This window comes from Ixodes scapularis, unplaced genomic scaffold (genome assembly GCF_016920785.2).
Source record: "Ixodes scapularis isolate PalLabHiFi unplaced genomic scaffold, ASM1692078v2 PGA_scaffold0__279_contigs__length_252992795, whole genome shotgun sequence".
In the NCBI taxonomy this organism is placed as follows: domain Eukaryota; kingdom Metazoa; phylum Arthropoda; class Arachnida; order Ixodida; family Ixodidae; genus Ixodes; species Ixodes scapularis.
In genome coordinates, this window is record NW_024609835.1 from 79,019,944 (window position 1) to 79,092,032 (window position 72,089).

Below are 72,089 nucleotides of genomic sequence, written 5' to 3' on the forward strand. Positions count from 1 at the left end.
GGCTGTTCCCATGCCCAGTGAAAGCATAGGCGATCGGCCGGTCCCTCTTATCGTGTGGCGCCGCTGATGTCGTTGATGATGAGGCTGGCCTCTCGAACGTTTTTGGCAGGATGGTGGGCGTGTCCGGTGGGAGACGAAGTGGCGTGTTCTTGTTGATGACTGGCAGTTTACCCGCCGCTGTGACAGGTTTTGCGAGTAGAACTGTAGAACTTGAATCCACTGTTGGTAGGAAGCATGTGCTGAACATCAACTGCGTACAGAAGAAGCGAAAAACGTTAGCCGTCCGCATCGTATGGCTGTTCCCATGCCCAGTCTGATGCTCTAAGACGGGGGTGGCCAGGCTGACCTGGCCTAAGAGCCGCAAACAAAACGACGGAACTTCTAAGAGCCAAGGGGGGGTGCGAGGGGACTTAATTTTTTTCAGAGTCTGACTTTACGTATGGGAGCACAAGGCTGTCAAACTGCAAGCTGCAGTGCGCTTTATTCTGAAATCCTTTCTTTTTTTTTTCTCCTGGGGAGACGCGGAAAGGGGCGAAGGAGGGGGGGGGGGGGAGGGGGAGGGGGTCCCCTCACGAGGGATCCGCGAGCCGCACTTGAACCCGCAAAGAGCCGCATGCGGCTCGCGAGCCGCGGTTTGGCCACCCCTGTTCTAAGACATGCGCTAAACATTTCTTGCCGTCTACAAGTTTCTTTTTAACGTCTGCAATTTTCCTGCTCACGCCCGAACAATTTTGTTTTTATCTGCTCTCAAGACCGGTGTGATTGGCCAGCGGAGCATGCGCCATGTGGACCATCTCCCTTGAAGCTGACGGCTCTCCGATGTGCTTTATACTCGTCCGAATAGGCTGCGACTGCCGCCTCACTGAAGCTGGGCATATTTTTTCCGCTTCTGTTCTGCAGGGCGTCGACGGCGGTTAGGATAGGGGGTAGGTCGACAGGGCTTTAGTTCGGTGCGGGGGTATTCTTTTTGTGTGTGTGTGTGCCACGATGGTACAGAAGGAATACACTCGGACCAGACGTACTTATAGGACTGTCAAAGTGAAGAAAGCGCCCCATGGTTGCTGGAACAACAACCCGCTCTCGTGGCCCACGGTTGCAACAAGACACCGCAATTTTCTATCTTTCTGACACACCATATGTCGTAGTCACATCAGAAATTTTAATTTATTGGGTCGGAAATAAAAAAAAACAAGAGGCTTAAAGTGCCAGGATAACAAAGCGTTTAGTATCTCAAGATTACTTAAACAAGAAGTTGGTAAGAACGTCTATTTTATCCTTCATATGTCCTTTCTGTGACATTTAATGTTGGTGGGATACATCAACTACCCTTCCCCTTGCATCATACGCTGTATAGTCTCTATTTTGCATAAAACGTTACGTGAAAACGATTTCGTACTAGTAATTTAGCGAATTAATTACGAACTTCTTGATTAAGTGACCTCAAAATACAACCTTTTTTCTGAATTTTACAATCTACACTTCTAATATTCTACGCCGGTTATATTGCCGGGACAGACACTGTGACATTTCTTGTTACGCCACAGGGAGTAGGGTGGATCCCATAGTGGGTGAAGGAGCGAGCACAGTGGCATGATTTTTGCATCTTGCTGTGTCCCATACTTTTCTAAACGATGCTTGTTTTATGCAACAATTCATGTCCTCTCCAGACCTCCAGCACTATAGTTATAGAATAAAAGGTACACCGGCCGCGTGGTGGCAATATAAATACCACACTAAACGTCCAATTAATCATTTTCGGAGAGGATGATGCTGCGGTGAATTTTGGTAAGACTGGTAGAGATTCCCAATTTAAAGAAAGAAAAAAAAATCAAACGCGCCACAAAAAACAAACAAAACAAAAAAAAAAACAAAAAAAAAATGGCCACGGTTCTAAAAATAACGAACGAAAATAAAAGGACCCAGAGGCATGTGGCCATTTGGGCAGTGGCCGGTCGGCCTTACGCTGGAGCCCCAACGCGGTGATATCACTCGGCGTAACTCCGAGGTACTGGGAACTCCAATCTCGCGCATTCAATCCACTTTTCTTTGTTTCTCAATTAGGCCGCCAGTTCGCGCAATTTTTTTTTGCGGCAAATTCCGTTAGGCGGCCGCATTCCGTTCCTCTCCTTCACTTCTTTTCCGCTGGGAGGCGTCGTCTCGCTTTAGTTACGAGCAGCGAGGGCACTTCGTAATAGAGCATCTCTCGGTATCTCGTAAGGAACCCGAAAGGCGGTTGCCCCGGGTTGTATTGTACGCGAAACAAAACGAAGAACGAAAACCTCAACTCTCGCGACCGTCACCGACATCACAGCGCCGGCATCGCTAATAACCCCGTGGAGCGGAGAAGAAACGGATTCCCACGTTACCAAGCAAATAATTACCCTCTAACTTTATTTTTGAACTCACTGATTTATTAAACTAAAACGTTGAGCTTTATTGAGCTTTTTAGATATTGCTTACATTATTTTTTTAACCTGATTACTAAAGCGATGGAATAAAATATTAATTGCCTCGTGTTTATTGCAAATTCATAAACAATTTTCCTTCGAATGTTCTTACAGATGGGTCTTGCACCAGCAAAGGTTTATGATTATTGCGTGATAGGGCGGCGAGTTTTTTTACTGTTTCGAGTGTTCAAAAAACGTCACGAAGGATGGTGCTGGCATGAACGCGATGTCGGCGCCGCATGGTAATGCTGGACACCCCTTAGCAGCACTTTGAGGTTGATCCTCGTGAAAGGCGTTATTGCATTTACTGAAACATTTTGCTTCACTACGCGTGAAAGTACAAAAATCTCGCAATTGAGTCGGGTGTGTTGTAACATTAAAAACAATTTACACACAGGGTGAACTACTTTCGCCGACCTGTGGTGTTCATCCAAAAAAATAGAAAAGCTTCCACGCTTAAACAATGAGACGAAGAACAATGTAAAAGTAGAGCGTGTGTTCAAGTGATAAATGAACGGTATGCTCATGGCGCCACGAAGACGTTCCCTGAAGCGGAGCACTTAACCTCTCGATAAAACCCCCAAATTTGCAATCAGCGCGCCCAACGCGTCATTATTGACCACATAAACGATCTTCAAGATTTCTCAATGTTCGTCACTACATTCGCAACGTCATGCATGTTGGCTGCTTGAGTAAGTTAGGAATTTGGCACTTTCACAAAAAAAAAAACACGAGCTAGTTTATTGACTTCTATTTGCAGCACTCAACTTCAATTGTAAGACATCATTTGCGTTATGTGAAGCTGTATTGCAGCCATATTTTAAGTAACACATTCAGAAGCACAAACGTAGAAACAGAAGATTGCTGAAAAACTATAAAATCAAAGACACAATTGTACAAAAGGTCGGCATTTTTAGATCCTACAACTAGGGATGCCGCGAACCACCCTAGGTTCGAATTCGAAATGTTTCAATATTTTCGAAACGAACTGAGGTTCAAGTTTGAAAGAGTTTAATATTTTCGACCGTACGGAGGTTCGAATTAAAAAAAATCGCAACTTTCAAAATTCGTGGAGTTTCGAATTCGAAAGTTCGAAGCTTTCATGGTTTCTAGAAGTTCGGGCTTGATTATTTCGAATATTTTTGTACTTGGGGTTCAAGAAATTGAAGATTTCGAACTTTCCTAACTTAAATTTGAGAAATTAGAATGTTTCGATTTCTTAGGATTTGAAATTCGAAAATTCGTTTGAAATTCTTATAGACATGAAGTTCGATAAAATTGAAGATTTCGAATTTCTTTCTACGTCGTGTTGGAAAAGGTCGAAGGTTTCGATTTTCTTTTAGGGCTAAATTCGAAAAAAAAAGGTCGAAGGTTTCGAATTTCTTTCCAGTCCAAGTGCGCAAAGTTCGAAGACCGGTTTTCATGTTCCGCCACAGTTTGTTTCAAAGATCGTTTTCACGCCTCACTGGTTTTCATGAAATCAGGTTTAGAAAAGTTCGGGTGTGATATTCAGACTGATCGAAGGTGGTCAGGCAATGAAATGAGGCAACGAGTGCCCCGGATGTGCTGGAATATTTGCCAGTGCAGACTCTGCAGAGTGACGTGTGACCATAGATCAGTAAATGCGACCGCCATTGGGGGAGGGGGGGGTCATTAGTGTGCATCACGAAGTAGTGATCAGACGAACGCACTGTTTAACGATACTCATCCAGTTCGAAATGGCCAGGGGCAAGCAAGTGGTTAAGGCCGAGAAAATCTTTGAAGCGGTCTGGAAAACTGGCTCCCTATCCCCTTGGACGCTGGTAGTATTCCGATCAAACACCGCCCGAGTGACTCTGGCATATAGTAAGTTTAGTTTGTACATGATGCGAAATCCTAAGACTCGAAATCAAATTTGAAAAAAAAAATTGTGTAAGAAGGCAGAAAAAAGGGGACAGGACAACGTCTCAAACTCAACTCAGTTGAAAAACTCAGCTCAGTACAACGTCTCAAATTCAACTCAGCTGAGTTTGAGACGTTGTCCTGTCCCCTTTTTTCTTTCTTACAATATTTCTTTCGAATTTCATTCCCAGTCTCAGGATTTTGCATCATGATCAAAAACCGTAGCTCGCCTGCACCTTGAAAATTTCTTTTTTTAGTTTGCAATTGCTTTGAAGGTTTATTTTCCGGGAAGGACGAAACGCCGAGCAAAAAGCACAGAAGCCGACACAACTTGAGGTCGAGGAGCGTTCTACCATACCAGTGGAGTCGGAAGAGGAAAAACGGGGGGAAGGGGGAGTGGAGGGACTCAAGTCTCCCCCCCCCCCCCCCCCAGATATTTCGGACTGTTAAAGAAAACAATACGGGGTCGAGCTTATTTAATCCGAAATTATTTATGCATATGCATAGCTACTGTCGCTCTTCACTGCATAAAAGATCGCGTAGATGGTCATTGTTAGAAACTCGTTGTCAGAAGGCACTACTCGTCACATCCTCGGTGGTTCGGATTTCAAAGCTATGTCTTTTCGACCTGAATAACTGTGTCATTGGTAAAAAATAATAAAAATAATAAACATAACAATAAATGCAAAAATGAAAAGCTGGAGAGAAAAAAGAAAAATTATCAAGAACCCGCCGGAAGTGTTGTATTCTTGCATATTCAGAGGCCCAGAAGTACGAAACAAGTTTCTCTTGCCAAAATATGTACAGGCTAAGAGAAACACGTCCCAGAAACGTGAAATATAAAACAAAACAATTTTTTTTTATGACGTGCTGAACTTAAACAATTTTACAAATCTTCCCCCAAGAGTTCATTTATTCCTCAATGTGAAAAAACAATAAATACATCATTTTGTATTCTGCAAATGGTAATGATATGTACTGTCTGTGGTGTTAATTTAAATGCGATACCTCAAACAATCTAGACAAAAAAAGTACCAACTTTAGGGCGTAATTGCCCGTAGTTACATGTCTCGATATTTCTTTGAAACTCGTCTTGAACAACAATAATCATATCTTCAGACGACACTTACCTAGGTTATACATAGATCATTTTTGAAAAGTTTAACATCTCTACGGTAAATAGCTTCGGCTATAGTGCACCTCATATATGGCACAACCGACAATTGTCAAAAAAGCGTCGTCCTTCCTCGTTCCTTCGGGAATCTATTTCTTTGAAACCAAGCATGCCAGATGATTGAAATAAACGGCATTGTCTTTCGTAAGGAACGCAGCACCATATGTAAAAATGCAAAAAAAAAATTACGAATTTACCTCACTGCTTGAATCCAAATAAAACCGCCCGCCGGTCTTTCGAAGTTCGGCGAACTGCGAACTTTTATCCTAAAAGGTTGAAGTTCGCCGAACTTTGGACTTTGCAGAGATCGAAAGTTCGACAATTTTCGATTTCTTTAGATTAGTAAGTTCGAAAGTTCGAAAATTATCAAACTTCTTAGCGTAGGAAGGTTGAAAGTTCGAAAAGCATCGAACTTTTTAGCGCAAGAAATTCCAAAGGTCGAAAATCATCGAATGTTTTGGTCTATCAAGTTCGAAAGTTCGACAAGCATCGAATTCGCAGCGTAATAAATTCGAAATTTCGAAAAGCGTCGAACTTCTTAGTTTAACAAGTTAGAAACTTTGGCTTTCGTTGAATGTCTTAATATGGAAAGTTCGAGAGTTTGAAATCTTTTGAACCTTTCGAAGAGCTTAATTCGATCATCAAAAATTCGGTTCGAAAAACGTTCGCGGCATCCCTACCTACAACAAATGGTGAAATATGCTAACAAAGTTGGCACAGCATATGTAATTCACATATATATTCAAGAACGCAGATAAGAAACAATAAAAATTATTCAAACGATTAACTGTTCTACAGATATTTAGTTTGCACATAATTACAGCAATTAAACATCCAAATGTACGAAGCTGTCAAGCGGGCTTTTATTTTTCTACTGTGTAAATTCGGTTGCGATGGTATCGTCAGAAGTCAGAACTATGGTGTCAGAGGGTCCGGTCGACTAATTTATTTTGTAGAGAAAAACGGAAGGGCTGGAAACCAAATCTCCGACTTCTAAGAATGGTGCAAGATGTCACCTCGCATCTTTTTCTGCTTTTGTTCTTTTTGACATAAGGACGGACGACTTTAACTTACGTTGGAAATCTATACTAACTTTCCACGCACTCTCAGCCAAGTATGTTAATAAAAGCTACGTCTATTTTTTTAATTGCAGTGATTCGGTGGAGGAGATCTAGGCAGTACATCTTTACTAGCCCTATCAGATCATAGTTTTATTAATGTTCTTAAGAATGAAAATGGCAGCGGAGGTGGTACGTGTAAGTCGAGACGCCAGAAAAATTACAAATAATGTCATAATTACTTTATTAACTTCTGAGCTAATTAACCGACAAAATTACGACTCGTCAGAGTGGCTGCTACAGGTCCTAGTTCAAAGTCATAGGCGATGAACTAAGATATTGCCGCATGGCTAAATAAGAAGTTTTTAAACTTTGTGATGTTCTCTTAAATTTGTTTTGTTTTCTCGGCTTCAAATCTAAATTTGACGCTCCAAACCTGATCGCCTGAATGCGTTTTGCGTTTTCGTTTTGCTATTTAGGGTTGCTTCAAACGGCGATTAAACATTTAGTAAGAACTCTGACGACAAAAAAAAAATGTTTACTCCGAGTACACTTTTTTAAATATATTACATTGCATACATCAAATTACGTCTTTCCCGCCAAGTTTGCAAGAATATAAAATTTTGATATAGAGATGAATAAACCGTATTCAGTTACAAATAAAAATAACCTTATGGAGAAAAGAAAATTCCAGCGGTGGCACGGAAACCGGAGATAATCAAGAGGTCATGGGTTCCACTGCCACCGATAGCAAAAAACTGCTTTTTTTTTTAAAGTTATCTGCGAGATTCCTTATTTCATGCGCTCCCTTCCCTCATCACTACAACTTAGTTATAATTTTCTTACATATATCTTTTTTTATATTTGTTGAAGGCTTAAACGTATCACAGAGGGTAGTATATTTGCGGAGAGCAAAAAAGATCAAGCAAACCCCAGGACCTCAAAATTGAAACAAAATCTTGCCGAGTTGCTGAAACGAGAACATTTTAATGGCAAACTCCCGCTGATTCTTCGGGCACGCACCGAGATTACATTTTTTCTTGAGTATGCATTTATCACTGGGCGATTGGAAGCAACACGAACCTCTTTCACTCATTGATTTGGAGCTGAATTGGCTTTAGATTCGCGCACGATCGTGGCTGGTCTCGCTCTGCCAAAATCTTCAAAATTGGCCGGAAGTCGTCTTCTGGCGGCACGTGACTTCCTTCCCGCGTTGCGTGCCGGTCGCAGTTTTGTGACCCTCACACAAAGACAGCTTCGTAGAACCACGTCGGCGCGATCGGTAAAACCTCGTCTTGCATGCGGAATGTTACGTTTGGCTGTAGCGTCGTAATTCGACCATTCACGAATGCCGACCATGGCAATGTGTTTGGTGGCACACGTCACTAATAATGATCATACAATGCAAGAAGTACAACTTTAGGCCACGTCATGGATGTAATGCTAGCTGTCTGTACACGTGCAGCCGTTATGCACACATTCATTTCGATAAGTGTGCTTTCTACAGATATTAAAAGTATATTCCTATGTCTACATCTGCTAGAAAGTATAGGATTTCTACGTTTTTTGTTCAAGCAGTAATTCCTCGATCGAACGAAAGTAACCTTGAGCCCGCACGTTAAACTCACCTACGCCCACCCTACGTATGCCTGGCAAAAGCGTGATCTCGCGCTTACATTACGTCCAGAGATAAATACCCTGTGCCGCGCGACGTCAGGTCCGAAGTTTCTCAAAGTAATCATAAAAAAATTAATAAAATGTAGGAAAAAGAGACTAGAGTAAGAAACCGGGTAAGTCAACGAAAGGATCATCAATCAAGCCCTCAGCGGTTCCTTTTTCTTTCTTTCTTTTTTATCTAAGCCCACCACCCTCCTGCAGAAAAAATCGAGTGTTTTGTTTCTTTCTTAAGAGGAAAAGGCTAAGCTTGATAAAACCGACACGTTCAAAACAATCTTCTCCATCCTTAAGTTACGCTTTCTGCCTGATACTTCACAAGCCACGTTGTTTTATAACTTTTATTATTTTTTATCTTTTTCAGCAAAGTGCGCGTGTTCAAACTTGCTGGCGACCAGGGGAAAACGAAGTCCATAAAATCATTTCATATTCTCAATGAATCCTATGATAGATGGGCGCTTGTAGCACCAGAGGCGGCTTTGCAGAACATCTCATGGTTGGCACTACTTTCAGTATAATATCTCGTTTTCTGTTGTTTTCATTTTAAAATCGACAGAAGAAAACATGGCCAAAACGAAGTCTACGTAGGGTCACGTCTTGAATCTCATTGCATGCTGAGGGCTTGGCGGCCCCCTATGGAGCACAGATATCAACTATCAAACCAGCCTAAAAATGCAGATGGAAGCTGGCCGGATTCGCCAGAAATGTTCAGCATACTGTCCGTTTTTTTCTTCTTCAGTTAAAAATAAAACAAACAAAAACAATATATATCCCGTAAGACACGAAACGTAAAATAGAGCCACGAGTGGCCGACAACCGAAAGCGATTGCGTGACTTTAAAACATATCTTGGAACGGGGAGTACCGCAAGTTAATGTTACACCAAGCGCTATACTTACACAATATATATCTTACGACTCCGTTCAAGGCTCGATTTTGTTTTCGGTTTTTTTTTTTTTTTTGGCGAGAAGGCCAGTATCGTTTCCAACGGTATTTAGAGTTTTAGAACGGGATGATTCACGTTATTAGAGGCTATCTTTCACCTGTTCGACGCCTCTAAGCCATACACTGGAAACAAAGTAAAGAAAGCGAAACAAAAGGACAGGAGTGTAGTCGATCACTGCAAGACAAAGAACTTAGTTGGGCGGGTACGATGTTTCATGAGGCCAAAAAGAAAAAAAAGATATATGTGCAAAAGGAAATTGAGCGCGAAAGGAGGTTTGAGTGATGACGGGATATTACAAGGTAACGTGGCTGCATCTGCTTCGGAAAGAGCTTAGCTGTATTTTAGAATGAAACGTGGAGAGTCCCTTCAGCTACTCTCGGCTGTTCTGACTTGCTTCTAAACAAGCTCGCATTGCTATCTGTGTAGAGCCAAGAATTACATTAAATTGAAAGCCCCCAGTACTTGATGCCGTACTCTCGTGCTTTAATACAAATAGAGAAAAATTCCTTCTACAATTAAAAATAAGTCTGAGAGAAATCGGGTTGTAATATAATTAAAAAGCCCTCTAATTTGTTTTTAAGAATTTATTGTGTTCGTTTTGACATCTATCGATGATGAATACAGGATGTGTTGCATATTACTATGCTGAGAGCGGTTATCTTACCTTGAAATTGTCTCTCACCTCAGCTCTAGATTGGAAATTCGACCAGGGTACTACAAAAGCTTAATTGGGGCCTTTAACGTTCATGACATATGTTTAATTTCACGCCAATACGATAAAAATTAAGAATAAAATGGGTACGGGCGAGGAACAAACCCAGTAATGATTCTTGATGATCGGAGCGGATATCATACACCTTCCTTCGCAATGCTAAATAACGCATCTTCTTTTACTAAAGCGCCTCACACCTCTTCTCCTGGATCTAATACTATTGTTTTGCCACCACTTCGTTACGTGCTCTAAAAAATTCCACTAGTCATAAAAATGGACCGCACCCGCTGTGACGGTACCAAGGAATCAATCAATCCCTCTGTCCGAGTTTATTTAGGCAACCGTTGAGCAATACAGCTGTCTCGGGGCCGTCACAAAGGCATCTACATGCCTGACAAGGCGACCCCTGCCTCCCCCTTCACGGCCAGACCATTCAGCATGCCCGGACAAAATGAATGCCTGACAGATGACTAAATACTACTAGATCAGGACAAATCAAATAAAAGCCTTATAAACAGTAAAAAAATACTACATAAAAATACAAAACCAACAAAATACATCCAAATTGTCCCCCCCGCCGTGACAAAAAACAACGACGCACATTAAGCTTTTTAAGCACGCAGAAACACGTAAATAATGCGGCCATACGCAACAACATACCAGAGAAAATGGACATCAGCATGATGTAAGCCAACCGCCATCTCTACAGTCCAAAAAAAAAATGTTTTTTCTTTAAACCTGCAGATAAACATTGCACAAAAAAACACCTGAGGACGAAACAAAAAATAAAAAAATAATAAACATGTTTTTAATGTTGAAGTGACAATAGGGACACATTTATGCTTTTTTATTTAAGTCTTACACATAAATAACTCTCTGATTAATGACCATGAGATCAGAGTGGACATTTAAAGTTCTGGGTATTTGATAATCTAATTTCTATATGCTAGAGGCTCTGCGTATATTTTGCTTTCTGGAGCTCGTGTGCCGAAAATTGTATAAATGATTTTTCCAACGATACTTATTGAAAAAAAAAAAACAGTTGGTTCTAATTAAATTTGATTATAAATTATTACTCCTAACTTCTTTGTACCATCTCGAATAGTTAATATTTGGTGCTTGCTAAAGAGCGAAGCAGAGCGCCTCCGGTATAGGGCATTTTCGACTAAGCGCAAGGCCTTTTTTCTGGAGTATGCGAGAAGACAGTAGTGGAGGCGTAGCGTAGATGAATTAAGGTGTCATATATATGTTTGTTTATTTGTTACCCAGGAAGGTAGTAAATTTTTAGGTCTATAGATAATCCCAAACCATCGTGAGGTTTCCGTTCTTACTCTCTGCACATAAAGAGACCAATTTAGAATGTCATGAGACAAAGCACCTAGGAACATATATGGTTCGATGATTTCGCTTTAACATTGAATTTAAACTTCCTGCTGAATACATTTATTCTGTCGTCTAAATATAATATACTATTTGTGTGTTTAATCGATGTTGGTTTAGGCTGAGCTACGATGATAAATTTTCAAGCCATGGGTTGGTTTTCCGCTTAAGTACTTCTAGGCTTGTAACAAAAACAAAAGTTTTTGTCATCAGCACATAAAATTGTACCTGGTGTTCGAGGTGCTCTTAAGTGGAATTTATATAAACTGAAAATACAAGCGGGTCGAAAATGGACCCTTGCGGGACACCGTAGTTTATTCGACCCATGTTTGACTTTGCTTGACTAGTGTATTATATCGTGAACGATCGGATAAATAGCTTTTTATTAAATTAGGTGAAATTCTCCTAATTCTATATGAAGACAGTTTACCTAGTATATTATTTTGATTCAATAAATCTAGAGTTTTTGTTTTTCATTTTAAGTAAAAAAACACTCTTATGTATTTAACTTCTGCTCCAATTTTTCGATTATTTTATTTTGATGTTTAGCAGCACGAATTTAAACAATTTTTTGCTTTTGAAATTCGTACTGTTCCTCCGCTAAAAGATTTTTTTAAAGAAATCTATTAGTCGCTCATTACCAGCTTGCTCTACGAGTTTGAAAAAAAAAATGGGGAGAACTGAGATTGGTGTGTAGTTCTTTAGGTCATTTGTAGCGCCTCCATTGTGAATCACGGGCACTCTTGCTATCTTTGATATATTGGGAAATATGCCGGTACCGAGGACTAGGTTTTTTGTGTGTGAGATTGGCACACTAATTAGGTGAGCAACTGATTTTATTGGCTGGGGTTTTATACCACCTTCACCACAAGCACTGTTATTTCTAGGTTTTTTTATTGCGCGGTTTATTTTGGTTTTAGTAGTAGAAAACAAAATTATTAAAGTCTCATTACCCGGTGAGATGTAAGATTTGTAATCATTACTACTAATTGCATTGTCAGCGGAAGGAAGCACTGGACATCAAAAGGTGAAATTGCAGTGAGGGCACAGGCGAGCTGGTGTAAGGTTACCATTTTGTTAAAAGAGCTGAGGCTGAACATTCTCTGACTAACTTCTTTCCCTGTCTACTTTATGTTTCGTTGCTTAAACTTTTTTTCACACCCAGTCTCAGGTGTTTTAACAAAATCAAAAAGTGGGCATTAAATTTATAAGCTAGCTTGGATTCTGTACAGGACATGCCTTCAATTAAAAACTCAGAAATATCTACATAATATAATAAAACAGCGCAAAAAATAAGGGAAGAGACAAACCGGGCAGGACAGAGCGCTGCTCTATCCTGTCCGGTTTGTCCCTTCACTTACCTTTTGCGCTGTTTTATTCCAGTATGTACAACGATTACTAACTAGCCCATCTATCAACCTTAGTATCTCAGAAATGCTATTTCTTTCATTATTAGACACTAGGTCATTTACAGATGTTCACAGTTTCCTCTGGTTATTATAGATATCCGAACTTATTTTTATGGCACATACTCCGTTCACATTTATTATTGGTGCCTAGTTTATGTCTCGTCTTTTTTACATTCAGCTAAATAATCCGGGTGTTTTGTTTATATAAAAAGGACAAGGAGCTGTTTTATTATCTTTAGAAGTGCGGCATCAATCCAGGGCTTTCTTGATTTTCCTTTCTTTATAAATGGTCTAATCGTGAACGCTTTATCATAAAGTTCCTTAATCCTCGTTGAAAAGAGGTTGGCTGCAGATGGATCGCGCAACTGAAAAACAAAGCTCCAGTTTTCCTTCTCGACTACACTTTGAAACAATATTGTTTCATTCTTATTAAAGACCTTATACGTAATAGGTGCATGTCTTGTTGGTTTTTTACGCTGGTTTGAATAAGGTGTGAAAAATATAAAAATAGATAAGCGGTCACTAAGACCCTACATTAGAACACCTGCCTCTGGCCCATTCATCAGAGTTCGTAGATCACAAGTCGAGCAAGGTCTTAGAGATACCAGCAACCCTAGTCGGGACACGAATTACATTTTTTTTTTTACCGAGAGAATAGAACAACAATCAGGAAGCGTTTTTGTGGCTAGATCTGCGGACTTTAATACGTCTGCATTAAAGTCACCACAATCAATAACTCATTTACCGATTGGCGCGCACCATTTCAGCGTATTTTCAAGGAATTCTAAAAACGTGGCTACCTTACCCAGAGGAGGTGTATACACAATGACGAGTATAGTACCTGCCCACTTTACGATGAGAGACATGTACATCTAGGTCTTCCTTCACATACAGCGCCACACCTCTTCCTTTCATATTGTCTGGGGATAATGAAGTGCATTCAGATCCCGCGAAGTGAGCGACATCGTAGTTGATTGAACGCCAAGTTTTGGTAAAAGCAGAAATATTAAAATCATAGTTTAAATGATCTAGCAGCATATCAACACTGTCGCATTAATTTTTTAGACTTTGCGCATTCAAATGAAACAAAAAGAATTATATTTTTATCACACAGTTCTTTAATTTAAAAGAACCTGAATCATAATGACTACGTTTTGACTGCGAACTAACAATATTGTCAACTTTACCAAGAAAGAAATAGGCGATGGTAGCCACTGACCCAAAATAGAAATACAATTGCGTGATTTACGAGTCCCATAGGTAGAACGGCCGTCTATTCACTAAAATATTACCACCTCTCTACCGCTCCCTTTGTACCTTTAAAGCTCCTATTCCCGCTTGTATTTAATAAAATACACCACTATATTTATGACAGGCTTTGTGTTCTGGCGATTATGTTCCACGCAACCTACTTAGATAGAGATATATTAAATAAAAAAAGCACTACTAACTGCGCCATTACTCGACAAACAATACAAATTTCAAAGTTTGGGTACAATACTTCTATTGAATAAGAACGTAAAGCAGAACCATATAAGACTCATTGATACTTCAGTGCTTGTGCCACAAAAAGTATAATTTGCGTCGTCGAAGAACTCAACCGCATCTTCGGCTGGGCAGTAAGTTATCAAGGCTTAATACCAAAAAGGAAAGAGGTTTAAGCACTATACAGCAATATAAAAAGTAGAAAACTGAAACGTTCACCAGACTCGTGCACAATAAATCATTCAAAAAATGAGTGATGCAGAAATTTATATTTCGTATTTTGCGTACTTTTCACATCAGGTGAACCAATTTCAATAGAGTTGCAAGGAAAAATCACACTTTTCTTTTAATCTAAGAAGAGATATTCCTTGAACGGCCGGAATTTCAGTGTCTTTTTTGGGGTGACGTCACAACAACACTCTATTTTAGGCCTGTTTCATTTTTAACAAACGTAAAACTAAATTTATCAAACCGAACATAATGACTGTGATTTTCCAAACGTCCTCCATGTCAATTAAAAAGATGAAAAAATCGTTCTCTGTAACAAACTAACAGTAACAATTACAGGCCACAGCGGCATAACCAGACAAAAGAACTTTTGGCGCCCCATGGCGGCAAGCACTTTCAGAAGCGTTCCTCGATCCTGATTAATCAAGGCACTCATCATTTTTTACCCCGAAGTTCACAAATCTAATGTTTATCCACATTATGTGTTCCGTTTTTTAAGCACCATGTTCTTCGCGATTAAAATACAATCGACTACACCACTATCAAACATTCTGAACGACTAGTTGTTGAACTTGAGGAAGAAAATGAAAAGGGACGGACAAACACAAACTTCCATGGTGGAAGTTCGTGTTTGTCCGTCCCTTCTCATTTTCTTCCTCAAGTTTAATTATCCCTACCAACCCGCTCGTTCTGTCCTTACTAATTGTTGCTATGGCTGCTTTAGTATTTTTTTTAATTTATCTATTATGTTTACTGGTCTCTGAAAACGGCTCTCAACATACTTTTCTAGAGGTCGTATATTCTACTCGATCATTATTATTCCAACGCACGTAAATTAATGCTCTTTACAAAGCGCGTAGCACTACTTACTATACTTTGCACTTGATCAATGCTTCTTTGTATTTTTTTTTTTAATGTTAAAATACAGCACTGGAAAGAGAGCGTTATGATGGCGAATTTTAATTGACTTGATGATTCTGCGTCTGCCCTTTCGGAATTTATTTTAGGAAAGACTAATTAGGACACACGCAATTAGTTTTGCAACGGCGCCTTTACGTACTTCCCAAAATTCATATCATATTTCATATGTTAATAATAATAATATATTTATTAAGGAATGCGGATGTGGCAGAATCAATGTCAAACTGGTGAAAGCCAGCCAATGCTTCTAAAACCAGGTCCAACATTATAGCAGAAAAAATATTGCATAATGCAAAACGAAAAAAAAAAAATAGAATGGTTATAGCCTAAACATGTTAGGCCTCATAATAAAACACTGTACAGTTATTAGAAAGTTAAAGGTGAGTTATATCACGAGAAATTAAGTAGAAAAAACATAAACACGCACGCACATAGCCAGATGCACGGCATCTGGATGAAGAGAAGTGTTCTTGTCGGTGATGTGGACAAGATTAATTCGCATCCGTATTTGGGAACAAACAAACACACACACACTCACACACCTGAACAGGCACACATACACGCAGATACACACATACACATATACACACATATATGTGTTCACATGATAGTGCAACGCAGTCTTCTGAAAACATCTTACACGCATGCTCACATACTACTCCGATACAGGCTTGAAATTTCGGAGAAGTCTTCCGCAAGTAGTTACATTTCGATGAAAACAAATAACAGTTACAACTGGAGGAGGGAAAAAGCACAGATTCGAGGTGTTCACCAGAAACAAATCGGGCAGTACGGGGACAAAAAAAAAAAGAAGTTGATTTGACATTTCGCATCTGTTGACGTCATTCAAAATGCTCGTCTGTAAAAATGTCAATAAACAGGGTGAAAATAACTGTTCAGGCAGCCTTCCCATTGTGATCAATATCGCTGTTGCTGCACATCAGAAAACATAAATCTAAGACATTGCTGTAGTGTTTTGTTTGAAGTCAAGGAAATCAATGAATCTGGAATAGTATTGAAAATGTTCGACACATAGGATGCGCGCTCACTTTCACAATATCGAGTTCTTGCTCTTGGGTTTTGGAAGCGGGGAACTACTCGAAGCTCACGAAGTAGGGCGGATGAGATTTTAAACTCGCTCCCCCAAAAGTGCTTCCAGATGACCGTTTGTAGAAATAGAGAGACGAATGACGGTAATTCGAGCGAGGCGAACAAGTTATCGCTCGATGAGTGTTCTGTGCGGTAAGCAACACCTTTTAGGCTACCTCTCAATATGCGGTCAATCCTTGTGGGCCATAAAAGAGAACAATTGAAGAAGAAAGTAATGCCATACCTTAGTATGCTTTATACAAGAGCTTGTGTAACGTTTTTTTCTATAGATAAGGAAACCAAACATTTTATATTTTACATCAGGCAAGAAATAATTTTCAACCGTTTACATAAGGGCGAGATATGCGTGCTCCACGATAAATCGCAATCAAAGTTAATGCTAGGCACTTCATGGAGCTAACATAATGGACGGGTTCACAATTGGTGCATAGGCCATCGGAGTCATAGAGACAAAGTGAAGAAGACAAGCTCATTCCTTTTTGAGGATTCCAGAAACATACAAGTTTAGTTTTAGAAGCGTTCACTCGCAGTTTATTTGCCAAAAACCAGTCCATCAGTTTTATCACGTTTGCCTGGAGTATTTCAACCGCACGGTGGTATGCCAGATGTCTCGCAAATAAAACAGTGTCGTCAGCGTATTGCAGTACCACGGATCTTGTGATTGCAGTTGGTAGGGCAATGACGTAGATGTTAAACAAGAACGGTGAGAGAATATTCGCGATTCCAGTGAAATCGACGCCGCGTAGCGGCAGCGCCGAGAAGCTCAGGAGAGGAGGTCGTTTCGACTCTGTCGTCTGCTATCGCTGCTTGGTTCTCGTAGGCAGCATAGAAACAAACATCGTTTCCAGAAATTATTTTTATGATTCCGCCGTGTCATTCCTACGCACTGACTAGAAGAAGGTTTCTACCGTAGAAAAAATGATTTGCTCCTAAATGTAACATTCATTTTACGCTGCAGTGCAGGAATTTGTGGTGGTCCGCGTGCTGAACGACGAAGGCGCGCTCTCCATTCGTCCGCCATTTTGCCTGAGCAAGCGCGCCCTCTACAGTTCGCTGGAGTCGCGAATAGCCCTGTTGTACCCCAGATGTGAAGCACGTTTCGGAGCTGCGAGTCTTGCCCAGAGAGACAACCTGAGTACAATTCAAGAGAAAATTTTTGAGCAATGATTGAAATGTCCCCGAAAGCCCGCCCAGTACAATTTTTATTAAAGGATGTCGTGGTTCACAGTATCAAATGCCTTAGCTACGTCAATGAAGAGTGCATACATGTACATATTATTCTGAAAAGAGCAATGCATAGCAGTGTTGCGGAGTTGCCACTCCCGAGTTGGAATGATTCCCCGAATCATTCCGCATTTTCGCGACCCCGGAATGGAATGGGAACGGAATAGCGGCAACCTTGAGGGAAATGGAATGGGAATGAAATTTGATGCCTTTGGCACGGAATGGAATGGGAATAGAATGGGCCCGGTTCTTTATGTATTTTTATTTATTTATTTATTTTTTCAGGGGGGGGGGGGGGCTAAACAGAGCAAGTCAGCAAGTCAGTTGTTCAGAAATAAAATGAACAGCGCGAAACTGCTAGCCCGTGTGAAGCCCTAACAGACTATACGCATAAAAATGCAATACAAAAAACAAGCGTCAAAGCAAAAAGCATAGAGGGGAGAGGGGGGATCGGTGGCGCCTTTCGCGAACGCACAGACGACGGCCTTTACTTGCGTTACTCGAGAGCGAAACAAGAAACCAAGCACCAGGCAAAAGAAACAAAGGGAGCGGCCTGAAACCGCCATGCACGGCTCCTCATCCTCCTTTTTGTCCTGCTTTTTTTTTTTTTTTTTTTTTTTTTTTTTTTTGCGACGGCATGGAGAGTTTATGCGCGCGCGCACAGATTCAGATCTGGGAACGGGGTGACTCACAATTCGCAGAGCTCTGATAACTCGTTGACTCGCGCGCCGCCGAAAGATGATCAGTTATTACTTTCTTATAGTACGACGAGCGCCGTTTAGCAGGCGGCCAACCCTGCTGCCTTCCACGTTCATACGCGCGCACTCCTTTGAAGTGCAAAATGTGGGTTTGCTCAACACCCAAGCGAGATTCACATCTCTCTTTTCCTCTTGCGCTTTGCTTCGACGCTTGTTTTTCTTTTTTTATACTGCATTTTTTCGTGTAAGTCCGCCTTTTACTTGGTCCTTGTTCCGATGCTTATTTCTTGTGTTAAGTGTTTTACATTGAACTTTCAAGTAGGTTAGGGTTACAAGAAAGCTAGATGGTGCCCACTCATGTCCTTTGACTTTAGTTTCTGTATACCTTGCTTCACCTTGCGATGGACTGCTTAGGACGTCACGAGTTACCCCCGGGCAATCCAGCACCGTGAGCTTAGTAAAATCAATGCTTTTTTGAGGCATTTAGCATTTCGTTTGCAATTGTCTATGCGTTTGATAATGTCAGCTTTATGCTGCTTATGCGGACAAGCACAATGTAGCTGTCAATTGCTGATTTTTATGTTTAGGAATTAGAGGAATGGAATGGAACGATTCAGCCATTCCAGGAGTCGGAATGGGCCTAGTTGGAAAGATTTCAATTATCGAAAATTCTCATTCACGGAATGGAATTGGAATGGAAGGGGGGTGCCCATTCCGCAACACTGATGCATAGTGTCTGAGAGATTTTCAAGATAAATCATGCCACGACCAGCATCGAGCCCGTATTAACTTGGTGAAAGAACGGAGTGATTTTGAAGAAAGCCAGCCATATTAACAAAAATAAATGTTTCGAGAATCTGAGATATACAAGAAAGGATCGAAATATGTTTGTACAAGGAGACTTTTCTGGTACGCCACTTTTGTAAAGAGGAACCATTAAGGACATGTTTTAATTCTTCAGGTATAATACCTGTTTTTAAAATAGTGTTGATGAGGGCTAAAAGCATGTTTTTTATCGAGCTATATTTTCCTCATAATTCTCGAACAGTGATACCGTCGACACACGCAGACCTAGTTTGCTTGAATCCAAACAAATATGTGTGCAGATCATGTTGAGTGAGAGGGTGAAGAAAAGGGGAATTAAAGAAAGAGCTAAGGGTGTCAAAGTGGCCTTGCTCGTTGCGGGGAGGGCAACAGAGTTTGCGAAAAAAGTGCTGATTGCCTCTGCAGTAGACACTATATGTCTGCCCGTGTGTTTATAGAAAGTTTCGGTTACGCTCTTTCGCACATGACCGCGAAGCTCATTGATGACAGACCAGTTTCTCTTGAGTCAGAGCGGGCATCACAGATATTTTATCTTTTTTTTTTAATGTAAACGTTTAACTGAGCGAAGGAGAACATTGACGCGGTTTCTTTGTATCTTACACTCTAGTTTGAGTGCAGCTCTTCTGAGGTGAACGCCGACTGTTCTTCCACAATTGCTCTTTCAGAGTTATAGCATAAAGAATATCTGGAGTAATTCAAGGTAGTGAAGGTTTTTGTTTTTACAGCGGAGCTGTTAAGGGCTAGTTTCCCCAGGACCGGGTCCCCGCAAAGAAATGAAGACATCTAATTCTGGGCACATATTGCCATCTATGAGCGACGGCGGCAAGCCACGCATCTGTTTGTCGCCGTCGCTCATAGATGGCGGCAGCCTTTCCACTCTGGCTTGCCGATTTGCGGCTAGCCATTACTTTCCATCGTAGAGCTCCGCTGGTGTTCCTTATTTCCAGAATTAGTTTCCAGAATTACTGCTGAGTTGGCAGTAGCATCGGAGCTTCAAACGTTAATGTGATCGAGACTTGAGGACACAAGATGGCCATTCATCACTTCCTCTCTAGTTGAACTTTGAATAGTGGATAATATTCCATACTCGGCAAGTAGAAACAAATATTCACAAATGACTGATTTTGATTTTTCATTAGTGTAAAAATTAATATCCCCTACCAAGCACAACTGTGTATCATTAGTTAATCCCTCTAAGTTTCCCCTCAACTCTTCCAAAATGTTGATGCAGTTAAATGAGGGAGGTCAGTAGAGTGCTAAAAGGCAAACTGTTTGGTTGCAATTAAAAAACCTAACAGTCAGATTTTTTGAGTGCAGAGTGCATAAACACTGTGTCAACCTGCGTTGCCGACCAGAAATCTTTTCCAAATGTGCCAATTCTACCTCCTCGGGTATGCAGACGTGTGTAAACAAAGTTCTGGAACACAGAAAATCTAAACTGCGGCAAATAGTCGGAGCTTATATTTATTTCAGTTAAAACAAAGGCATCAATATCATCATGAATTTCGTCAAAAACAGCCTTCAGTTCAATCCAGTATTTTCGGACGTTGCCAATGTTAACATTAACTACTGTGAAGGAATTGGGGGAAGAGGAAACGCAAAAGTCATTAAACGCATGAAAATTGGCAAACCGGGAACAGTTAGTTATTGTGATTACTTAATGAGGTCAAGGTCACCTTGTGGAAGTATCCGCACCAAATGTGCCCCCACTTCTTTTTTTGCGAAACTTCGGGTGTCTTTGACCTATAAAAAATTGTATCCTCGCTCCTTACTACGGGAACGTGCCAAACGGTGAAGTTCCCTGTTAGTTTGAGTTCGGTTGTCGTTCAAAATTATTCTCTCAGCTGGGCTGTTAACATTTTGTAGTCTAACTTTCTCACGAGCCCTCATCAAGCAGTCTTTTATGGCCACAAACTTCACTAAAAGATGATGAGGCACACCTTGCTTTCCCGGTATCTTGAAGGCAGATAAAACGTCAGATTGTTCATGCCCCTCAATCCCGAGCATCTCTGCCAACCCACTGAGGACGGTAGTAATAGGAACACTGGGATCGCTTTTCAACACATGAATATCCATGTGGTCGGCCTCATTCAACTCTGTCTTGAAACGCTGGATAATATCGGCCTGCTCAGAAACCGTGTCTCTTAAATCTATCATCTTTGTCTGCAAGCCTCTGTTTTCAGTCGCGTGCGCTGTTGCAGCTAAAAGGCTATCGTACTTCTCGCTCAAAAGCAAGAGTGAGGTTCGCACGTCTTCGACGGACGCCTTCAGCATGTTTATAGACGGCTTAAGAAGCAATAGTTCGTTCACTTTACTGGGACGCTCGAGTAACATATCTACACTCACTTTGAGCGAAAGCAAAGAGTCCAACTTTCGGTTGACTTCGAGACCACTGCAGAGCTCACATCGGCTCTGTCAAGTTTAGTACAATTGCTCTTAAAACGAAAGGCCTTGCACCTCCAATTATCCTTTTTCTCAACATTCATAGCCACAAGCGTGGATTCGGTGATTCCGGAGCACGTTTTCCTTAGGTCAGTCATTCTCAACCATCGATGTTTCGCTGACCCCCAGGTGATTGGCGAAGATGGTGGAGGAGCCCATTCGTGGTGAGGGGAGGGAAAAGGTTTAGGTTAATTATAATTATGATTTAAAAATGAATATATCTAAGGGCTAGTGTGAATTAGACCTCACTTTTTGGCATACACACGAGAAAACTCGCCCGAAAACTGAGACATTTCTTCTCAAAATGAGAAAAGACGACATTTATTGTCGGGCTTGACTGATGAGGCAGGGCTTCGCTGACTACTAGAGTGCCTTCGCGGACCCCAAAAGGTCCGCGGACCCCCATTTGAGAACCACTGCCTTAGGGAATAGTTACGTGCGCATATCAAGCACGTCATATGGCGAGCGTCAGACTACATCTCTCAAAGAATTCACAAAGTGAATTGTTCAGGCTGCCAAAGCCGTGAAAATTTCCAGGTGTGATCCGTGATGTGCTTGCAACAATAATTGTTGAATTCATTCGCGACTGGCTGGAAATCATATGTAAGGTACTGCAAAAGAGGTCCTGCATGTGTATTTTTCCCACGGCGTTTGTTGACGATGGACCAATGTTTGGGGAGGTATTTGCGGCTTTGTCAAGCTGCCCTCTAAAGTAACGCCATTTTGAAGCACGTATAACTGATCATACTTTATTTATTTCTATCTTAAATTGTAGGTAGAGCGCATTATTGCTCGGGGCACGTTTGGATCGTCTTCGAAGCAGGTCTTTGTATCCGACTGCCTGAATATTATATGTGGTTATCTAATGGCTTTCCTTTTTTTTTCCTAAAGCTCATTGGACGCTGAGACGTATTTCTGAGAAACTGGATTTGTTCGCGAACTATTTCGCACACTTGACAAGCGTCCTTGGAGTCAAAAAACTCTTGTTGACGCAATACCTCTATTAAATATTCTGAACGACTAATGTTCGCTAAGGCTGCCTTAGTATTTTTTTTTAATTTATCTATTATGTTCACTGGTTTCTGAAAGTGGCGCACATACCTACCTTTATCGAAACCGCTTGGTCATTAATATTGCAACCCAACTACGTTCGTGCATTTCACAAAGCGCGTGTCACTACTAGTTGGCTTAGGACTCAATTTCTTTTTTCGTGAATGTAAGAAAACAAAAATTAAAAAAAAACGCTGGAAAGAGAGCATTTGGATGAGGAATGACGATGACGAGCCGGCAGAGTGAGTGACCGCCATATTTAGGCGATCTCAGAAACCTCCTCAGGGCGCCTTTAAATATGAAGTTAAATATCTAGAGGTCGGCTACGTAATTTGAAACCATGCTCAGTAGAAAACAAGTAAACAGGTATGAATCAAGATAGAAACAATAAATATATAGTGTCGAGATACTCCTGAGGGCTCATAAATGGCACTGACTCATTTACAGCCTGTAAAGTAGCCGCGTAAAACATATTCATCATGCACAAATAGAACAAAAGTCCAGATTCTGCATTCTGCATTTTAGCGAGTGCTCACATAGACAATATGTTGGTGATTTTTTACCTCATTTTTTTGTGTGTGGATTTTTTCTTCTATTTTTCATAGCGTGTACAAATATATAAATTATGTTTTTTACGGTTCGTGCAGTGTTCTGTATTTTAGATTTTAGATTCCTTGTTCCCCCCCCCCCCTCTTTATGTAATGCCCATTGGGCTTTTGAAGGTTGAATAAATGAAATGAAATAAAAGAACAAACTAAAAAAAAAAAATATTTTAGCTTAAAACTTATCACAACATTGCATCCAGAAACACTCGAACGTTTAGGATATCTTATTAAAACAAATATAAGTTCCTAAAACGTGATGAAGAAACCGCCAGATATAATTCAGCACATCATGCCTTACAAAGTTTTGAAGGCAGTCAGCAACAACAAAAGAAAGCGAGAGTGAGTTTGCACACGCGCGTTTTCGCCACTTCTTCTTGTTTTCATTTTTTCCTCTCAGAAATAAACAATTGGCATTTGCACTACGAGTGGGCAGAAATTTTGTGTGCATGTTGTTAGTCATAAACCGTACGATTCCTATGATTCCTCTCAAAATAATAAATTCTAAGCAGTCACCGATAACAAATCTCTTCTACGATAGCACGAAATTTACCTATTAGTGATAGAAACGCGGTATTCCAGAAAGTCCCAAATTAAATTCTATTTCGCACATTTTTGACACGGATGTCCAATAAATATTATCGACGTTTTATTTTCTGCTGTTCAGTTTTACAGCACTGAAACTATAAAAAAATGGGCTTCACAGACATCTTCGAGAATTTAGATTATTTCTTTTTTCGACTCGGAGTGATGGTAAAAGCTATGGGCAGTGCAACAAAAATTGAAGTTTAATCAAAAATGCTCGGTGAAGTGGAAAGCACATATTGGCATTGTCAATTTCCCCGGCGGCCATTTCATTCGCGGACAATGTTCTTCTGGCCATGGTTTGCAAGGACAGTTCGCAATCATAGAGCACTGAAGCGCGGAAAGCCGCTTTCAGAACGTCGTGGAATGAGGAAGAACAGCTCAATCCGAAGACGGCTTCGCCACGTGCAATACAACGGCGCAGTCGTCTTTCACTTTTTCTTGGGCTTTCGAAAAATCTACGGTCAAGTGCACAGTCCAACAATGCAACTAGCGCTGCTTCAGGTACGAGGGACGATGATGGTCGCTGCTGTTTCAAAAGCGGTTCGTTTGGTCCTTCACTTAAAAAAGGAAAAAAAAAAGTTGTTATGTGAGCGCACTTGCCTGCAGAATTTGGTTTAGCGTATCACAGAGAACAGTAGAAGCGTCCAGTTAATTGACAAAGCTGATAATACGATTACATCTCAGAAATTCGACCTTCCCAGGGACGGTGGTCGCGGCTTTCCAGTTACCCCTTTCCAACTTGCTTATAGTCGCAGCACGCATCGCATTTTTTATATATACCCGTATTATCAGCTTTGTAATTCGTTGGGAGTCTTTCTATCGTTCGCTGTGATAGTCTATTTTCGTATTCTGGAAGAAAGTGAATTCGCGGACTTTTTACCGACTGCTGCGTTATTCACATGCTTGAAATTTCGCTTTTTTATGTGATGGTGGTTGCCATTTGCAATAATCGGCGACAGCACTTTTCTCTCAAAGTGGGAATTACCGGCATTGTACTTTCACGATCATTATGAGTGTGTACACACTGTACCGCGTGGCCCTACAGTATTATCAGTGTCGCCTGTCGAATGCTCAGTAAAGCTTAGATGAAAAAGGGGAGGGGGGGGGGGGGCATCGAGACAAGTAGAGTTCTGTGCTGTTGCGACGGCCTTCACTTCCGGGTCGTCCGCATAAACCAACGTTACTAGAACCACTCAGTTGGGAAACTGCCTTAGAGACTGCTCTGAAAAAGTGGCCCCGATCTGTCCTCCGGAACCGAGCTAATGGCGAATACAACGCCGCCATTTCTCCCGCCGCGGCCACTCGAGGAACTGCACGTTACTTCGATTTTGGCTTTAATCGGCCATTTTGACGCCGAAACAGATACAGCGGAAGAGGTTACAGGGGTGCCACTCCAGTCTCCCCAGCAGACGCGCCGCGAATTTCTACCGAAGTTAAAATGTACCTAGGTCGGGACGCGCTACCTGAAAGCACCGCTGAGGCATGGTTGTATAAAAGCGACATTAATTGTTCCGTAAAACCTTGCAAACTAAAGATTATAAAAACATCACGCGCCCTTCATTTTGTACTGAACTCCAAAAAATTTCATACGAAAAGAGTCTTTTCCGTATGTTTTTACGCAAAAACATGCTTTCTAAAAGCTCAAGGTGACCACATTACAGACACATGATAAAGTGTGGCGCTGTTGTCGTATTTAGCTTGGTCTCGGTGGACGCCAGCGGCCCAGGTTTCGACGGCGAGCTTCCCAACTGTGTGTTTTAGTAAGGTTGGCATAAACCGACAATGGCCTCCGCAACCTGTCGTACGCGCGCACGCCATTTTATATGCGCGTAAAGGAGCGAACATTTGAAATATTCCTTCGAGCTGCAAATTGGTTGATTGGGAATCGCACGATATAAACTTGGAGCGATGCCGAACTCGCTGCGGGAAAGTTTGCGATTGATTTATGTTGTGTCGTGTTGCCTTGACTCTTCTAGAGAGCGAAATAGCCCTACGTTTGCACCGCGCTAACTTCTGGCACTGCGGATTAGTGGTTCTTCACTGTCACGAAACTCACGCGAAGTAAATATTAGGCAGTTTTAGTAGATTGTTTCGACACCTCTGAAAACAATATGATGCATGTGGGAAGGAATTGCCAAAGCATTCCGCATTGTTATCAAAATCATAGAAACAATCCTAAAGCTGCCTAATAAAAAAAGCTACCCTCCACTAATATAAATATAATATCTTCCTTTTTTTTCTCTTGCTAGCGCACATTTTTCGCAAAATAGGTTCTCGTTCTTTGGTTAACAGTTTTGTGGTTCGGTAGATCATTCTTCGCTAGCAGACAATCCGGAAATGCAGAGTGGCGATTCGATCGCTGGAGACGTTATGTCTCGTGCGCACAGCGCCTTTATACTTCACGAAGAAATCGGCAAGCGGCACCAACAGTACTGCTTGTCACGCGGAGCTGTGTGCACACACCGCTCCGCGTGACAAGCATTATTGATTGAGATAGTACAATCAGGAGAATCGCATGCTTTTCGCCGAATTTCACAAACGCTGGCTTTCAAACGAACCAGTCTGTCTCATAGAGGCATGTTGCGATATGGCAGTGACTATTTTGATGCCCATGTTCACAATAATATTAAATATTGTTTTGACGTTCATGAGGCCATTTCTAGAGACGAGAAGGCATTTTCATAATCATTTTGACGTCCCCCGTCCAAATATTTCTTTCTTTTCGTTGTGACATCTCAAACATAGAACTTTGAAGCTTCCAATTCTGACTGGAAAGTGATTGAAAGTAGCGGCAAACCATTATCTTACTTGCAGGTGACGTCGCTGTTCAACACGCATTTTCCTAAAGCAAATGTGCGTTTGAGTACAGCTTTTGTAACATTTTAAGTGATGTGGAAGGCAGAAAACTTGTCAAAGTATAGCAGCAGTATCAGGCCACACGTAACGTTTGCTTGGTTGTGCCCAACGTTACAGGATACGGAACCGTTGTTTTCAGAATTATTTAATGTGTTTTATATAAACAAACAAGCTGAATGTCATGGGATAAAATTTGCAGTTGATTATAAGATACATGCATCTCGTACAACCACGCCAGAACCTTTGTTCGCTCACACCGGTCAAGAAGGATCAAGAAGGCAATGTTTGCATTCACAACTTTGTGTTTATCAACCCGATCGTTTCCTAGTTAACCCGCTCGTTATACACGGACCAAAAATAAAATCTAAACTAAACAACGAACTCACGAAACACGGTTAACAACAGGGGGGAGGGGGGGGGGGGGGGGGGAGCCAGATGCAAAGCCAGCCTGCAACCATACGAAGACGAGCTCGCACGATATAAAGACAAAAAAGCATGCCAAAGTTCTCATTGTTTCGAAGTCTCCGCTCTTACATGTGTTAGGTGCAGGCAAGACAGAGAGATATCCAGCTCGCCTTTCAAAATTTTAAGTGAGACGCGTGCCAAAATGACGTGCGAGATCAGAACATCGCCACCGGGCGCGTCACGTCTGAAATGATCAACTGTCGAGCCTGTCCCCCACACACGCTGAAAAAGGCATTTCCATTGTCACCTTGTACCGAAACTTCTGAGGAACGCAACACATGACTCTGTTAACACGTCAGCACCACCATTAGAACACCATTAGAAACTAAACGGAACGAAGCCACGAAACATCTACGGCTGCATTGACGGGGGATGTCAAAATAATGAGTCACGATTTTGACATTTTACGAAAGTGACGACACAGACGTCGAAATAATTTTTGAAATATCTTGACGGTGGAGGTCGAAAAAAGCACTGCCTTGCGATATCGTCCTTGATTTGAGGGCCCAATATGAGCTTCAGATTCACATTCAGCTTTAGATCTAAGTAGGCATTCCAATTTCTAGACGAATATACGTCGCCGTTGATATGAGCTAGGTTGTATTCTTTTTATCAGTTAGACACGCTGTTTTTTGTTTGCTTTTTTTAAGCAAATTTTATTAGTTGAACTACTTAGCCTAAAAACTCGCGCCCCGAAAACTGCGTCGCCACCGGCAGTGACCCGATTTATGTCTGCAGCAAATGAGAAATGTAATATCTCAATTTTATTTACGTATTTTAAACTTTTACTTTTAACGTACTGGTTTTCATTCAAAGCCTCCTCCCTCTCCAGCCATGTTGTGCGATCCTATATTTACTCCAGTCCCCGTCTGCGCAGTGGATCCTAAACTTTAACTCCGCTAATAAAATGTGTGCTGTATGCATGTTTATAAAGCCGGAAGTTAGCATCAATAGGCGTTGGCGTCCAAGATGCTCACAGTAATTTATTGAGTGCAGCGCTACTGCTGGGCTTGGGTCCTTAACGTGCACCTATGTGTCACATGCTCACAAGATCACAAAAGTGAATGTCGCTGACTTGAAAATTGGTATATCACTGATCTACTAGACTGCCTCAGGGTGGTCAGGTAGTGACCAATCATGTTAAGAAAGATGGTGTAGTTGTAAATTTACCGGCGGAATAACGTCAAAAAGCAAACACTCGGCAATCGCGTGTCAGCATCAAGATTGGAGCTGTACCATCGCCATTGGTGTTGATACTTATTTCATAATTGCTTCCTAAATTATTCCAGTTTGTCTTCCACCACAACTTTCTAACAAGATTGTGTTTTAATGATGCCGTCAAAACTTGGATGACGCTTAAGCTTCGGCTATAAAGGAACACTGCAAGATAACAATATTTTTTAAACTTGTTTTTAAAAAGGATATTTCCACGAAAAAAATTAATTTCGAGCAATATTTAAGCCGTTCGATTCAATCTAGGTACAGGCCATGGCCCGGTCTAAGCCTTACCCACAAATCCATGCCCATCACTACTCGATTGGCTTCGCTGCTCAACCGAACATGTACGGAAGCCTATTGTCTCCATTTTCCCTACATCCAGTGCGCCTCGTCTTGAAATCTGACACCGCCTGCTAGAGGTGTTGCTCCTAGTCGTGCGAGCCGACTCGCCGCAGCCTCCGCCATTGTCTGCTATTTCACCGCCGTCTATCGTCACATTATGGTGCCTAGAACGCCTCCCTGACTGGCGTGTTTACCGCGGCAAAAAAAAGTGGTCCCAATATTTTCGCCTGATGACGTCATAGTAGTGTCATGCTGTCGCCGGTCGCGACCCTGGCGGCGTCTTAGCAGTTGCGGTACAAATGGCAGACGCCTGCTCTGCTGCAGGTCGCTCTCCAGTGTGACAGTTCACGGAACCCAGAGCAACCGGAAGTTGGGAGGCCTGGGACGCCGTGACGACAGCGATACTCGCGTTTGCTCGTGCTTTTCGCCAGAATTTCTACGGACAACCGCCAGGATCGCGAGAGGCAACCGCATGACACTCCGGCTTCTGTGACGTCATTTGTTGCCACTTTGAGGCCACTTTTGATGTATGGGCGGGATAGGACGCTAAAGACACCGGTCGAAGACGCGATCCAGGCACCATAGTCGCATGCAACAGCCTAGAGACGCGGACACGAAGGCTACGCGTCGGCGTCCGTTTTTGCATCGGTCCGTCTGCTATTTCGTCCCCGTCTAAAAACGTCTGCAGCCCTCAGAGACACCGCGGCCATCAAAGCGGCGTCCTAGCCTTCCACCATGTACGAGCCATGGTCCAATACAAGCGTCTGTCCGCATCTATTAATGTGCGTAATAAGCGACCGAAAGGACCAAAAACAATAAACGAAATAAATATGCAGTTCTTTCAGCTTTACTGTTCTTATTCTTTTTTTCGCATGACACCCGCAAGCGAGATGGGTGGGTGACATGACGCGCAATTAAACGCGACGTAAAAATATTTGCTTTGGTGGGCTAGGTTCTCTGCAAAATTAGAAAGCTACATGTCTTTCGATGCGAAATGACGAGAAAATACCTAGGCAAACTTAATAACAACTGAACGCCGGATTGCCTCCAATCAAATAACTCGCAAATTCTTACATCTGTAGGCATCTTCCCGGCATTGAAACCATGGTCCAGGTCACAACGGCTGTACAATTCACAAAGCAGCGGGTCCGCTTTTATGGCAACTAACATTTTTAATCAGCATCGCTACGCGCGAAGAAAGAAATCAAGCCAGATGCATCAAAATAGTTAATCTGGGACGCTAGGCTTTGGCCAGTCCCGCTACGAGAAGAAGCCTCCGCGCAGGGCTTCCGAAGCATGTGCATGCGACAGTTGTTTGCTGCAAACTTCGTCAGTTGAAGAGATATTCTTCTAAATACATCTGTAAACTCAAAACCAGTCGTACTAAAAAAATTGACGATCTCAACAAACTTCGCTTGTACAGCACTCCGCAGACGCGGCACCCATGTTTGCAACCTTTTCAAACCAAACGCCGGTAGGAGCAATCTCAGAAAACATTTGAAAACAATATTGACTCTATCTTGATTATTTGGTTCTCAAACATAAAAAATAGTCGATTAAAATACTTTTACGTCACGGAAATACAAATTTACAGCTAACCTTTCACACGTCAATCATCTATCCGGTCAATGAGATATGTGATCACCTGGTAAGGGCGGGACGGGGCTTAGCGGGCTGTGACCTCCACCTTCTGCACCTAAATTGCGTCAAACGGCGTAAATGTTGCCCGGAAAAATGTATTTTTCGTGTTAAATATCTTTTTATATAGATGTTTCATTTATGTTACATTTAAAAAAAAAACATTTTTTTTTTTTTTCATGCAGCGTCTTTTGAAGAGTAGAACTCGAAAGCGCTATCGGGCACCGTTCGCATTGCCTTCTCATTCGCTTCTCATGCTCTTCCTGCCAGTCAGCAGGAAGTGCGGCGGATATTGCCTTGTCACTAGCGTGTCTGGCACGCAGCTCAGGGGTCGTGGGTCCGAATACCGCCTAAAGTTTTTTTTTAAATTTTTTTAAGGCAAATGAATAACTTTGTTATGTGAAATCACTTGAAACATGCGGCGACCTTTGATTCGCAATACATGTCATGTTTTTATTACACTTTCATTCCACGCGTGACATCACATTTCACGTGAGCGTTCTGGGTTGTCTGAAATTCCCGCGCGAGGTCATGTAGCTGTGACGCCATGACCCTATCGACCTATCAGCCCTTCACCTTTACAACGCCACCGACGTCGACGCCGAGTTTTCTGCGATACGAACTCCTTAATACTACGCGTGAATACAAATATATTCAGAGAAGGCATTTGTTCAATCCCGTGCGGATAAGAGAGCTGCCATGGCCATAGGAAAATGCGATCTATAACTCTATAACGCTTCAGAAAAAAAAAACCTGTTTATTGCACAAAATATATACAGGTTGCTTTTTTTTTTATTCTTACACATTTGTTTAAAAAAAAAAACCTTGAAAGCTACACTAATGCGGTTTGTGCAGGTCGGTTATACGGCCAGGCAGACATTATGTGGGTGGCTAATCTTTGCAATAAGTCGCTTAATTAATTAAAATTCGTTAATTAACTTTTTAATTCGTGGAAATAGACATATGGTTTCAATTAGAAACTTGTAGAGCATCATCGAAAACCACTAAATCAACTATTTTTGGAAAGATATAACGCCAGGGCAGCATTTTACAGCATTCTGTAAAAACGCTCCATTTTGACGCGTTTCTAGATTTCGGTTTCTCATCGGAGCGCATCACCGCGCCCGCGGTCCTGCTCCCCAGTTGCTGAGACGCGCAACCACGTGCGCCGTACTTCCCTCCATTCTACGAGGGAGGCGAGGAGGTGGCTTCACGCCGCGACCACCGGGGAGCAGGATTGCGGGCGCGTAGATGCGCTCCGATAAGAAACCGAAATCTAGAAACGCGTCCAAATAGAGCGTTTTTACAGAACGCCGTAAAATTGTGGCCCGGCGTTATATCCTTCTAAAAATAGTTGATTTAGGGGTTTTCGATGATGCTTAGCAAGTTTCTAATTGGAACCATGTGTTTATTTTCAGTAATTAAAAAGTTAATTCGCGAATTTTAATCAATGTGCCGACTTATCGCAAAGATTAGCCACCCACATAATGTCCGCCTGGCCGTATAACCGACCTGCCGAAACTGCATTAGTTTCGGCAGGTGAGATTCACGTTTTTTTGTTTTTTTTAAACAAATGTGTAAGAATAAAAAAAACACCCTGTGTATATATATATATATATATATATATATATATATATATATATATATATATATATATATATATATATTTATTTATTTATTTATGTATGTATGTATGTGTGTATGTATGTATATATATATATACTGTGGGATTTTCCTCTTTGAGGGTACCACTTAGAAACATACAGAAGGGTTCCATGGGTCCGGATAAAGACGTGTTTATTGACTGCAATGCCAACACGCTTCGCTCTTAGATAATGAAAGTCTGGGCGCTGGCTCAATTGCCAGTATCACCCGGTCGGTTTCCCGCGCTGCCGCATTAGACAGAATCACGGGAAGTCGGAGGCCCACAAAGAAAAACCGAGCTCCGTAGAGCCAGGGCCTCCGCCGACGAGAGCCCCTGGCCCACCTTCGGGGCCAGCTTATGTAGCCTCGGAGAATGGACGCGCCCGGGGAGGCCACTAGCAGTCGCGTCCATTATAACTCTCAAGGGTGTGCCGAAGGCGCGTTCACCCAAATGGGCAAGGGAGAGCCGGCCCCTTCGGGGAATTCGGCCTCGTGGTTCCTTGTATCCGGGAGGCCGACGCCATTGGTGACGACGGCTCCCACGGCCTGCTCGAAGCTAGGCCTGGATAGGGATAGAGGGAACCCAATGGTTCCCACAATACGAAGGCCGGACTCCGGCCGAAAGGTCGAAGATTAAATCGTTGTTGTTTTCACTAAGGGTTCTTTTCTTTTCCTATACCCACGCCTTCGGCCCCTCGCCACCATGCCCGTTGTATATATATATATATGTTAGGAGGGTGAAGACGACAACGGGGCAGTGGCGCGCACGACCATCTCGCGCCAGGCCCCACGCCCGGCCTCCATAAATCCTTTGTTCTATCATCGTGTACTGTACTGCCCTTTCTGCTGCCGACAGCATCACTCTAACAATATGGTGGAAGTGCGGAGCCATACTCATATCCTACATTGAACATCGGCGCCGCTATGATCCTGTGAACCCGCCTCGTTGAGGCAGTCATTCGTAGCAGCAGACCAAACACCAGCCCATGGCCCCGTCGCCCAGCCCCCGCCCAGACGCCATGACCAGCCGAATCAGACGAAGTCGACAGACGATCCCCGACCCTATCCCCAGCCCCGACGTTCCGAAGCTTCCCAGTGGCGTGAGTCCCCCAGCCCGGACCGTGCTGTCGTGTGGCTGGTGCAGAGGTCTGTGACGCTGCGGAAGAGGCCGAAATTTAACGTGTCCATCTTCATCCTCACCCTTGCTGTCGGCAGCCGTCCTTTGTTCTTCTGTGTGTGTGTCTTTGTAAGTGTGCTTCATATGTTCATTTATTCACCGGCCGGGTCCGCCGTTTTGGCCGTTTTCGTGCGAGGGAGTACTGTTAGGATGGTGAAGACGACAACGGTGCAGTGGCTCGCACGGCCATCTCGCGCCAGGCCCCACGGGTCCGCTCGGTCTCCATAAATCCTTTGTGTGTTCTATCATGGTGTGCTATACTGTCCTTTCTGCTGCCGACAGCATCACATTAACAATATATATATATAGAGAGAGAAAGAGAATAAAGAGCCACTTCAAAAACTTAACTCCTTTACTTAGACGTTTCGACCCGAGACGGGTCTTCATCAGTATGACAGCGATTCAGGAAAGCTCAGAGAAGCCCTGACACACCTGATGGCTACACAATCTCAATTCTCACGCGACTGGTGTTGGAGCTCAACAGCTTCGAATTTGATGACAAATTCTTTTTGCAGATCGGCGGTACAGCTATGGGGACGAAAATGGCCCCAAATTATGCAAATATCTTTATGGGTAGCATTTAATCTAAATTCCTCTCTCATCAGCAACTTACGCCTCTGTTCTACCGACGCTATATTGACGATATATTTTTTATATTGACACATTCGGAAGAAGAACTCAAATTCATTAAAGATTTCAACACTGTACATCCTAGTATTGCGTTCACCCACGAATATTCGAAATGTAGTATTAGCTTCCTAGATGTCACCGTTCGAGTATCTGGTACCGCATTAGAGACAAAGGTCTATAGAAAACCTTCAGACAGACAGGAGGATTTACATTACCACAGCTCTTACCCGCGGCACTGTAAGAATAACATCCCATACGGACAGGCTCACCGATTTAAACGCATCTGCTCAAACGAAAGCGACTTTAATTCCAGCGCCGATCAGCTGAGGGATGTCCTGGACAAGCAGAAATATCCGAAGGGCATTGTTGATGATGCGATAAGCAGGGCAGCGGCACTGGACCGTAACAAACTTTTATCCGATCGCGCGAAGATCAGGAATGACCGCCCGCCCACCAATCTGGTCCTAACGTACGACGCGAACCTTCCGAACCCGAACCAAATTTTGAAGAGACATTTTAACATAATTGAACAAAGCCCCGACTGAGCCAGGCGCTCCAAAAACTTAAAAGACACACTGGTAAACTACCGAGTATCTGCTCCCGCAAATTCTTTCTGCGGGCAATGTCTAAAATCAGGCTGCAAGGTGTGTGACCATATTGTTTCTACTGATACGGCAAGAAGCTCAAAATCAAACTTCAGTTTGAAGATACGCGGGCGCCTTACTCGCGACTCAGCGAACGTAATTTACTTGCTCCATTGCACTGTATGAGGAATGCAGCACGTAGGACAGACGGAAACAGCATTTAGACTTCGATTTAACAATCACAAGTCGCACATCAACTCTCTCCCTGGTTTGCCACTATCCAAACACATGGGGCTGGAACATCGCTCATTCGAGAAATTAACAGTGACCATTCTCGAGACCGGCTTTAAATCAAACTACGAACGCGAGCAAAGGGAGTCGTACCTCATCCACAAATTTGACACGCGGAGGAATGGTATCAATAGAAGCCGGGGCACACTTAGCGTGATTGATGTCTTGGATCCTGCTGTCCCCTAGAATAATTCCACTCTTCCTTTTTTTTTTTTTTTCTTCTTTTTTTCTTGTTTGGTTGTTGTCTTTGTGGGCTTTTCCGCAAACCTTATTTTGACGACTCTGTGCAGTTGCGCCCGGGGGAACTGGCGCCTCCGGGGACTCACCTGGTTGAGTCCCGCGACAATTTGGACACCTCTCTCCCCCCCCCCCCCCCCCCCCAAACCCGACCTTTTTCATTTTGTGTGCGTATATACATTGTTGTGCCTGTTTGCCTCCTTCTTCACCCCCCCCCCCCTTTATTTATATATATATACATTTTTTTTTTTTCAACGATGAGGGGTTACCACTGTGCTTTCCTGAATCGCTGTCATACTGATGAAGACCCGTCTCGGGTCGAAACGTCTAAGTAAAGGAGTTAAGTTTTTGAAGTGGCTCTTTATTCTCTACAAACTCTCTCTACAAACTCTCGGCAGCCAAGCCCCGGACTTCGTACTATATATATATATATATATATATATATATATATATATATATATATATATATATATATATATATATATATATATATATATATATTTGTTACCATGAATATATACAATGATTTAATGTACATGAGGGGACGATTGAAAATGGCGGTTCCAGTAATCCAAAGCTCGGTGCCTCCACATCTTCTTCTCTTGTCTCCTCACGAAATAGTCTCTTCTTTTAGATGCGGAGCATCACTTGCTCGGGTCTATGTCCCGCGGCGTCGTAGTCCGCACTCACACTACGCATGCGCAACTCTCCTTTTTCCCTCTCTCCAACAGCTGCGCGTTACTCTGTCCGCTCTCTCTCTCTACCAGCTGCGTGCACTTCGCGTGCGTTCGCTTCTACTCACACCGCGCGCGCATGCGCAACTCTCCTCCTCTAGTCTCCTCTCCTTCAAGTGTGAATATAAGCAGCGGTAGCGCGCTGCGCGCGTTCAAGGGGAGGAAGTGGCCGAGTGGGCTAACGCGTCTCAGCTCGGAGCATGGAGCGAAAGCTTGCGCTGGGAACCTCCTGGGTTCGATCCCCACCGCCCCCGCCCGTGTCGATCTGGATGAGTTTCGTACCGGCACGCGTTCGTGTGATCACTACTGCGTGATGCACGTTAAAAGATTACACCATCTTCCCGATGGGAACCATGGGGCGATGCGAAGCATCGCGGAGTTTCCAACAACGTTCACGCGATGTGTGGTTAACAACGTAATAACACGAAAGTTAACAACGTAACTAACACCGTTAATAACGATCCGCGATGCTCCGCATCACCCCATGGTTCCCCTCGGGAAGATGGTGTAATTTTTCTTCTTAACATCACTCCCCCTCCGTTGGAGAAGACGTCCCGCGGTTTCATTGGAGAATGTATGGCTTGAGTCGGAGGACGTGAATTCCTCGAATAACGTAACAGCGCACAACCAGAGAAACACTCCCAAACTCAGACACACCAAAAAAATATACGCTCACTCGGCGCTGACTTGCCTTACAAGTGATAGCAGTTCTGGTGCCGACATTCGTGGCTCGACCGCAAACTTGGGGCCGAGACTGAGGACACGCTGTACTGTGTCTGGCAGATGGATGTCGCCAGTCAGGTGGACTGGGTTGTTCGAAGGTTTATCTTTCTTTGGTGTGTTCTTGAGAATGGCGGTTATTTTGTGGAGGTTCGACGAGTTCCACTATGTAATTGACGTCACTTGTTCGGTTGAGAATCCTATAAGGACCGTGATATCGAGGTAGTAGCTTCTGAGCAAGGCCGACTTGTCGCTGTGGGTTCCAGATCAAAACCAGGTCTCCTGGTGAATAGGCGACGAAACTGTGGGTGCTGTCATAACGGGCGCATTGCAGTTCCTGAGAATCGCGAGTTCGCAGGCGTGCAAGTTGTCGTGTCTCTTCAGCACGGCATATGGCGTCCGACGCATAGTCGGAAGGTGAGTTGCTTTGGAGTGTGGCGGAAGCAGTGTGTCCAACGTAGACGGGGTTCGTGACCTAAAAGAAGATAGAAGGGAGAATAGCCGATTGTGTTGAGAGGAGAGGAATTATATGAGAAAGTTACGTAAGGGAGTGCAACGTCCCAATTTTCGTGCTCGTGGGTAAGGTGCATGGCGAGAATATCGGCAAGGGTCCGATTAAGGCGTTCTACTAGGCGGTTTGTCTGTAGATGGTAGGCTGTCGTTTTTCGTTTTGTTGTTTTTCTTTGTTGTTGTTGTTGTTGTTGTTGTTGTTGTTGTTTTGTGAAGAATTGAGCAGGGGGTCAAGATTACACTTACGACGCGAGGTATGAAGGGCCCTCCACGGTCGGACAAAAGTTCTCGAGGTACTCCGTGCTTGAGGATAATGTCTTCGAGCAGGAATTGGGCGACGTCAACTGCCGTTCCCTTCAGGAGGGGCCTTTTGATTGCGTAGCGTGTGGTGTGATGAATCACGACCGCTATCCAGCGATTACCAATCAACTCCTAAGCGGTGAAATGGCTGTTTAGGAGAATTCAGAGGTTGTAGAAATCCTGGAGGACGGAAGGAGGGTCTTTTTTGGCGCTGGCAGGAGTCACACGATGTGAATATCGCTCCACTGTTCTGTACATATCTGTACAGTAAAATCGTTACTTCGCTCGGGTGTAAGTTCTGACCACACCCAAGTTACCGGATGATGGTGCGTTATGCAGCTTGGCGAGAATAGACGTTTGTAAATGCTTGGGTATGACCAGAAGCCAAGAACAACCGTCGGGTTGAAAATTTTGTCCGTTTTGGAGAGAGTAGAGATTTGAAGGTGTTAACTTTAAAATCTAAAATGAGTGCAGCAGTGGATCAAGGTTCTGTTCCTGGGCAATGTCCAGAAGGTTCGAGATAGAAAGAACGGAAATATCGGTGTCTTCATTGATGTGAGTAGTAGAGTCCACGGGGTAACGGGATAGGCAGTTGGCATCTTAATGGAGCTTGCCTGATGTATAGGGTGTGATGAAATCGTACTCTCGGAGTCGAAGAGCCCATCGTCCAAGTCGACCGACAGGATATTTTATAGACGATAGCCAGCGCAGGGCTTGCTGGTCAGTGATTACAGAAAACTGGCTGCCAAACAAGTATGGCCGAATTTTTGTTATTACCCACACAACCGCTAGACACTCCCGCTCGGTGATCGTGTAATTTTTTTCGGCTGATGAAAGCGTGCGGCTAGCATAAGCAATTACTCGGTTGTATCCGGATTGAATTTGAGCCAAAATAGCGCCAATCCCATGGCCACTGGCATCTGTGCGTAACTCAGTGGGTGCGGAGTCATCGAAATGATGACCTAGAATGGGGCTGGTTGTTAAAGCTGTCTTTAAGTATGTGAACGCTCGTTCTTCGTCCGATTGCCATAAAGACGGTGTGCCTTTTTTCAGAGGGTTGTTAAGTGGGCGGGCAGTATGTGCGGAACGGCGCTGGTGGTGGAACGGTGGTGTATAAAACGGCGGAAATATGGTGAGAATCCCAGAAAGCTGCGGACGTCCTTAGTGCAGCGCGGTCTTGGAAGGTCCTCAACAGAATTTACTTTGTCAGGGTCTGGTTGAATGCCGGTTTCATCCACCAAATGGCCCAAAACTTATATTTGACGACTGCCGGAGCGGCACTCCGACGAGTTTAATTGACGGCCGGCGTTACGGAAAAGTTGGAGTACTTGGGCCAGGCGCGTGGGGTGAGAGGAAAATGTGCTTGAAAAAATATTTACATCGTCGAGAAAACATAGGCAGGTTGTCCATTTTAAACCATTAACAGACAATCCATCATCTTTACGAATATCGTGGGGGCATTGCAAAGGCCGAGTGGCATAACTTTAAATTCGTAGAGGCCATCGGGTGTAATAAATGCTGTTTTGTTTTCTCTATTTGAATTGTCAATTGTAATTTGCCAATAGCCCGAGCGGAGGTTGATAGGGGAAAAGCACACGGCACCGTGCAAACAATCCAGTGTGCCATCAATATGAGGGAGTGGATACGCGTCCTTCTTTGTGATTTTGTTCAAGCGACGATAGTCGACGCACAACTTCCATGGTGCATCTTTTCTTTCTTTTTTTATCAATACAACGGGCGTTGACCAGGGGCTAGAGGAAGGTCCAACAATGACCTTCGAAAGCATGCTGTCAGCTTCTTGTTAAATGACTCGGCGTTCGCTGGCTGACACTAATTAAGGTCTGTGTTGGACGGGAGTTGCGTGGCCGGTGTCGATGCGGTGTGTAGCAAGGGTCGTATGTCCAAGGGGCGGTTGTCAAAATCCAAGATGTCATGGAACTCCCGCAGAAGGCCTTGAAGGCGCTGTTGTTTGGTACCGTCTAACCTGGAGTCTACCATATTGAGTGTGTTCAAAGGATCCAGGGGTGCTAGGCGGGTTGAATTAGAGACGCGTGGGTGGTCTGCGACAATAGTGGAGACGGTGGCCGTGTCTAACGATGAGCTTGTTGATAAGAAAGCACCTTTTAGCAATACTTGTCTACTAGAACTAAATTTAGTATACTCATACGCGAGTGCGGCCATTGGAAATGGGAACAATACAGTGCGAGGGGGCAAGCTCTTTTGCGAGAAATATGTCATTGTTAGGCGTTAGAACGTGGTCTCCATTGGCAACAAAGAGCTTTAAGTGAACTTCGACGGTGAAGGCGGCAAGCGGCAGAATCCGATGACTTGCAGTGGTGCATAATCTTGAAACGAATGATTCAGACGTGTAGGCTGAGGTAGGAATGTCAAGGGCAAAGGTTCCTGTGGTGCAATCAATGAGGGCGGCGTGCGTTGACAGAAAATCCCATCCTAGAATCAAAGCCAGGGGGCAATTGGAAATCATGGAGAAGAGAACGAGGGTGGTTTCATTGTTTATGATAATTCGAGCGCTGCACATTCTAAGAGGTGAGGTAGAGCGGCCGTCTGCACCCCGGAGAAGCTAAGAACCCGGGGGCGTCAAGACCTTGTGAAGGTGGCGTCTAAGATTTTTTCTCATAATCGAAATGGTGGCACCGGTATCTACAAGCGTCAATGTAGGAACGTGGTCGATTGAGATTAAAGGTTCTTTTTGTGCGTTGCTTATTGCGTCCTGAAGAGAATTAATGAGCACGAACATTGATGCAGCCCCACCTCGCGAGGCTGCACGGCTTAGTTTTCCGAAATGCGGGGGTCGTGGGTGGCGATTTTGAGTGACGGGGCATGGGCGAGGCTGAGCAGCGGGGATAGGGGGAGGGGGACCGGCTGTATCATGTGGGCAACCTGGGCTCTTCATCTTTATGACGGTAGAGATTGGCTGAGGGGCTGGAATGACGTTGAACGGACCGACGGTAGGCAGTCGACGAGAAAATGCGTGGTCCATCATTGAATCGGCGGCGACAATACCGACCAATATGCCCGATTCCATGACAGTGAAAACAGACGGGTCGTTCATTTGACGTCCTCCATGCGTTAGGATCGTGTTGTGGACTCAGAGGATTGGTAGATGGCAAGTGGTGGACAGGACCAGGAGGCAGATGTCGGCTGTCTGGTCGTTCCGAAGGGACGAGCCGGCGGATTTCTCGTCGGACCAGCGCTTGAACAGCAGATACTGGAACTGCTGCACTACCTGAATCAGCAGGGAGCGCAGTGGCAGCATCGCTTTTAATTCACGGCGAACTATCCGGATGATTTGCCTCTCAGATATAGGCGGATCCCCACAGGTGGATGCTGGTGTGGCGTTGGGCAGGCGTGTGAAGTTGGCTGTGATTTGGCGTTTTTTAGCCTCTTCAAAGCGCCTGCACTCTTGTATAGCAGCATCCACTGTGGCGTAATCTTTAAAGACAATCGACTGGAATGCATCGTCGGCGATACCCTTAAGGATGTGAGTTACTTTGTCAGCATTAGTCATGGCAGGATCAGCCTTCTGAGAAAGGGAAAGAATATCCTGAATATAAGTAATGTAGGATTTTGTGGGCGTTTGGCCACGTGAAGCGAGCTTGCGCTTTGCGGAGAGCCTTCGGCCAGTAGGATCGCCAAGAGATGTTGCAGCTGTTCCTTATACATATCCCAAGACGTAATAGTTTCCTCGTGGGTGAGCAGCCAGGTTCGGGCTGTGTCTTGTAGATCGAAAAGGACGTTCGCAAGCATGATAGTTTGGACCAACCTGTTATAGACGCTGATCCTCTCGGATAGGTAGATTCATTGTTCTACATCTTAATCCCCGGATCCGGTGAAGTTTCCAGGGTCACTAGGGTGGGCGATGATAAGAGGGGAGGTTGGTTGCGAGGGTGTGCCCTCCGGTGGGGTGCTGCCGGATGCCGTGCTGCCGGAGGCCATTGTTATAGATGAGACGGTAAGCTGTCGGTTCCGGAGTTCCAGGTTGGTGGAGACCGAGAGGTAGGGGGACAAATCGCACCTCCACCAAGGTGTTACGATGAATATATAAAATTGTAGGACAGTGTTCCGAGATTTTCAGGACGCGAAGAAAAAACGTCTGACTCCGTGTTTGTGCAATCGTAATAAACGTGTCGTGTAATCGTGTCGTAATAAACCTCAAATTAGTAACTCCGACAGTACGCATCTATATATATATATATATATATATATATAATGGTGTGTGTGTGTGTGGAAGAGACGTCAGAGCTCCAGGGTGTTCTGGCTCGAACTGTTCGTTTTTATTTCCCGTGCATTAGGAAGCTCGCGCATCAGGAAGCTCGCGCAGCGAGCTTAGAAAAAGAAGGAAAATTGCTTTCATCTCTCGGAGCTGGCTCCTACAGGGCTCCCCCCCTGGCAACATGAATCACGGAAAAAAAAAATTGTAGTTGATCCAATGATGGCAATAAGAAGTAGGGTGTTGTGAGTTATGTGGCTTATGAAACACTTCTTGGTTTTCTGGAGTGTTAAAAGTTGCTTTGAGTACGAGGGGTGAGAATTTGAGTCCGGAAATGCGGGTTCTATTCGGTCCATAGCGACGATTTCTTGGTGTCCGTTAATATCAAGAGTGTGGGAACCATGGGGTTCCCTCTATTCCTATCCAGGCCTAGCTTCAAGCAGGCCGTGGGAGTCGTCGTCACCAATGGCGTCGGCCTCCCGGATACAAGGAACCACGAGGCAGCATTCCCCGAAGGGGCCAGTTCTCCCTTGCCCATTTTGGGTGAACGCGCCATCGGCGCACCCTTGAGAGTTATAATGGACGCGACAGCTAGCGGCCTCCACGGGCGCGTCCATTCTCCGAGGCTACATAAGGTGGCCCGAAGGAGGGCCAGGGGCTCTCGTCGGCGGAGGCCCTGTCTCTATGGAGCTCGGTTTTTCTTTCTGGGCCTCCGACTTCCCGTGAATGTGTATAATGCGGCAGCGCGGGAAACCGACCGGGTGATATTGGCAATTGAGCCAGCGCCCAGACTTTTCTTGTATAAGAGCGAAGCGTGTTGGCCTTTCAGTCAATAAACACGTCTTTATCCGGACCCAAGAAACCCTCTGTATTTCTAAGTGGTACCCCCCAAAGGGGAATCCCACATTTGGCGCCCCAACGTGCGGCCTGTCCGGCGACTGCAAACAAAGCAGCCCTTCCGCAATGACAGCGAACCAGGCCAATTTCCGGCCAAGGATCAAACAGGTGGACAAAGGGAGAGGCGAACGCCCGACACCCGCTGCCATTCAACGGCTTAGTGGCCACGTCAGCCACACAAAGATACGATGATCAAGTGTCTCGGCCGAACGCCCTCCCAAACAGAGGTGACTCAACGCCCGGAATGCATCCGAGACATTCCCGTTCGGGACGACGCCAGCCTACTTCGCTGGGGAGAGCCCACCTGCGTCTTTCCAGCTCAACCCCGTTCTCGAACAAAGTATGGTGACGCAACAAGAAGCATGTGCAGCTTTTTGCCTTCGAGACGGATCGCGGGGCCCCCCAGAGTGGACATCCCATCAGCGCACAAACTAAAAGCGCATCTCGGAGCGAGAAAATGCGCTGTGCCTCATCGCCCACTGCTAGATTACGTTGCGCGGGTGTTTGCGAACAACACCGGTCCCAGCCTAGCGAGGGTGCGGAGACCGCCGATGGTGTCCTTCGTCGCCGCGTCGACGGACCAGTAGCCATCAGGTTAACTGAGCGACCCCCGGAACAAAGGCCCCCCAGGAAAACTGAGCGAGTCAAAATAATTTCCTTTTTACTCCGCGTTTCTTTTCCGCTATCAAGGGACAGAGGACTGCGTGAGCATGGTTTTCGGCAACTTGATTTTAGTATGTTCTGTTTACCCGCGATCGACTTCGGCCAAAAGTCAGTGAGCGTCGCATGCAACAATAACGATAGGAACCTTTGAGGGCCACCTATCGAGTTGCAACCCCGTAAAAGCGACGTGAATTGTAAAAACGCCGCGGAGTAGTTCAATCGTGCTACCGGGCAGTGCAACAGGTTGAACTGCGTCCCGAGAGGATTGCGTGTCCGATTAAGGTGACCGCTGTGCTTTCACTGTACGAGATCGTGAACCACGGCACTCGAAGTGTTCGTTGGGAATCGACGGTAGCACCGATGAGTTTTTGATGCTCAGCAGAACGATCCGGGGTGTAAATATGTGAATAGTTGTAAATGCTTTCGCGGACTCTGCGGAGTCGGGCGGTGCGTCCGCCGGGCGGTACGCTCGCCACTAACGTCGCTAAGCAACTCGTATTGTTGCAGACGGGCTTTGGCAGCCGGGCAGCGTACTCGCCGGGTCGAGCAACTCATGGTGTTGCCGATCGGTGCCGTCAATAGTCTTGTATTGCTATTGGCACGGGGTTTCTTTTTATTTGGGATCTGTTTCTGGGTGATTTCAAATAAGATGGAACAGGGAGTGGCTGGTCGACCTTTTTAATTTGCTCCATAATTTTATATGTTATTTCCCGATGTCCAATATAAACAAAATCAGAATTATTTTCACCAAGAAAAAAAATTGTGGGACGCAAAAAATCGTACATCACGAAGAGGTGCAAAGTCGCGTTCGCTTGCATAGCCGGAGGGGGCAAATTTGGTGATTAATAACTAAAGTCATACTTCTTAGGGGAGTTTAATAATGTTTAAGTACAATCTATATGTACTTATCAATACGAAAAAAATATTGTTATTCTTTAGTATGTTTTAAAAAATAAATAAAAAACATCAATTTCGGCCCCTTGACCGTTTTTCCCCCAAGTTTGCAGGCCTGTATCTTAAAAAATAATTTAGTCATAAACGTCATATTTTAAGTAAGTACACTGCTTATAAATTTTAGTAAAGTCACTAAAATTCAAATTTATTTAAGCGCGGGTTGGGGAAATTTTGGCAAGCAAACACGAGACAAGCACCAATATAAAAATATTTTAAGGGCGATTTAAAAAAAAATTTCGTTCTCGATTTTTTTCAAACTCTGTCCAGTCATTCTATTTTATTTGGGAGTTACTATAGATTAAAAACATGTTGCATTATATTGATGGTGTAATATATACAGCACCTCTACTGAGCCCCTTCTGCGAAGCTCGGCTCGGTGTGCGCCCCCGTGGTGCGACGCAGTTATTGCGACTTCTTACTTTGAGAGAAAAGTTTTTTTGTTTTTTTTTTGTTTTTTTGTTATTCGAGTATAGCAAGTAATAGTTTTTGCACATCTTTCGCACGTGATAATAAATTTCGCATTATATAGAATAAATTACACAACAGATACAGGGTGATTTCAGAAACGATCGAAAAGAGGGTGGCTGGTCGACCTTTTTAATTTGCTTCATAATTGTATGTTATTTAACGATGTCCGAAATAATAAAAAAATACTATTTTACCCAGAAAAAAAAAATTGTCGGACGCAAAATGTCGCACATTACGTAGAAGTGGAAAGTCGCATTTGCTTGCGTAGATAGAGGGGTAAAATTTGGTGAATAATAACGGAAATTATACTTCTTAGGCTGAGTTTCACAATTTTAGGCACAATCTATGTGTACATATCACTACAAAAGAAATATTGTTATTGTTTATCATGTTTAAAAAAATTATAAAAAACATCAATTTCGGCTGCTTGACTGTTTTCCCCCAACTTTGCCGGCCTGTATCTTAGAAAATACTTTAGTCAGAAGAGTCATATTTTAATTCAATACGCTACTTATGAATGGAAGTAAATTAGCTGAAGTTGAAATCTGTATATGCGTGGGTTGGGGAGATTCTGGCAAGCAAACATGGGACAAGCACCAAAATAAAAATATTCTAAGCGCGACATAAAAAAAAAACGTTCTTTATTTTTTTAACTTTACCCAGCCATTCAACTCTATCTAGCGGTTAATATCTATTAAAAACATGTTGCATCATACTGATGGTGCAATGGATATAGCTCCTCTACCAAGCCCCTTATCCGAGGCTCGGCACGGGGTGTCCCTGTGTTGCGACGCAATGATTGCAACTTGTTATTTTGCGAAAAGGGAGAAAAATAATATATATATATATATATATGAAAACGTGTCATCGGGGTCGTCGGAGCAAAAGTGCTCCACATGCACCGAGTGGGCGTACACAACATTCGCCGCGCCTTTGCGACCACTGCCTCTCCCCGGGAATGCTGTCAATTGCTGACCCTCTTGCCATCAACCTTGACAAGAAATGAAGTCCAGAAAATCATCCCAGAGGCATCGATCTACATCATTAATAGGTCCCGGAAGCTGAGGGAGGACCACAGCGTGTGGTATGTGCTCGATCCCTATACAAGGTGTAAGGTGAGCCCTGAAAACATATCTGCAGCGGTTGAGTACTACATGAAAGACGAGTTAGAGTGTTCTAGGCAGGGTCCCAATCAGAAGGACGTCATTTCCGTTGTGCTCGATGGCCAGAAAACGCTTAAGCCGAAACGCTTTATGACACAGTCAATCACAGAAGCGTTTCGTGTTTATAAAAGTGACCATCCCGCCTCCGGCATTGGATTGACGAAGTTTTACTCCCTGCGACCCCGATGGGTTAAATGCAATCCCCAGCAAGCAGCGTGCGTTTGTGTGTACTGCGCAAACTATAACCTCTGTGTCGCCTCTCTACAAAACGCTGCTGGCTCGCAACCTGGCGCCGCCGAATTGAACTCGGCATTCATTTGCAACCCGCCATCGCGCCAGTGCCATTTAGGCGAATGTGACCATTGTCCCAAAGGCCAGTCACTTACACTCGAAAAACTCATCATTTCCGAGGATGAAGAGATGGTTTTGGCAGCATGGGAGTCAGGCGAGCTTGTCAAAAAGACTTTAGATCCGGTCACTTTTCTGGAAGAGCTTCGTGTGTCGGTCTCAAGGTGGATCATTCACAACCATATCAGACAGACGCAAGGCAAAGTCACCTATGAAAAAAAGCAGTGCGCGCAGCGTGGTAGCATTGTCTTCCACTTCGACTTTGCTGAGAACTGGACTGTTATTCTTCCTGACGAGATTCAAGCGTACCACTGGGAAACAAAACAGGTCTCAATATTTACGTGTGTGGTGACGACTAGAAAGTCGACATACACTTTTGCCGTCATCAGTGACGACTTGCATCATGACTCCGCTCATCTGGCTGTACAAAAAGTGAGAGAGTGGGTCGATGACAACCTTTCTGTGTACTCTCATTTAACTTATGTAAGTGACGGTGCCGCCAGTTACTTCAAGAATCGTTTCCAACTTGATGAATTCCAAAAAAATGTTTTTCCCAAGGCCCAATGGCCACTGGGCACGGAAAAAACGCGTGTGACGGATTTGGAGGACTCGTCAAACACCAAGCAATGCTTCACAACTTGAGACAGCTCCCAGGAAAGGCCATACAAACTGCGAAATGCATAGTGAACAGTCTTTCCCAAAATCTAAAAGGAGTGAATTTCACAATTTTGGACGAAGACGAGGTTGTTGAATTCCGTGAACGCAAAAAGGAAGGGTGGGTGGGAGTGCGCGCCTTTCCTGGTATTCAGTCGCGGCATGTGTGGCTATGCCAAACATCAGAAGCTTCGACCTGTGACTTGGAAGTTGCACGGACTGTCGGGTCCCCTTGGAAGAAACTCTAAGTGCACACCGTCAGAAAATGTTTGCGTCAAAATCTGTCAACTTTGAAACCTACGAAGGCAGAACTGTGTTGTATATGATCTGTAAATTATTATATTTATTGCTCAATTTATTATAACGTGCCTAAGATGTGACAAACTATTACTTGCTATACTCGAATGAATAAAAAAAAGACTTTTCTCTCAAAGTAAGAAGTCGCAATAACTGCGTCGCACCACAAGGGGTACACCGTGCCGAGCTTCGCAGAAGGGGCTCGGTAGAGGTGCTGTTTCTATTACACCATCAATATAATGCAACATGTTTTTAATCTATAGTAACCCCCAAATAGAATAGAATGACTGGTCAGAGTTTGAAAAAAAATCGAGACCGGGATTTTTTTTTAAATCGCCATTAAAATATTTTTATTTTGGTGCTTGTCTCGTGTTTGCTTGCCAAAATCTCCCTAACCCGCGCTTATATAAATTTAAATTTTAGTGAATGTACTTACATTTATAAGCAGTGTATTTACCTAAAATATAACGTTTCTGACTAAATTATTTGTTAAGATACAGGCCTGCAAACTTGGGGGGAAAACGGTCAAGGAGCGGAAGTTGATGTTTTCTATTTATTTTTTAAAACATCCTAAAGAATAACAATATCTTTTTTTTGTATTGATAAGTACATATAGATTGTACTAAAACATTATTAAACTCACCTAAGAAGTATAACTTTGGTTATTAATCACCAAAGTTGCCCCCTCCGGCTATGCAAGCAAATGCGACTTCCCACCTCTTCGTGATGTACGATTTTTTGCGTCCGACAATTTTTTTTCTTGGTGAAAATAATTCTGATCTTGTTTAGTTTGGACATCGGTAAATAATATATAAAATTATGAAGCAAATTAAAAAGGTCGACCAGGCACCCCCTGTTCGATCTTATCTGAAATCACCCTTTGTGCGGATAAACTCGTGCTACGGCGCTTGGCCTCTATGAACATTGCAGTTCAATGTGGCTATCCTGCCCGGCTGGGAGGTGCATTCGGTGTTCTTTGTTCGCGTTGGCCAGGGCAGCACGCGGCTCCAAGACCTTTTACAGTTAGGTCGCTGTGCTATATCTGGCCACAGCCATTTGTATTTTAGCCTACGGTAAAAGCTAACATGTTTGAAAAATAACAATGTGGGCGAGCCTGCCCGATTGCAGCCCTGCATCGTTTCAATATCACAAGAAAGGACAGGGTGGCGTATTTGACATTTCATTGCGCCCGCAAATCGAAGCGATTAGGCATCGTCACCAAAAGCGCGCTACAAAGAACTTCGCCACGTCGAATTGCCACCAACAAATCCATTGTCCGGGGTGACGCGAGTCAGCTTGGTATGTGAACATCCGTGTTCACATTAAGCGGAGTCGTGAAACTATTTTCACAATAACTTCGCAAGCCGAGCCAGTGCAATGCACGTGACTCACGGCAGAAAAGACACCTTTGTCTCTGCCTCTTTTTTATCTCTGGGGCCTTGTGCACCCAGAGATTGGTCGAGTGTCCTCAGCTGAACGGCTCCACCTCGCTCGGAATTTCCGAAGCTTCCGTCTTGGGGAACGAAACGGGAGAGGGGGGCAGAGCGCAGGCTGCATTCCAGTGCCCGGCGATTCCTGAGTCATGGGGCGACATCGAGGTAGCATCGACGCCAGGGAGCGTCCTTGTCGCCGCAGCGTCGCTGGCCTGCCTGTACAGATCCGGCTCGTCGGCTGCTGGCCAAGATGGCGGCAGCCACCCTCCCGCTGCCTGGACTCGTCTCCAGGTCAGCAACACGTGGCATCCAGTCGCGGACTCAAGCTGTGGACCCGTGCCGACAAGCAGTTCGCATCCCGTCACGGACCCGGTGACAGTGCCCGTGCCACATGGTCGTCCCCAGGAAGATACGCCCAGCCGCCGTACTTTCCGTGATCCTTCGAACATTTCGTCGTGGAGTGTCCGATCTGTCCTTCCTGCCCCAGCTCGACCACTACACGGACATTTCAACGCTACTCCCGGTAAGCCTGCCAAGAAGCGTGGGCTGCAAAATTCGGCTACACCCGGGGGTCCACTTGCAAGCAGCGAGCTAGAGTTTTCAGCATGTACCGCGCTGATCGTTTTTTTTTAAATTTCTTTGTGTATTTTTTTGCGGCATGCTCTTTTCGCTCTAGCGTTTTTATTTTTCTTTGTTTTGATTCTGTTTTTGAGAGCCGGCAGGCCATTTTATTTTTTAAGCCTACCTTAGCCTTGAGAAGGGTGGAGTGTGGGAACCATGGGGTTCCCTCTATCCCTATCCAGGCCTAGCTTCAAGCAGGCCGTAAGAGTCGTCGTCACCAATGGCGTCGGCCTCCCGCATACAAGGAACCACGAGGCCGAATTCCCCGAAGGGGCCGGTTCTGCCTTGTCCATTTTGGGTGAACGCGCCGTCGGCGCACCCTTGAGAGTTATAATGGACTGACTGCTAGCGGCCTCTACGGGGGCGTCCATTCTCCGAGGCTACATAAGGTGGCCCGAAGGAGGGCCAGGGGCTCTTGTCGGCGGAGGCCCTGTCTCTACGGAGCTCGGTTTTTCTTTGTGGGCCTCCGACTTCCCGTGAATCTGTCTAATGCGGCAGCGCGGGAAACCGACCGGGTGATGGTGGCAATTGAGCCAGCACCCAGACTTTTCTTGTCTAAGAGCGAAGCGTGTTGGCATTTCAGTCCATAAACACGTCTTTATCCGGACCCAAGGAACCCTCTGTATTTCTAAGTGGTACCCCCCCAAAGAGGAATCCCTCAAGAGTCATGATGCTCTCGGTGCGCTCGAGTATGTTAAAAGGTCCATCGTATGGTGGCGTGAAACTTTTCTTTTTAACTTCTTTTCTAACAAATACGTGCCTGGAAGTTTTCAAATCTTGACTCTCGAAGACCTTCTGAGAACATGGCATCCGAGGTTGTGTGGGCTGCAGTTCTTGAATAAAGTGCCTCAAGTCGTCTAAGTACGCTTGGTGTGGAACTGTTAGAGTGCACTTGGTAATGTCGAAGAAATTTTCAGGGAGCCGGAGTGGCGATCCATAGACCAATTCAGCCGAGGTGCATTCCAGGTCTTGTTTGAAGGCGGATCGAATGCCGAGAAGGACTAATGGAAGATGATCGACCCAGTTGGGTCGTCCATCTCAAGCAGTGATTGCTGCCTTGAGCTGTCTGTGTAACCTTTCTACCATGTCGTTGGCTGACGGGTGGTATGAGGTAGTGCACACGTGGTGTGTGCCGAGGAGCTAGGCTAAGGCAGCAAACAGAGAGCATTCGAATTGCTGTACCCGGTCCGTAGTGACGGTGGATGGACATCCGAAGCGGGATATCCAGATCTCGGTAAAGGTCTTGGCGATTGTCTTGGCAGTGATGTCGGCCAGAGGAGTAGCTTCGGGCCGCCTGCTGTAGTGGTCGACGCAAGTCAGGATGTACGTGAAGCCTCGGCATGATGGCAGGGGGCCCACGAGATCGAGGTGAACATGGTCGAACCGTGCCGAGGGGGCACGGAATGGTTTCAAGGCCGTGGCGGTGTGCCGGCTCACCTTAGAGCGCTGACATTGAAGGCAGCTCTTGGCCCAACCTCGTACATCTACGTTCATTGTCGGACACACATAGCAGGTCGGCAGGTCGAAGACCTGCCGACGAAGTGTTAATGGGACGAAAGGTCGAGGATGTCCTATGGTCATGTCGCAGAAGATGGTACCGGCGCAGTGAGGCTGGGGAATCCGCTGCAACACCAAAGACTTCAGTGTCTAAGGGTGATTATTCAATTCATCGTCGTCTCGTTGAGCGGAAGCGATGCACTCGAAGTCTACTCCTTTATGTAGCGCCAAAAGGGAATTGACGCGAGAAAGAGCGTCCACTTCTGGGTTGTCTTGTCCTTTGATATGACGAAGATCTACCGTGAATTCTGAGATGTAGGCGAGATGTCGGATTTCTCGGGAGCAGTGGGCTATGTGATTTCCATCAAACGCGTAAGTCAAGGGCTTGTGGTTCGTTAGGACGTGGAACTCGTGACCTTCGAGGATGTACCTGATGTGTCTTACGGCAAAGTAGGTGGCAAGGAGTTTACGTCCGAACGTACTATATCGCGTTTCCGCAGGTTTAAGTTTCTGAGAGAAGAAACCTAGTGTCCCCCACTGGTTGTCGAGAAGCTGCTGTAGTATAGCAGTTACAGCTGTACTGGACGCGTCGGTCAGGAGGCGGGTAGCAGCCTCAGTTCGTGGATGGACAAGCAGGGTTGCGTTGACCAAGCGTCTTTTACGGCGGAAAAAGCAGACGTAACTTCATCTGTCCATTTAATTAGTGATGATGATGACGCTTTCTTTGTCTTCAGCAGGTCTGTCACAGGCTGTAGAATTTCGGTGCAGTGGGAAATAAATCTACGGTGGAAATTTACTAGCCCGAGAAACTCGCAAAGCTTTCGGAGCGAGGTAGGTTCAGGGAACTGGCGGATCGCCCGGACTTTTTCTTCGAGGGGGAGAATGCCCGACGACGTTATGCTGTGGCCAAGAAAGTCCAGTGCGTCGGCACCGAAAAGGCACTTCTTCGCGTTGACGACGAGGCTGTACTCCTGCAGCCGGTCGAACAAAACTCGCAGATCTTGCTCATGTTCTTCCGGAATGAAGCTGGCCACGAGAATAGCATCAATATAAGCGAAGATGAAGTGAAGGCCTCTGGTGACTTCGTTTATAAGGCGTTGGAAAGTCTGCGGGTAGTTTCGGAGGCCGAAGGGCATCCGAACGTTTTGAAAGAGTCCGAATGGAGTTGTGGTGGCGGTCGTGGGCACATCCGCTGGCTCGACCGGGATCTGGTGGTAGGCCTTAAAAAGGTCTACCTTGCTGTAGAGGTTAGTGCCAGCTAGGCCAGCGCAGAAATTGTGAATGTGTGGCAAGGGGTACCGGCTAGGTACCGTGCACGCAGTCAAAACTCGATAATCCCCCCATGGCCTCCAGTCGTTTGGATCTTTCTTAGGGACCATGTGAAGAGGCGACGCCCAACTGCTGGAGGAGGGGCGGATGATGCCAAGGTCCAGCATGTGTTTAAATTCTCTGCGCGCGATATTAAGCCGCTCGCCGAAGAGTCGACAAGGTCTTGCAGAGACTGGAGGGCCGCTGCTGGTAATAATGTGATGTGTCACGGCGTGCTTGGCTGGTACCTCTGTATTGCATGGTCGGGTTATGGCAGGGTATCCAGCGAGGATGGCTTCATATCTTGAAGACGTCGCCAAAGGGCGCATCGGAGAAGCTTCAAATGCCGGAAGAATACCCTGAATGGTGAACGATGTCGTAGCATCCGTGAGGCTTTTGCCACGCATGTTAACGGCCAGGACAAAGTTCACCAAGAAGTCCGCTCCCGCTATTGCCTCGCGGAGGTCTGCAACAATGAAGACCCAGCGGAAAAGTCGTCGCAGTCCAATGTCCATGTTAAGGGATCTCTGGCCATAGTTGGCGATGGCAGAGCTGTTGACTGCTCATGGGGGCCTGGTGTGCTGCGCCTGCTGACGGTCAAGTCGTGACGCTGGCAGGACGCTAACCTTGGCCACCGTGTCCACCAAAAAGCGTTGGCCAGAGATCTTATCCATGACGTAGAACAAGCGGCTGGGGTGTAAGCCCTAGTCACTTGCCGCTGTTAGTGACGGGCCGTGGAGTTTCCCGACCAGGAACATGGTTGCTGGCAGCGGGTGGCCCGTTCTGCATAACGCCTCTGGTACCAGCAGAGCGATCTGTCGGCTGACCGTGAGGTGCGTCGCGAGGATGAACGGTTTTGAGACATATCTCACCTCGTTCATCGGGAAAACGTCTCGTGCGACGACCTCGCAGCGACAACAGCGCAGGATAGCTGTTCCATAAGCGCCTCGATGCGCGCCTCGAGTCTTGTAAGGGCTGTTTCAAAGGCAGGCGGTTCGTGCGGTGTGATTGTCACGATGGACGGTGAAGCGTACTCAGCGGTCCGGTCCGCAAGCATCGCCAGACGGTCTAGCGGCATGCCGTCCGCTGCTGCCAGAACCATGCGTATTCCTTGTGGAAGTTTGTGGAGAAATAGCTCTCGCAGAATAGGGTCCTGGGAGCCGGAGGCTTGGGGACCTAGCAACTGCCGCATCCGGTGAAGAAGTTGAGATGGGCGGCGGTCTCCAAGCTCCTGGGCTGTGAGCAGCTGCTGGATCCTCGTGCACTCCGAAGCTGTCGTCCGCTCGAGGAGGACGCACTTCAGGTGGTCGTAGGCGTCGTCAGGAAGAGGCCGGGACAGAATGTCGTCCAGCTCGTCGGCGACGGCCGGAGGGAGTGAGGCGACGACATAGTAGAACCGAGACATCTGGGATGTTATACGATTTAGGTGAAACTAAGCCTGGACTTGCGTTATCCAGAGTCGCGGATGTTTCGTCCTAAAGGACGGAAGCCGGAGCTGGATGACCATGAGGGCAGTGTCGGGGGAACGAAGAGGCGCGCCGTCGCCGGTAGTAGCAGTGCCTTGCGCCAGGTTCTGCATGCCGGCTGCGGTCGTGGTCCGAGGCGGCGGGGGGCCTTCGAATTCCGGGTCACCAGTTTGTGGAAAGGACGTCCGAGCTCCACGGTGTTCTGGCTCGAACAGTTCGTTTTTATTTCTCGCGCATTAGGAAGCTCGCGCAGCGAACTTAGAAAAAGAAGAAAAATTGCTTCCATCTCTCGTAGCTGGCTCCTACAATATCTCTCTATATATATATGGGTGATTTCATCTCAAATCGGGCAGGCTAAAAGGGTCTAATTTTTAATTTTCACGAAAAAAATATATGTTTTTGGGGTATTTCTCAAATGAAGGAGGGCGCAAACCGCATGTTCTCCCGATTTTTTGTTCTCGAGTTACGAGCCGTAGAAGCCGCAGTGGCAGAAACGTGTTCTTGACTGCCGTCGCAGGTCGCGTGTTTGACACCCTCTGCTGACGTTATTGTATTTTCTACACCCTTCTAACTTTTCCCCATCCTTTAGTAGGTAGTATAAAAATACCTTGATGTATTCAAATATTTTTAGGAATTTGATTGTTTTCTAAAACACAGGTCAAACTCGTCACTCCGGTCGCTTTTCGGTTAAATTTAACAGGTCATTACTTTGTCTGCACTTAAGGTAAATTTTATTTCTTTGGCTCTACAGAAAGCCCAAAGCAAGCCCATTATAGATATAATAGTATTATTATGATCTGTCGACTAGCCGCTCCGATACCTTCACGTAAACGTTGTAAGAAATAACAAATGTTGAAAGTTTGAGGTCGATTTTTTCAAAAACCCCATTTTTGTAAATTTTTAATTTTTAAATTCTTTTAGACATGTTAGTCGACTACAAGAAAAAACAGTCTAGAAATGTAACATTTTGGTTGTATGTCCTCTGTTTGAGTCGCAATCGCGTGACATGTGTGAACATTTGTTATTTTTCACAACGTTTACGTGAAAGTAGCGGAGCGGCTACTTGGCAGATAATAATGATATCATTATATCTATAATGGGCTTGCTTTGGGCTTTCTGTAGAGACAAATAAAGAAAATTTACCTTAAGTACAGACAAAGTAATGACCTGTCAAATTTGACCGAAAAGCGACCGGAGTGACGAGTTTGACATGTTTTTTTAGAAAACAATCAAATTCCTAAAACTATTTGAATACATCAAGGTATTTTTATAATACCTAATAAATGCGGGGGAAAAGTTAAAAGGGTGTAGAGAAAACAATAGCGCCAGCAGAGGGTGTCAAACACGCGACCTGCGACGGGAGGCAAAAACACTAGTTTCTGCCACTGCGGCTTCTACGCTTTGTAACTCGAGGACAAAAAATTTGGGGAACTTGCGGTTTGCGCTGTATTCATTTGAGAAATTCCCCTAAAACATATATTTTTTTTGTGAAAATTAAAATTTATACTTTTTTATTCTGCCCGATTTGAGATGAAATTTTCCATATCCGGCAGGCTGAAAGGGTCCAGCTCTTAATTTTCACGAAAAAAATATATATTTTAGGGGCATTTCTCAAATAAATGACAGCGCAAACCGCAAGTTCCCCAAATATTTTGTTCTCGAGTTACGAAGCGTAGAAGCCGCAGTGGCAGAAACTAGTGTTTTTGCCTGCCGTCGCAAGTCGCGTGTTTGACACCCTCTGCTGGCGCTATTGTTTTCTCTACACCCTTTTAACTTTTCTCCCTCATTTAATAGGTATTATAAAGATACCTTGATGTATTCAAATAGTTTTAGGAATTTGATTGTTTTCTAAAAAACATGTCAAACTCGTCCCTCTGGTCGCTTTTCGGTCAAATTTGACAGGTCATTACTTTGTCTGTACTTAAGGTAAATTTTCTTTATTTGGCTCTACAGAAAGCCCAAAGAAAGCCCATTATAGATATAATAATATCATTATTATCTGCCGAGTAGCCGCTCCGCTACGTCCACGTAAACGTTGTGAAAAATAACAAATGTTCGCACATTTCACGCGACTGCGGCTCAAACAGAGGACATACAACCCAAATATTACATTTCCAGACTGCTTTTTCTTGTAGTCGACTAATATGTCTAAAAGAATTTAAAAAATAAAAATTTACAAAAATGGGGTTTTTGAGATATCGACCTCAAACTTTCAACATTTGTTATTTCTTGCAACGTTTACGTGAAGGTAGCGGAGCGGCTAGTCGACAGATCATAATGATATTATTATATCTATAATGGGCTTGCTTTGGGCTTTCTGTAGAGCCAAAGAAAGAAAATTTACCTTAAGTACAGACAAAGTAATGACCTGTCAAATTTGACCGAAAAGCGACCGGAGTGACGTGTTTGACATGTGTTTTACAAAATAATCAAATATCTAAAAATATTTGAATACATCAAGGTATCTTTATAATACCTGTTAAATTAGGGGGACAATTCAAAAGGGTGTAGAGAAAACAATAGTGTCAGCAGAGGGTGTAAAACACGCGACCTGCGACGGCAGGCAAAAACACTAGTTTCTGCCACTGTGGCTTCTACGGCTCGTAACTCGAGAACAAAAAATCGGTAGAACATGCGGTTTGCACCCTCCTTCATTTGAGAAATACCCCCAAAACATATATTTTTCTCGTAAAAATTAAAAATTCGACACTTTTAGCCTGCCCGATTTGAGATTAAATCACCCATATGTATGTATATATATATATATATATATATATATATATATATATATATATATATATATATATATATATATATATATGCACCACTATACCAAGAATAACCGGTCGACAAAAGGCGGAAGCGATTGCAAAATTTTACGGCAATCTGTTCAGGCAAACCTTGTTGGTTTCTGATAATGTCCCGATAGTTCCCGAAGCCTTAAGAACCGCTTTGGAAATTACCGGGAAGCTGGAAAGCGATAACTACAAGTTCCATGGCGGCGGCACCACTTCCGGGGTGCGCGTGCCTTCGCAGTCTTCTTGCTGACAACGGTCTATTATATGAACCGCTGGGCCACTGACATTCGCAACTCGAAGCTAACGTGGCGTTCGGCAGTGGAAAGTAGGACCGGCATTGCGTAGCTCGCAAAAAGTGCTCTATCTCGACATATGTTGGCGTACCGTCATGTCCGAAAAAAAGGGACATACTAAAGAAGCGTATGTACCCATGATGTGAAGGCAATCTATACGGGGTTTATTTCATCTCTATAACGTACACACACAAAGAAAAGAGATTGAATCGAAGAGAGTGTCCCTTTTCAACGACAGCGTTCACCACGGCTGCCTTCGAAAACAAAGAGGAGACGAGGGGAAGAAAATGACCCTCTCACCCGAAAAAAAAAGAAAACAGGTCAGGGTTTCAAATTATTTATACACAAAGGGTCCACAGAGATCGCGCTGGCATATTCCAATCAGCAAGTCGGCCGGTCGTGGGCAGACGGTCTTGGCTAGGGACGTCGGAGCAACGTTGCGTCGGACTGTCTTGCTAGGCCTAGCGTTCGGTGAGATCTCTGCCGCTGTAGCTTTTTCCGGGTATCCGTGGTTCCTGCGTTTGTCTCCGCGGCGTTCAGTTTCGAGTACATATTTGTTTTTTGTTTTTGTAATTCTTTTTGCTTGAAGTCAAGACGCGCGCGGAGAGCACGTAGAAAAATAAATGCCCGTCGGTCGTCTCGACACCGTGAGCGAACAATGCTGTCAGACATGTGCATTCGGTCGCAAAAGGAGCGTAAGACACATCTGGAGCTTTCCTAGGATCCCATTGTAACCTACCCAAAAATTTGAGATAATTTCGCTTCGTGAATACAGATCTTGTCTTTGATTTTTGTAGTACGCAACTTTTTTGCAGTAAAATGGTCTTGTGAATCTGGCCTCAGTTTCTTATTGGAGCGCAATTTTGCGCGCCAGTGGCCCTGCTTCCAAGGGATTGATCAGTGAAGCCACACTCTCGTCTCCCTCGTAGGATGGAGGGAAGTATGGCGCACAAGTGTTGCGTGTTCTGCTGCTGGGGAGCAGGACCGCTGGCGCAAAGATGCGCTCCAATAAGAAACCGAAATCAAGGAACACCTTCAAATTGAGCTTTTTTTCTTTTTTTTTCAGAACGCCATAAAATCCGGCGTTTACCTTACACCTTTCTAAAATGAATTGATTTACTGCCTTTTGATCATGCTCAGCAATTTTCTGATTAGAGCCATATGTTTACTTTTTTAGTTAAAAGGAAAGAAGTACATTTTAGTCACATATTGAGCTAATTGGTGTTTTCTTTTTTTTCTAACGCCCGCTTTGCTTTGCAGTTTGTTCCCGGGAAGAGTTTCTTTTTCCAGAACCGCCATATTTTTAAGGATTTTCCAAAGCCTTTTCTGAAACACCCTGCATAAGAATCAGTGGTCCGTGATCTTAAAATGAAGCGCAACTGACTAAATGTAAGTCAGACACATTGTTTTGCACCAAAACAAAATGTTCTGAATTTCACTAAAGTAGAGCTTTTCATTTACTGAAGATTCAATGCTCCTAAAATTCGCTGCTTAGCGAGACGAAAGAGTACGTTCACAGATCGGTTCAGTTCTGTCATAACTGGAGAGGCAGTGAACGTTTTCAGAGTATCAGTATATTACAAAATTAAAGAATGAATTGTGTAGAAAAACGTGATAATTTTTCGTAATTTATTTAGAGTTGTTTCGGAGATCGATTTCCTCGGCATTGACGAAATCATGGAGCTTTGAATTTCATTTTGGTTCCGAAAATTATCTGAATACAATGTAGTACCTCAACTTTTCAACTTTATTTTCAACCAAATATAATTGTGTCTAGATTAACTCACTCAATTCTTACCACAGAACGTAATACCGTCCTTCTTATAATCGGTAGTCATAATATGCAATATCCTGAAAGATAAATAGTTGCCGTTTTTCAAAGTATTTCAAGTACCGTATACAGGTAAGGTTTATATTACCATATCATTGTACTTGTTGCAGCACCTAGAAAGATGGCGCGTCTCACCCGGGGTAAGTAGAGAAACTAGAATATAACTATCAAATATTTAGGTTAATAAATAACGCACCTGACATAAACTGCGTACAACCATCAATGAAAATACAGTGAGTGTGCAACGAATACTCATTCTTAAAAAGCCAGAGCATTGTTCTGTTTGTTTTGTGAGTGCACAAAACAAACATTCTATGTTCATTTTGTTGGCGCTTTCTTTGGATAGCAGGGTTCTCTCAGTGCTTATACTTTTTATCTTGTCGGCATTCGATGTGTACCGCACAAAAGGCCCTGCGCTGTTAAAGGACACAAAAATAAAGACATTATTATTAATATTTTTGGAGGCAGCGATAAGAATTTCTTTACAATTAATATAATAACGAAATATTTTTTAATAAAAGAAAAGTTTTATTGAGTTGCGGTTATCGCAGACCTCGATGACCTTGCAGCTCGAGCTTCTTGTAATACTTTATGTTCACATATTTAATGTTCACTCCTTTGTTTATTTTATTTTGTTGGTTGAGTCGTAGTTATTTCGTGGATATATCTGTAAAGTACTATGAAAATTCCAGTATAACTCTATTTATTTCTGATAATTTTGTATATGCATGCAACTGTCGATACTGGTTTGCCCTTTTTACAAACTGAGAAGGATAATTTCCTTGTCAGGTGTGTTTGTTTCTTGCGGTTGCCACTGCTAAGGATCGTCTTTGAACCGACACAAAACTATTAGATGTCTCAACGTGATTGAGCCCCGTTTTACTGCTTCCTTTTGACTTTTTCTTCGCGTCATAATTTCTATGTTCAAAAAATTATATATACTTTCTTTTTTGTTGCAGCGCTCATCGCTGCATTTTCAAGGGGGAAGGGGGGAGAGAGGGGGATGGGGGGGGGAGAGGGGGAGGGGTATCTATCCACCAATGAATAGTTTTAATTTTATTCAAATTCTACTTTTAAAGGGAGACTGACAGTGTATTTATGCTCGCCGAGGTTTTTAGTTGCACATGACATATGAGAGCCCCAGAACACAATTTCCGGCTCGAAATTTGGTTTCTTTCCGCCCGAAAACCGCCGATCAAGAACTTGCCGGTTCGAGTCTCGCTCACTGGTCATGGGCCGTTTTCTAAGGTTTCGACGCGACCACCAAATTTAATCAAAGTCGTTGGACACTGAAAGCACATACTCAATATTAAAAATAGAAAAAAAAATATGAAAACAATTTTTTTGTGGCTTCTAAAAGGCTGCAAATACGTTGATTGAAAAAAAAAAAAGTTGCACAGAGAACCGGAAGCGTTCTGTGCGTGCGTCGTTTCGCGTATTGTGGGACTCGCGGGGACGGCGATGGCAGCGGACGTCCGGGCGTGGGGCCTCTACTTCAGAACTGTCGTTCACGGTACCGGCGAAATTTAGCTGCCTTTAAAATAGGGATTTGGGACTGATCAAAAGAACTGGTATTCATCCTGTACGACACGCCCGACCCAAGCCGATTTGCACGAAGACGTCGCCGAGTCGTCGCCGAGTCGTCGCTCCCTTCTCGTGGCTGGAGACATCGCTCGCGCAAACGTCAAGCACCGCACGAAGTGTGTACTTCGAGTTGAATATGCACGGGTACGATTTCTTTACCTGGTGCGAATGTCGCCAATGCGTGGTGCTTCGATTTGACCCGAGAGTGCTTTTTCTGGAGGAAAATCGGCAGCAAACTTTCCAGCTTACAGTTTACCGGCTGTATTATTATTGAGAAGGGAGTTCTCCCAGTAGCTCAGTGGAAGGACGTCCGCTTCACAAGCGGCAGGACCTGGTTCGATTCCCAGTGAAAGCGTAAATTTTTTTTAGACATTTTGCGATGTTTACATTTCTTTTTTTTAAAATTATCACTGAAGAAACAAACAAAAAACAACAAACAAATGTTGTGGGCGAAACGTCGCTGAACTAGGTGGTATCGGATTTCCCTTTTGACACCTGCGAACTCAATGTAATCACTTTCCACAAAATGCAAGGAGCATATAAATCAGGTAGCGTCCGCTTTCCGAGGTGCCCGTAAATGTTATACAGGAATTGCAGCCAGCCATTGGTCCCGATCTCGTTGAACTTTCGGAAACTCCGTCGCACAATGCAACTTTTTTCGAACGCAGGACATATGAGCCAGCTCTTCACACAACATCTTGGGTGTATTTTGTTCGGAGCCGATCACGGAAATTCACGACGGGCACTCACTACCCATCTCTAACTCCTCAATGCACAAAACCACTCATCTTGATATACAGAACAGTGAGCGGAACAAACATAACTGCAAAAGAATCACACGGCAAACAGTTCCCGCTACGCCGCCACGCATGTCGTCTGCTACGCAAAGGGGGGAAAAAAAGCGCACGGTCGGGTGTAGTCACGTGACTTCCGCCACTCACTCTCTTCTCTGCACTTCTCCGACCTCCGTGCGCGGGTTTCGGTTTCGGTTTCGAGCAGTTGGGTTTTTTGGCTTTATTAAAAATATACGCTACTCTGTTGCAAAATATTAATTGGGCAGTCCTCCGACACCACAAATAAACGCCTGCCAAAAAATGAAAAAAAAAAAGATTTGGTGGGGGGGGGGGGGGGGGGGGGGGGGGGGGGGTGTTTGTGTCCCTTTAAAGGGATACTTCAACGAAATTTGAAATATTCCTGTCGTGTTCAAAAATGGGTTGAATATAATCCACAATATCCGTAAATGACAATCGCACGTTTGTATTTTGATCCTGGTGGCTGTATTTTTCGTTATAAACGGCCCACTCTGGCAAGCGCTCGGAGAAGGCCCAGCTTAGAGCAAGTGACATCCAACGCAGTCGTGACGTAGGTCGTCTCAAGACGAGCAAAGCTACGGCGAGGCTGACGTCGAGAGGATGGCCTAGTCGTTCCAGCCACCGAAGCGGCTGCTTTTGTACGAATTTTGAGTGACGGGTTAATCTTCTATAATCTTGTAGGGGGACAATAGCAACTTCTGCGACACACAAAAGGGATTCTCGGGAAGAGGGGAGTTCCTCCTTCCCCCCTTCTCTCGTCGTAGCCGGAGACGAGACAACCTCCGTCACTAGCTGTCAAGGTTCCTAGACGAGCATTACAAACGAGACGTTAGCGACATCCACCAGGTGCTATTTGCTAATCGTTTAATTCGTTTTAAAATTCCTTTTCGAGACTTTTTTATCAATTTATTGGTATGTTCCATGTGGTACTGCTCTTTTCAACACATATAAACCAAAAAAATTGAGCGCCGAAATTTCGTTGTAGTATCCCTTTAAAGGAGTTCTCCATCCTGCTTTTGTAGGGTGTTAGGTCCTGAGCATACAATATGCCAGAACCATTTCAAGTTCTGGCCGCTAGCGCAATTCATTTGTCCTAATGGTTAATTTTGTAGTGCAAAATGCATACATTGGAAAAAATACAACATTTATATTTAGTAAAAATAAATTAATATTTCGAATTGTGTAATCGTTCTTGACCTTGTTCTCCATGATGACAAGCACGGCGGCAAAACCGACCACTAGGAGCGCGAGCAATGTTGGTTTACCACTGGTAATTCTTGCAAGAGAGAAGCGCCACGGGAGGTCAGAGCGGATAGTAATACAGTGGCTATTTTATTTATTTTATTTATTTTGCGTGCCCAAAAACAACCATGCAGGTCTCCTCTTTGGTACACAAATATATAATGCAATGGCAACGCAACATGTCTGACAAACGTCTACATGGGCCTTGATTGAGTTCCACTGGGTCGTTATTCAAGGAAATCGACGTGACGTAAATGGCATTTCCAAAGGAAATTCTAACATCGGAGTTGGCCTGCTCCTATTTGGTCACTTGGTCCAATATATCTAGCATCGTATACACTTCAGACGTGTTCTGGTCTCTACGACAACCACTTTGTTCACTGCCTTGTATTCATACGTCTGATTATCGAGTAATCATTTTGTACGAGGACGTTTGGTGTACGATTCCTTATGTATGGATGAGGTCAAGTCTCATACGGCGAGTGGTAACTTTGAGTGCCGTACTCTTTCCTTCCGAGTTTTTTTGTTTTTTTTATGTACTGTAGTTTCCTCAACTTTTTCGTTCGTGTACGATTCCAGTGCGCTTATTTTGATTTAGCGTTATTTGTCGTTACGTCCAGGCCAATCGGCGCCGGAAAAATAATTAATTTAAACCGCCACGTTTCTAACCCACCTTGATCTTCGACGAATAAATATTTGTGCGTTCGAGTCTGAGAAACGAAGATATTAGTTTATAAATTGTTCCACTTCTAAGTTTTTCGGCAAATGTCAGGCTTGGTCTGCGATTAGCGTCAGTATTTCGAGCGATATACGCAGCGTCAAGGCCTGACCTAAACTACTTTTATTGAGTGAATTGAAATATTTCAGAGCTTCTTAGTATTATATCGCATTGCATGCGAGACCCAATATTAGGAATATGTTAAAATGATGACATAAATGCACACTCAAGTATGCCTAGCCACTAAACAATTTACACGATAATCGTCTTCACAATTGTAAACATCCTTGCAAAAAACAACGTATAACGGTACAACCATCTGAAAGAAAGAAACGTGTAATACAGGTCGCTGAACGAACACATTATAGATGTTGTAGTTGTATCATCTATGTGAAGTGCATCAAGACCTATATAAAGCCCTTTGTGACGTATTATCGTAGACAGTGTTGTCTGTACACTTTATAAACAAGGGCGCAGCCATTTTGAATGTCGTCCCTTCTTGTATACGTTAAAACATGATTTCGATATCTACGCGCCGCTGGAAAGTGTCCACGAAAAATGAGTGGTTATTAAACATTCTTGTCTTGCCTCACCCATATTTTTTCGCAGATTCCCGGTTGAAATTTCTTGCATGGAGGGAAAGTACGCCGGCGAGCTGAGCAGGAAACATAATGGAAAGAAAACCTGAGACTGGGGAAAATAAAAAAAAAGACGGACAGCCTCAGCCCCAGTTACAGGTTTTCTTTCAATGATGAAATATCTTATTATTTTCTTGTCCCGCATACCAGATATGGATCCCAGGCGACTGAGAACGGAAGGAAACTAAACACGTTTGTAACACGCGAGCCGTGGCCTTTCCGTTCTTCCAGTGCCACGTGCTCTCCGAAATGAATCAAAATGTCTCGTTCATCTCGGAGATTGATTGTTCTTCCAGTTTGTGATCACACAAACTGGTTGGTCGTCTGCAAGGCGCGAAGCAGACGACGCCACAGCGCTTTCTGATGTTATAGCCAGGTGTATCCACAATAGTGCGTTTCTAGTGTCGTTCACAAATTTCCCTTCTCATTTGACAGTGTCAAACAGCCACAAGTAGGAATGCGCCTGCATGACAGGTTAAAAAACGCACTCCTATTCGTTGGGGGCCAACGATTGCTCCACACCTTCCGTTGCACTCAACGGCTGTCATTGTAGGCTTGACTTTTTTGGGGTCACTATCCTCGGAGATCCCAAAGGAAAATTATTGACGCTTTCTTTATTCAAAACCTGGAGGAAGGGTGCGTCACCTTGCCTTTTGTAGCTTTATTGGAAAGGGAGGTTGCGTTCTTACGGTCAAGAGTAAATCGCGTTGCGTGGGGCTCTTTTCTCGATGGTAACAAAGTAGGTGCCTGATAGGCGAGTTTATTTATGTATATTTTAAATACGCATACATTTTTTTTTTTTGCTTGTCTTCCTCGTCACTTTTCGTCTATTAAACTTTAGTATCAAGTTCAGCAGCGCCCTGTCGTGGTTGTGTCATTTTTTTTTTGTCATTTATTGAGCTGTTTATCCCCATAATGTAAAACATTCTTGTTCCGAAACATCTATAGTTTAAAAATATTTTTTCCTGGAACCTTTCATCCACGTGTGTTTCCCAGACAAACAAGCCCTCAGGCGTTGTAATTTTAGTGAGTTACTGCACTCTGTTTTTTACTTCCTTTTAATGTGAATCTTTTACCAACGCGCGCGTTACGCATGCATATAAATATTTGTTCTTCACTCATCGTGCCACCGTGTAAACAAGGGTCCTCAACTTACCTTAATTAAAACCTGCACTTAGGTTGACTGCTTTGAAACAACATAAAGCTGACCCCGTATAAAAAAGGAACTTCTGAAGTATTTGTTTTTTGTGCAAGTTACTTAAATCAATTAACCGGTAAAATCTCCGCGGCAAAATAAAAGCAACACTTGAGAGAATGGCAGAACGGGTAGAGCTTTTATAGCAGATAGACAATAGTCAAGTCATTGACGGTTTTGCAAGGCATGAAACAAAATGATAAATAACAGATAATTTGCACCAATGCGTAACGTTGATGATTAGAATGTAGGCAGTATTTTTCGACATAAAATAAAAGAGTTCTTGTTTTTTAACTGCTATTCATCTTAATAATTCAATACATCTCGGAAATAAAGGCATCGCTACCGATTATTGTGTAATCGTTTTACAATTGATCGAGGTAATAATAAAAAAATCATTAAATCCACGCAAAACTTTTATTTACTGAAATTTAAACAGCGGGTAGCTGTATTGCTTTCATTTAAGAAAGTGTCTCGTATCACCTCATATATAGGCCATTATATCTTATCTTTAAATAAGTTCACTTATTTTTTGTGGCTAAAAGTATCAACAACAGTGGATGATAAGAAACGAACAACCATAAGTTTGTGTGCAATTTGTGATGAAACAAATTACAGGATACTAGAGACTGCTTACGTGTAGGGAGGCGAAAGCTTTATAGTCCCGCGGGAGAAATGTTTTTTAGTAATATTTTTACACGTATTAAAGTTAACGACGACGTATAGGATGACGTCGAGGACGTCTTCCTAAAGATAGACGTCAAGCACGGCGTCTAAGACAAGCTCTAGGACGACGTGGAGGGCGGTGTCTAAGAAGACGTCGACGACGATCTCTCGGGCAACGTTTAGGACGACGTCAAGAATGGCGTCTAAGAAGACTTCTAAAAAGAGCTTTAGGACCACCTTAAGGACAACCTTAAGGACGACGTCTAGGACGACGGCGAGAACGACGCCTAGAGGAGGACACTTAAGGAGGCTGTGGCGTATTTACGTGGGTGGTCACGTTGACCTGCGGAAGCCGCAGTAGATGTAGACGCTGCTGCGGATGTCGAGGCCATATATCTAGACGCAGTCGCCTCACAGTCCATCGCACGAAGCACACAACGAGCACAGATGGAATCCGAAGCGCACCTTTTGCACAGGGTGCTCCGGAGGTGAGGAGGAAAAGAAGGAGTCAACTTTTAATGATCACAAACGAGATTTGTGGTCTAGGTGGTGCCCTTAGTCCAGGGATCCAGTGCTCTCTGCTGCAGCCCTCACGCTTTGTACCAGCATTTGCTGTTTGTCGGGGGAGGGGCTGAGCAGCGCAGCTTCCCAGGTCTCGTAGGAAGGGGAAGACGAAGGAGAAGGGGGTGCCAGGGGTTGGAGAGACACGCCGAAGTGACATGGTAAAGATATGAGTACTCATCACAGTGTGGACAAGTGTGCAGATATTTGCTGGGGTAGAATCTATGCAGGAGAGCCAAATGTCTCAGTGTTGGCATCTGTAATTGAACCCAGATCGTGGCCTCCTCGCGGGTTAGGGAGTGATGAGGTGGTGGGTGCTTGAAAAGGGCTGCGTTGATTCACCAGGACTTCGGGAAAAGGTGATTGCGAGAGGCGAGAAATCTTCGCTGGATTGGTCCGTGTCCGCTTCGGGTGCCCGGATAGTGCAAGCTTGGACGACGGCGTGTGCTTGTTGATTACCTTCAGCGAATTCGTGATTTGGGGTCCAGACTAGAGCCACCTTGGGGAAGGCGGGGCCCTTCTTTTGGGGAGCTTGAGGGGCTTGGGATGAAACGCGACCAGCGCTGAAACGTCGAATGGCCGTTTGGGAGTCAGTAAGTATGTAGATGTCCTGGAGCCGTTCGCTAATATTGCTAGCACGCTCCCGCACTTGAGCGTGAGCGTGAGCGGCGCGTGCTTGATGACGCATTTTTATAGCTATCTTTCGGGCACAACGACGCCGCTTTTTTGCGTAATAGGACACGTGAGGTCGTCCTAGAAATTTAGGGCGACCTCAAGGACGCCCGCAAGGACGACGCCAATAACAGCGTCGTTCTTGAGCACGCGACTGAGCGGCGTGTGCCGCTCAATCGTATTTTTGTGGCCATATACGCCGGTTTGTTGCTCAATGGAATAAGCAAGGCTTTCACCTTTAAAAAATGACTGCTTTTATAATGACTTTAACATAACACAAAGACGCGGAAGAGGAACGTTTTTATCTCACTTGTAATATATCAGACTTATTACTCCCTTCGAAGTGTCAGGGGCCTCTTCTTTTTTCATTCGAAAATATTGCACATGCAGTCGCGCCGCTTGCTGCAGTGAAAAAAAAATTTACAAAAACATTTTTTTCATTCTAAACAAAAATAAGTAGCCTCGAATTCCACTAAGTAAATTAAACGAAAACGAGAGAAGTCAAAACAAAACATATGGCTAACTTTTTTTTTTCAAACTCACGCCGCTGTCTTATTTTTACCTACTAGACGGAACTTCATGCCCCTGTGATATTATTGATAATACTCTGTAGCTTGGACTTCATTCAATTTATTTGAATTTGTTCAGTTCATTCATTTTGCAACCGTGACTTTTATTCAGACGCAGGAACAAATATCAAATGCTTCGTCAAGTAAACGTAATATTGCCACGCGCGTCGCTAAACGAGCGTGTACGTGGGTGGAGGATTCTTCTTCCGACTGCCGAGGCGAGCGGACGGGAATCATGAGCTCCCACGGAGCGTTATCAACGGCTACTGATAGCCGCGCTGCTACATTGGACTCTCAGGAACAAGGTTATCGAATCATCTTGCTCCAGCTGCCGATGGGCGTTAAAGTTCTTAATTATGTGTTCCTACACTGTGATATTTCTGGGCGGCCGTACAGCCTTGAAGACTTCAGGAACAACCTGGGAAACCATCAGAGTTCTCAAGGTGGTTGAGGCATGCGGTTCGTACCAGATGAGCCATGTTTGGATGGTTACCCTGCATTCCCTAGCCACCAAGCACAAGCTGGCAAGTGCGAAGGAACTTCTCGTCAAAGGAAAGCGCTGCCTCCTAATTGATCCGGACAAGGCCTAGGTACGCCTGAGACTCCACTGGGTTACCTGCCATGTGGCCGATGACAACGTGAAGACAGCGCTCGAGCATTACGAGAGAGTCGAGGAAGTCACGAGAGAAAAGTGGCACGTTAAAGGGTTTGAAGGCGTTCAGTCGACAAGGTTGGCAGGCCTGACTCTTAAGGAAGGCAAAACCATAGAGAACCTCCGTCATCAGATTCGTCTAGCTGGAGGTATGGTATTCGTTGTCGCTCCCGGTAGACCATCCCTGTGTTTGCGATGTCGCAGGACTGGGCACATCCGAAAGGAGTGCCGGATCACACGGTTCAACAGTTGCAGACGTTTTGGGCTCACCCAGGAAGACTGCATAAAGGCATACACGGCTGCAGCAAATGTGACAATAAACAACGAAGACATGGAACTTACAGTGGATCAGTACGAGGCCGAAGAAGCTGCGCGGGAGACGCCAGGAACCGGGGAGGGGGAACCCCTGCCTGCGGCCCCTTGACAACCACGAGAAACGCTGTCGCAGTTGACTGCCTGCTCTCTTCCACGTATCGGCCAGCCCAAAATTAAGGCACCGAGCGAGCCCAATTCCACCCCTGCAGTCACCAGTGACCTTCAAGACACGAGCGACTGCAACGGAAACGACGAGGCGGTGGGGTATTCAGACGGACTTCTTAAGGGGTGTCCAAACAGGACACTACAAAACCCGCGACTCCGGCAAATCGTGCCGCGCTCTGCCGCGATCCGCTTCCGGCCGTCGGAGGGAAATTTCCCTCCGTCAATTCTTCCCGGGGGGAAACTTCCCTCCGTCAAATCTCCCCCTCGCTTCCTCCACAGCGGCCTTGCTCTGCTCATCACGTGGGTCCGGAGAGCCACTCACACGCTCTGTTGGCTGTCAGTCAATTGCTCAAGGCCTCCGCTCACAATACGGAACCGCATCGGACGCCATCACGACGAAAGTGAATCTCGACAAAGAAAGCAGATCCGAGGCGGGCGAAACGCACCCTTCGACGCAGGAATGTCCCAAATCCACCCAAAGCCGGACCTCCTTGGCCTTCGAGCCGAGGCGACGGCGGTACGCGAGGGCGTTGGCGAGGCGAGACAGACGCAGGTGGCGTGTGACGTCAATCTGAAGAGGAGAGCAGTCGTGATCGTAAAAATTTTCACGACTCCTGCAAACATTTTCACGACTCCGACAGACCGTAAAAATAGAAGCGTCCGCTTCAATTTTCACGATTTGTCGGAGTCGCGGGTTTTGTAGTGTCCTGTTTGGACACCCCTTTAAGCGACCCTTTTCTGCCGCACACGGTGAGGAGAGTGTGCCGATGAGGCTGGAAATGGCAAACGGAACAGCGGAGCGCACGGAAACGCCATAGAGGCTGCGGTCAGCCTCCAAGAACCAAGTCGGGTCAACCGTTCGACAGCGAAGGGATTTACGATAACGGGTGGACAATGCTGGACCGATCACTAGTTGTGTTCCAGAAAAGTAGAAAGGCAAGTAACTATGACAATCCGTTACGCAGTATAGGGGGGGGGGGGGGGGGAGGCAAAGCTGGAAACCGTCTAAAATACAAGACTTAAGAAAGATGGGAATGTTTGATCACGAAGAAAAACCATTACGTTTTGCAACCTTGAATGTTCGTAGGGTTAACTCAAGAAAGAAACAATATCAGTTACAGAGGCTTCTTTCTGATGAAAGACTCGACTTTTTAGCAGTTCAGGAGAATAAAATGGCCGAAGATGATATTATGGCCTCTGCATTGCGAGTCTTCCTTGTCCAGTGCGAAGTCTGCGTAAGTCACGCAGTGGGTATGTGGGCCGGATGTTTTCTTGTTCTTGAAGAAAAGCGTACCCTTTTCAAATGTTCGCATAGAAACAGATAGTCAGGTTCGAATGATTATTTGCGATATCGCATTATATGCTCAAGAGTGGCGGATAGCCTGCGTCTACGCCCCAAACAGCCCTAAAGACAGACAGGACTTCTTTCCCAACGTGCAAATTTATCTCCAGTGCGATAAAGTAGTTATGCTGCTAGGTGATATTAATTGAGTCTGCAACAAAAGCGATAGATTCTTGGTGTCCGCGGTTAGCGATAAAAGCAGTGCAGCACTGACTGAGGTAATTCAGCGGCGTGGTAGTAGATGTAAGTGACTCGCAGATTCAAAGCACTAGACTGCGATACACTGATTTTCAAGGGGCGTCGTGGGCACGCTAAGATAGAATCTATGTTTCACTTGAAATTACCCGTCATCTGCACGGATATGAAGTTAAACCAGATTTTTTTCCCGGACCACTGCCTGGTGGCTGTCATGGTTAAAAGAAACGGACAGAATAACCCGAAATTCGATTGGTATCTGTAAAATATGAACGCAAAACATTTCACAGATAAAGAATTTAATTCTTAAGTAACTAAGATATTAAAAACTCTTTCGTGGGAAAACGGTTGTTTTGCAGAAAACTGGGAAAATTTTGAAGAGGAAGTCAAACATATCGCTGTAGAAAGATTGAGCAACCTAAAGTTCAATACGTGAACGCGCGAACGTCAACTCCAAAAACAATTGCAGGTGCTTTGTAGCACTGAGTGAGAAGACATACGTGTCCACATAGCGGACATAAATTACATAAAATCAAAACTAGAAAAGATTTATAATGAGGTATATCAAGGCGCGGGGGTGCGGTCCCGGTCAGCCAAATAGCTAGCAGGTGAACAACCCACAAGGCGCGCTTTGTCTGATGAAAGTAAATACGCCAAGGCAAAAGAAATCAGCGAAATAGAATATAAAGGCACGATTAGCAGCAATCAGGACCTAATTAGGAAAGCGTTTGTTTAATATTTAGGAAGTTTGTTTAGAAAACGTCCAACCCCACGATATTACTCAAAAGTAGATAACCTTATTTCACGTATCCCTCAGTTGGACGACGCCACCAAGGACTAGCTCGAAGGGGATATTACCCCAGGAGAGGTGGAACACGCAGTGGACGCGCTTGCATGACAGGAAGCACAAAGCCCTGACGGGCTGTGTGCTGGATTGTACCAAACTTTTAATAACGACCTTTGCCCCCTTTTATTGGAGGTTTTTTTGTGAGGCATACGAGAAAAAGTGGCTACCTGGTTGCTTCACGCGGAAACACACAATTTTGATACTGAAATCTGAAGATAACTATACGACGACAAGTTAACGGGTACAGACCGAAAACACTCTGAAATACCGACTATAGAAGATTCTCAAAAATCATAACAAGACGACTTCAAGATGTGATCAATAATCTCATAAAGGACCATCAAACGTGTGACATAAAGGTCGGTCTATAAAAAATAATCTTCATGTTGCGCGGAGCACTTGCAAATGCTGCTCAGGCTCTCAGAGGCAAGTTGCCATGATTCTGATCGGTCTTTAAACGGCGTTCGATCGCGTGCGGCATGATGTAATGCTGAAAATACTAGCACATGTCAAAGTGGGCACAGTAATATCGACGGGCCTGTGAATGGCGTACCAAGGTTGCGTAACACGATTAATTATAAATAACGCAGTAACTAAAAGTATAACGGTTGTATCTTCCTTGAGAAAAGGCTGTCCACTATCGCCTTTGTTGTTTGCGTTGTACATAGAACCGCTCTGCTTAAGCGTTCAGAAGAATAAAATAATTCCCGGCTTTGCACTAGAATCAATGGAAATCAAGCTGCTGGCGTATTTCAAAGACGTCGCCATATTTTGTACGGATAAACAAAGTGTCAACGAAGCAGTTGCAGCCACTAATGAATTCTGTGATATTACAGGTGCTGTTGTCAATTGGGGAAAAAGTTGCGAAATATGGTACGAAGATTGGCCGACGAAACCAGATCGATACCAAGATATGAACTGGACTAGCACTCCGTGCAATTACCTAGGCGTTCCACTTCAACATTTTAAGAACAGCTCACAGTACTGGGCAGACAAGGCAGTAGATTTAGACAGAAAGGCTAAGAAATGGGCGAACCGAGATCTCTCCATATTTGCGCGAGCAACAGTATGCAATATATTTTTGGTGGCAAGGATAAGGTATGTTTTACAAGCAATGACATTGTCCACGCATTAACGTAAAAAGTTCCACGGGGTTTTCGCGACCTTCCTCTGGAAGTCAAGCTGGGAAAAAATGAAGCGCGACAGTCTGTTCCGACGGGTGAAGGATGGCGGAGTCGGACTTTCGCACCTTTTCGTTCGACAGCTTGTGTCGAGGTTTGGTTCTATGCCAGATCAGACGCACCCATTCATACGAACCATAATACAAACAAAACTTGCAAGTTCTCTACCAATAGTAATAGTAACTAGCAACCGCGATGAGTGCACGCGCCTGTTTGGACTTCTAAAAGGGGTCCCAGACGCTACGCTGTTTTTACAGGCCAAATTTTCTCTCGAGTACCTGAGTGCTGTCACTAGAAAGAAACTGTCTCAAGACCTTATCGAAGTACTGTTCCCTCCACCGCTGTATCGATCGTTGTATATTGACAGGCCTGGTCAAAGTGTCAACGAAGCAGTTGCAGCCACTAATGAATTCTGTGATATTACAGGTGCTGTTATCAATTGGGGAAAAAGTTGCGAAATATGGTACGAAGATTGGCCGACGAAACCAGATCGATACCAAGATATGAACTGGACTAGCACTCCGTGCAATTACCTAGGCGTTCCACTTCAACATTTTCAGAACAGCTCAGAGTACTGGGCAGACAAGGCAGTAGATTTAGACAGAAAGGCTAAG

The 72,089-nt window shown here is 44.4% G+C and overlaps 1 pseudogene; it reads right to left on the reverse strand.

Moving 5' to 3' along the window:
- The window catches only part of LOC120837911, a 1,384-nt pseudogene extending 1,329 nt beyond the window's left edge, over window positions 1-55 (reverse strand).
- Window positions 56-72,089: the final 72,034 nt, after the last annotated feature.